General features: G+C 53.3%; 4 protein-coding genes and 1 long non-coding RNA gene across 8 annotated transcripts; 3 read left to right on the forward strand and 2 right to left on the reverse strand.

Annotated features, from left to right (window-relative positions):
* The first annotated feature begins 21,314 nt into the window (after positions 1–21,314).
* On the forward strand, positions 21,315–23,949 carry LOC117652725 (alpha-1,3/1,6-mannosyltransferase ALG2). The gene is made up of 5 exons (XM_034397817.1): positions 21,315–22,815; positions 22,907–22,946; positions 23,057–23,377; positions 23,492–23,613; positions 23,692–23,949. The coding sequence occupies exons 1-5, from the start codon at positions 21,590–21,592 to the stop codon at positions 23,861–23,863; spliced, it is 1,881 nt and encodes a 626-aa protein (XP_034253708.1). The 5' UTR covers positions 21,315–21,589; the 3' UTR covers positions 23,864–23,949.
* On the reverse strand, positions 23,940–35,951 carry LOC117652865 (serine/threonine-protein kinase 3-like). Its single transcript, XM_034398035.1, has 12 exons — positions 35,697–35,951; positions 29,970–30,050; positions 29,665–29,845; positions 28,406–28,633; positions 28,204–28,309; positions 27,904–28,116; positions 27,697–27,809; positions 27,409–27,616; positions 27,222–27,316; positions 26,973–27,098; positions 26,667–26,876; positions 23,940–26,578 (listed from the first exon to the last, which is right to left on the reverse strand). Exons 1-12 carry the CDS (start codon positions 35,708–35,710, stop codon positions 26,420–26,422), a joined length of 1,734 nt encoding a protein of 577 aa, XP_034253926.1. The 5' UTR covers positions 35,711–35,951; the 3' UTR covers positions 23,940–26,419.
* Positions 35,952–37,175: 1,224 nt separating this feature from the next.
* Positions 37,176–39,719, reverse strand: LOC117652866 (small glutamine-rich tetratricopeptide repeat-containing protein alpha-like). Of its 4 annotated transcripts, none has more exons than XM_034398037.1 (7): positions 39,612–39,719; positions 38,785–39,027; positions 38,575–38,699; positions 38,349–38,498; positions 37,990–38,232; positions 37,846–37,911; positions 37,176–37,746 (listed from the first exon to the last, which is right to left on the reverse strand). In XM_034398037.1, exons 1-7 carry the CDS (start codon positions 39,702–39,704, stop codon positions 37,629–37,631), a joined length of 1,038 nt encoding a protein of 345 aa, XP_034253928.1. In that variant the 5' UTR covers positions 39,705–39,719; the 3' UTR covers positions 37,176–37,628. The 4 variants fall into 4 exon arrangements, with proteins under 4 accessions (XP_034253928.1, XP_034253927.1, XP_034253929.1 ...); XM_034398036.1 differs by having other exon boundaries at positions 39,516–39,719; XM_034398038.1 differs by lacking the exon at positions 39,612–39,719 and adding an exon at positions 39,451–39,534.
* Positions 39,720–39,740: 21 nt separating this feature from the next.
* LOC117652864 (death-associated inhibitor of apoptosis 2-like) lies at positions 39,741–44,659 on the forward strand. The gene is made up of 11 exons (XM_034398034.1): positions 39,741–39,889; positions 40,119–40,332; positions 40,427–40,741; positions 40,821–41,010; positions 41,101–41,265; positions 41,376–41,560; positions 41,638–41,745; positions 41,821–41,972; positions 42,047–42,310; positions 42,394–42,548; positions 42,632–44,659. The coding sequence occupies exons 2-11, from the start codon at positions 40,165–40,167 to the stop codon at positions 42,820–42,822; spliced, it is 1,893 nt and encodes a 630-aa protein (XP_034253925.1). The 5' UTR covers positions 39,741–39,889; positions 40,119–40,164; the 3' UTR covers positions 42,823–44,659.
* Positions 44,660–45,275: 616 nt separating this feature from the next.
* LOC117652695 lies at positions 45,276–46,699 on the forward strand. Its single transcript, XR_004588177.1, has 2 exons — positions 45,276–46,129; positions 46,311–46,699. It is a non-coding gene; the product is annotated as an uncharacterized LOC117652695 (long non-coding RNA).
* Positions 46,700–60,948: the final 14,249 nt, after the last annotated feature.

Here is a 60,948-nt window from a genome sequence, read left to right on the forward strand (position 1 = left end):
GAACATCATCTCACTGCTTTGGTGAGAAGCTTGAGCGAGACGCCTGAGAGTGAGGTGCATTCAGTACTAAGGGAGCAGGCTCGCGCAAGAATACCCATGCAAATAGAGCGTGAGAGAGGGAGAGGAGAGAGAGAGAGGAGAGAGAGAGAGAGAGAGAGAGAGAGCGCGCGCTTGCGGTGCAGCGCACGTGATAGGCATACTCTACACTGCAAACACGCGTGCACGCTAGACGTGGCCCAAGTCTGCAGGGTGCAACCAGACAATTGTGTTTGCATTGCTGGCTGCAATCCGAGTCGGGGGAGTCGCCGCGGACGTGTGGCCGCCTGCGTGAGGGAAATCAGTTCTGTCAAAAGTGTGGGTTCAAATACCGAAATTTAGACGTCATTTCTGAGCGCATTTCTTTTTACCCCGGCACAGACAGAGACAGATTTGCGTGACACTCAGGAAGACAACACAGTGACATGTACAGGTAAGCTTACAAAGTCAGCTGTAAAACCGCGACCCTAATGCAGAAAATTCCACAATGTTGTGAAAAATTTTCACCATAAAGATTTGAGACTTCACTGGTAAAACTGAAGCGTAGTATTACCCTCCGTTTTCAAGCGTAATCAGTGTATGCTTGAAATCAAGCGTAACAGGCTCATCGGCCAAGATTCTCCCTATCTCAATGCATGGGGGGAATTTCCCAAGTATGCTTCATTTCAAGCGTAACGTCTTCAAGCGTAACTTTATGCTTGACTCAAGCATAGAGTTACGCTTTAGTTTTTCCAGTGTTTACACTGGAAAAAATCTGGAAACTTTTTCTCTTCCCACGTCGTGTCCGGTCCGTGTCCGGCGCTCCTTTCCCGGGCCGACGTGTTTTGTGCACCCTGGCGTCTGATTGGCTGGCCGCTTCAAGGCACGGGTCCGCGGGCACGGACAGAGGCCCGCCCCTCGGCCTGTGAACGCACTATACTCGAACAATGGGTGGGCATCGCCCGGCCGGACGGGCCGGTAAAGTCTGTCGAGTTGGTCGAGTTACAATGTGTCTGCTCTTCCGGTCTGCTTGCCGCGGGAGGCAGGCCGGGCCGAGATTATAATCACGCCGATCTGCAGACTGATTCCGAGAGTCGTTTCCGTCGCTCCGTCTCTCTCGCGCCCACACGGGACGGCCCATGAGTGCGAGAGAGACAGAGCGAGGAAGGCGACTCTCGGAAGCCAGTGTAGGGCGTCCGTCGGGGCGACCGTCCCTCGGCCTCGGCCCAACCCTTGCCCCATTCAAAGACGTCCAACGACAGTGATTGAAGGCTCTGGTTGGCGGCTGCGCTGACTCCGGGCGGGACTGCGTCGCTCTGTCTCTCTCGCGCCCCCACAGCACGCCCCGTGAGAGCGAGAGAGACAGGGCGACGAAGGCACACTGTTCTGGATCAGCCTGCCGACCGGCGGGAGGAAAAATTCGACGGGAATCGAGGACGAAAAAAATGAGGAGTGAGACAGCGACTTGAGAGTAAGCGGAGCATGCACTGACTATGAGATACGCATTCTGGGTTTTGCGGAAACGCCTCCGCGTCAACGGGCTTAGCGGCGCCATTTGTAAAGCTCAAGCGTGAGCCCCCACACTTGCAGATATTTCTATTTTCATCCGTCACGTCGTTGCCCCATCAACATTTTCTCACTTTTCAAGTGATCCCCATTCTCTCGCGATGACGATGCTGCTTCACCAGGATGTGTTGTGTGTGTGTGTGTGTGTGTGGCCCCCGTCATCATAAATTTGCCAATTTTTTGCAAACCGTGCTCTTCAAGTTCCTCACACTTCTCGACCCCAACACAGTCCCTCGGTAGCTGTTCACTATGCGATCCGATCAACCGACCGAATGATTTTGCCGCCCTCCCCACTCCCCTCAGAAAACACCCGTGGGGGGGTAAGAGAGCCACCCCCCCCCCCCACACACACACACACACACACACACACACAGGCACTCCACTGTGAGAGGAGAGAGGTGTACGCCGCGCTGATGAACCCATCTGAACCGATTGGCGGAAAAGGAAACCGATAGACTGGAACGGAGAGGCGGGGCGAAACAAGGCGTGCATTATGAGTCGAGGGAGACTGGTGCTGCAGGCTGGTTCCGAACACTGCTTTCCGCCGCTCCGTCTCTCTCGCACCCGTGCGGAACGCCCCAAGAGTGCGAGAGAGACGGAGCGCCGTTCGGCATCAGCCTGCGCTGCACAGTGGGCCAGAAGACCGGTGGAGGCGGCCAAAACTCTAGACGCGTTTTGAGCTCCAGAGTCGCTAAATGGGACTCGAACCGAACGTGTGACCCCACCAATGGATTCCTCGTTCGGTTGGCGATCCTGACTGACTGACGAGTGTCTTGATCTGCGGGCGGGCAAGCCAAGCCGAGAAGCCGCGGCCAGTGCCGTCGGCCTTCTTCCCGAAAAGAGAAGAAAACTTTGGCCGCCTCTCTTTGGGCTTCGCCCTGCTCGGCCTGCTGGCCCGTTCCGAAGCAGCGTCCCGCCGCTCTGTCTCTCTCGCGCCGCTACGACACGCCCCGTGAGTGCGAGAGAGACAGCGCGACGGACTCTTCGGAATGAGTGCTGCTGGCTTCGCCTGGAGCGCCGCAGACCGCCGCAGACGCTGTCCCGAAAACTGGCGGATTAGACGTCCGCGATGTGGCCGCGTTCGGCCGCGTTGCTGTAGGCTGGCTGCCTGCCTGCCTGCCTGCCCGTCTGCCTGTGGCTGGAAACGAAAATACTCCGTGGCCGTGCCTGGCGGCTTCAGCCGAGAGCGCCGAGGGAACGTTTCAAAATACGGCGTTTCGGGGCGCCGCATTTTCCACCCCAAAGGGGTCCGGGAAAAATGATCGGGCCAAAGCGAAAAGCAACCAGCACACGCACGGAGCCAAGTTCAAAGGCTTCCGCGCGCGCGGTGGGCGGCGGGACGTGGCGGGACGTGGCGGGACGTGGGACCAGACGTTTAGGCTCGTAACGAGGCGATTGGGACAGCTGTGGCGCCGGGGGCGGCGCTGGGGGCGGCGGGGGCGGCGGGGACAGAGCTGCAGCAGTATCATGGCCTTGATGGACGTCAATAAGGAGGGGCGGAGGCGGCGAATTTCGCCACTTGCTCCCCTCCTGCGTCCTCGTCGTCCTCGTCCTCTCCCTCCTGACGACGGCAAGCCTGGCCTGGCCTGGCCGCCCGCAGACTGATTCCGAGAGTCGTGCTCGTCGCTCTGTCTCTCTCGCACTCATGGGGCTGCCTATGTAGGTGCGAGAGAGGCGCGGAGCGATGAAGCCGACTCTCGGGAATCAGTCCGCTAGCGGCCTGGCGGCCCCGGTGTACACATGTGGCCGGCGGGCGGCGGTATCTTTGTCGGGGACGTCAAGGCGCATTACTGTCGAAGGGGGAGAGGAGCAGCAAGGAGCGGCATGGGGGAGCCCAGCCTGCCTAGTCGGGGATCAGCCTCGACGTGTTCCAGCCTCTCATCAGCGCGATGCACTGCTCGCACTGCTCTGCCACCTCCGCGGGCACGAGACTCTCCGGCGGGAGGAGGACGCAGGCTGCTTGCCAACGGTCCGTCGCTCTGTCTCTCTCGCACTCGCGTGGCGGCCCGCGGGGGTGCGAGAGAGACAGAGGCAGCCTGCTGGCCGCGATGCAAATGCCGGCGCGGGGTGCGACCCGCCGCCGGGACTCTCGCCCCAGAAGCTAACGCGTTGATTTGCAGCTTCCCCTCCCTCCTCGCCCGGTCCGCGTCGTTGGGCTTCGGGCCCCACGCGCTGCCGCCGCGCTGCCGCCATGAGGCGGTGCGTCTTGTTACTTCCGGTGTCCGCGTCGCGACGCGTCGTCACCCCCGGACCGGAAACGGCGCCCGATCCCCCTCCCCTCCCCCCCCCCATCCACCCGCGTCTTGGCGCCCTTTTATAGGGGCCCCGGGTGGCAGTCACGTCTGCAGGGTGCATGCCGGCCTGCCAGCCTGCCTGCCTGCCTGCCTGCTGCCTGCCTGCCTGCCTGCCTGCCTGCCTGGCTGCCTGCCTGCCTGCCTGCCTGCGTCCCTGTAATTAAGGCCCTGGTCGTCAACGCAATTGTGGGTGACGGCTGCGCTGATAGGCGTACACAAATTACCCACCTTGAGGGCGGCAGGGCTGGCTGTCTGGCCGAGCGCCTAGAGGCGCCGCTCTCGGGAGCGAAAGTCTCGTGTTCGAACCCACCCAAAAACCTGCCAGCTCGTCGACGTATTTTTCTTACTTGTCTCAGCACTACTGGCGATTGGTCACTTTCTTCCGACAATGTCGCGTCGCGCATCGCGGGGCACGACAAGTCACACGACAAGTCACACGCTGTGCCAAGACGCCATGCGTGTCGCCCCGGTGACAGGACGCCCCCTTGTCAACAACAACAACAGCAACAACAACAACAACAACAAACAACAACAACAACAAAACCCCGCGCAACGAGGACAGCTCATGCTTGCCTCTCCACTCTCGTTCCTCTTCCCTCCCCTTGTTCTCCATGTTTCTTCCCTTTTGCGTTTGTCTCGGAGCGCTGACCGCACTGACTCGTGTAGTACTTCTAGGCGCTGCTGAGCTGAGAGGAGGGCGGCGGCGTTGCAGCGCGCAGCGTCCTGGCCTGTGACCAATGCGGAGGGGAGGGGAGGAGAAGGTTTGTCGAGAGTGTGACGGCGGCGCCCGCCCAGCGCGACGTCGCGACGCCCCCTCGACACGTCTGAAATAGAAGACGCCGCCAGCGTGGAGCCGGGGAGTGCGGCGGCGTCGTCCGCCGGAGGGGCCGGAGGGAAAGCAGCCCTGTCGATACCCCACGCGCGGCGGCTGTCCATAAAGTCAGCACTGGAGAGTCACTCGCACGCGGGGTAGCGACGTCTCAATCCTTTTTGCCCGCGGAGGCGGCGGCGATGGCGGAGGCCGTGGCCGTGGAGGCCGTGGCCGCGGAGGCCGTGGCCGCGGAGGCCGTGGCCGCGGAGGCCTGGCCGCGGAGGCCGTTGGCCGCGGAGGCCTGGCTCGCCCCCCTGCGGAGGCCGTGGCCGCGGAGGCCGTGGCCGCGGAGGCCGTGGCCGCGGAGGCCGTGGCCGCAGGCACGGCCTTTCGTGGCCTGCGGACGGACCTCTGCCCCGACGTCTGCTGGTCGCCCGCCTGCTCGCGGCTGTCCTCTATCCGTGCCGTCGGCATGCTGCCCGGCGTTCGCCGCAGCTGGTCGGCCTGGTGTCCGCCCCCGACGATCTGTTGTGAACAGCTCCTTCGACCGCCGTCTTGCTGAATTCGGACGTCTTCCGTCGCTCGCCAAAAGACGGGAGCGGCGAGGGCGCGGCTGCAGGACAGGCACGGCCTTTCTTTTGCCTTGCCACACCCCCTGTCTGTCCATCTATCTGTCTATCTGTCTGTCTGTCTGTCTGTCTGCCTGTCTGCCTGCCTGCCTGTCTGTCTGTCTGTCTGTCGATCCGTGCCCGTCTGGCGACGCATTCCCGGCCTTCAGAATGCAGCTGGCTCGGTGTCACTGGTGTCACCGCCGCCACGACAGATTTATTCTGAAAAGCGATTCCTCTCGCCGGCGCCGGCCGGCAGACTGATTCCGAGTCATTTCCGTCGCTCTCTCACACCCGCACGGGGCGCCCATGAGTGCGAGGGACACAGAGCGACGAAGCCGACTCTCGGAATGAGTCTGCTGGGCCGCCGCCTGGTTTCCTACACGCCGCTTTGACTCGTGCAGTCACGGCTGACACCGCCTCGTTTGTTCTTCCGCGGGACCTCCCCTCGCTAAACTCGCCTCGAGGAAACCTTCGGATAAATCATTCGATGCCGAGGGGACGCGGAGGAGGAGAGAAAAAACTTAATAATTTGACAACTTGTTCGGCGCGCCTCTTAATTTGGCCAATTAATGGCCGCGGCCGGCAGTGGCGCGGTGAATGCCAAATTCGCGGCCAAGCAGTCTCATTCCGAGGGTCGTTTTCGTCGCTCTGTCTCTCTCGCACCTACACAGGACGCTCCTCGAGTGCGAGAGAGACAGAGCGATGAAGACGACTCTCGGAATCAGTGTACAAAGGGCCGACCAGGCATCACGTCCGCCGGCCTCGTAAAGCTCCGTTTTCAACAAAACTTGGCAGTTTGGGGGAGCAGCAAATTTTCGTCGCTATTATCCAGGATCATCCCATCCCCCTCGGGCGGGGGAAGGTCACTTGCCTATTCTATGGGGAGGGTTTGTAGTTTTACGTTGACAGCCGGGGGGGGGGGGGGGAAGGGGCTGGCGTGTATTACAGCGAGAATCAATGGGAAGCCGGCAGGATCGGCCCTCTCTCTCTCTCTCTCTCTCTCTCTCTCTCTCTCTCTCTCTCTCTCTCTCTCTCCCTCTCTCCTCTCTCTTCTCTCTCTCTCTCTCTCCTCTCTCTCTCACTCACTTCGCAGGCAGTCCCTCTCCCCGTCGACGCTCGCCTGCAGAACACCAGGGCAGCCAAAGTAAAGAAAAGTTGTAATCCGGATTAAACCAGCGTGGGCCCCACTCGGGGTCGCGGGGCGGGACAGATTTGGAGGGGCTGGAACTCCATGACAAGGCGGCTGCGACGTCGGGCAGCGCGTCGCAATAATGGGACAGACCTGCGGGGGCTGCTTCTGTCTCACTCGCACCGAAACGGAGCGCCCCGTGGGTGCGAGAGAGACAGACAGAGCGACGAAAGCGACGTGTGGAATCAGTCTGCCGCTAGGACCGTCGTCTTCCAGTGGCGTGGCACCGAGTCGCCCTGTTCCGGCAGAGGGCCGCCTCTGTCTCTGTCGCACTCGCGGGGCTCCTCGTAAGGGTGCGAGAGAGACAGAGCGACAAAGCGCTCTTCGCCCGGCAGAGATACGACACGAACATGCACGAGTGATGTCCGATGCAAAATTTATGGCCTATTACAACGAAGGGTCGCGCATACATCCCTTGCTCCTTGGCCCGCCGGCCTGGCCGCTCCGAGTGCGTGTTTGGCCAAGAGCCCTCTCCCTTCGCGACGCCAAATTTATATGATCCACAGAGCAGACGAAAGGGCGATCACCCGCCGCTTGCCCGCTGAGTGGATTCCAAGACGGCGGCGGGGGCGGGAATCGGGCACGGCGGAAAAAAAGATATTGTTGCCAGCCGCATCAGCTAAGATACGTAGCCGTAGCACTGTAAACACAGGAAAAGAGCAACTCTTTGCGCCTGAAAGTGCTACTTTGACCCCCCCACACACACACAAGAGAGAGAGAGAGAGAGAGAGAGAGAGACGCACTTCCTTAGACCCCCTTAGGATCCGCCGCTAATAACGTGTCGGTTGGTTGTCACGACCAATAGTATTTTTCGTGGGGAACCAGGAAAACGCAGCGGTCTATCTTCCCCGGCCATCTCCGCGGCGCCCCATCCCGTCACGCTCGTCTCCGCGGACTGCGGACCCCCGCGTCTAATTTCCTGTCACCGCCGCGACCGCCTAATCCCCAGCACTAAGTTTAGAATTTAATCTAAATTCTCTGTATCTTTCTAATTATTTTTCTTCCCGAGAGAGGAAGCATGGCCGACCCAGATTGTGTGTGCAGCAGCTTGCAGCAGCCTGCCAGGTCCGTTCCGGCCCGAGTTAGCGGTGCCGTGGCCGCCCAGGTGCGGTACAGTGTAAGTTTACAGTGCAGGTCGATTAGGCGCGATGGAGGAACGGGCATCGCGTCGCCGGGTCTTTCCGCGGCCTGCCCGGGCCGGAAATGGAGGCGGACGCGCGGTTAAAAACAAAAACAAAACGCGACGCATTTCCTGCAATACATCTGCACTGTTTTTGTTGTTGTTGGTGGTGGTGGTGGGGTGGAGAGCGAAGTGGTGGCCTCACACTTTCGGCTCGAGTCCCATCTACAGGCTCGGGCTCAAAACGCGTCCGGGATTTTGACCGCCTCCACCGGTCTTCTGGTCCACTGTGCGCCGGGACAAGGATTCGAACCCGGGGAAGCGACGTTCCGGCCCATGTGTCACCGGCGGCGCTGGAGTGCGTTGTCACACCCCAGAATGGCTCTTCGCAACTGCCGTTCCAGCTCTCTTAAAGGTCGCCGCGTTTACAGCGACTGTTTACGCCCATCACTCAATAGCCCTGCAGACCGGGAGTCGTCGCTCTGTCTCTCTCGCGCCCAAGGGACGCCCCATGAGTGCGAGAGAGACAGCGGCGCGACTTCCGCAGTCAGTCTGCGTCCAGCAAGGGCCGGCGGAGGGCGGCCTGGCCAAAGTTGCCCACTTTGAGACGGCCGCACAGTGGGCCGAGGCTGTATTGGCGGCCTCATCGCGCGGCTTGCTAATGCCCGAGACAAACGGTGTCGAAGCCGAAGCCGAGGCACCACTGCACTGCCAGCCCATATTTGCCACATGGCCGTAACGGTGAAGCATAGCCAGCCCGCGCCCCTTGTCGTCGCTCTGTCTCTCTCGCACCTAAACTGGACGCCCCACGAGTGCGAGAGAGACAGAGCGACGAAAACGACTCACGGCCAGGCCGGGCCGCGGCGTAATGGAATACACTGCACCGCATGCATAATGCATGCCGCCGTGTGTGTGCATTTAAGACTCGCCGACCACCTCCTCTGCGTTATCGCGAGGGAGGCGGCCAGAGGCGGCGGCCGCAGCCAAAGCCGCCCACACCTCTGTCTCTGTTTGAGAATGTCAAACAGTGCGATGACGGGGGGCTGGAGCCCGCGTCGCTCTGTCTCTCTCGCACTCATGGAGTGTGCCCCACAGGTGCGAGAGAGGCAGAGCGACGAAAACGACTCTGAGCCTGCAGGAGGTGCCGAAAACTCTGCACTTGCCCACGATGACACTGACACACTCGAGAGGAGAGTCCTCGTTCACTGGAAACCGCAAACAAACGTGACGTCACAAACCTTCCGCGCAGAAACGGCTGAACGTGTGTGAAACCCGCGCGTCTGCTATATTTGATTATTGGGGGCGTATTGTTGGACGCAAAACCACGCTGAGTCTTCCGTAATCTGCTAGAATGGACACGGCATTGAGGGGGGGTCCTTTTTTCGAACGGATTCCGCGTAACCCCGTGATGGCAAAGCAACGCAAAGCAACGCAAAGCAGCCAGGACGAGAGGATTCTGCGAATAATGAGGCGCGGCTTCGTCCAGTGGCGCGAGGTTTTTGGGCCGAGACCGGGCCAATGATCGCTGGAATTAACGGGGCATTATTCACAGGGGATTATCGTGTGATTTGCTGTTAGCCATCCGCGCTCATCGCACGCGCCGCGCGTTGCCGTGGTTACGCCGTGGTTGCGCAACGGCCAGCAGGCTCTGTCTCTCTCGCACTCGTGGGGCGTCCCGTAAGGGTGCGAGAGAGACGGAGCGACGAAAACGACTCTCGGAATCAGTCCACGGGGCACGGCCGGACGGTCCGGCGAGGCTGGCCTCTTGCTGTCACTGTTCGCAGATATACGGATTTGGCGGCGCACACACACGCCTCCGAATAAACAAACATCGATCTCGTTCGAGCGGAGCCCCGCCCCGCCCCGCCCCGCCCCGCCCCGCCCCGCCACGCGATAACTCACAAACAGACGGACTGCCGCTCACGCGCGCTCACGCCGTTTCCGCTGTGTGTTTTCCGCATTGCTTGCCGCGAGCCCCGCCCGGCCCCGCCGAATCCAGTTCGGAATATGACAGGTCGGGGTTAAAGACTCCCGGAGCGCTTATCCGACTGCCAGGCGCGAAAATGTCGAGCTGAGTCTCCGCCAGTGTTGCCACACAAGCGGGTGAAAATTCCCAGGATGCACCGGCGTGGAAACGGTTGCCAACTACTGCCTGCGAGGCAATGTCAGGAGTTTCCTCTCGTGAAGCTGCCTGAAGGCAAGGCAGCAGGCTGAGGTAGGCAACCCTAGAAAGGCATTGCCTGGTAGGCAGGCAGGTGAGATTGGCAACCCTTTCAACACTGGTGCATCTCGAGAATTTTTGCCCGCTTATGTGGCAACACTGGTCTCCGCCGGCGTCACGCGTATATTGAGATGCGAGGCTCGGGGCCTCGGCCTGCCTCGGCCGCATAATGGGAAGCAAGCGGGGCGATGCCGTAGCGATGCACTCAGGTGGAAGGAGGGAAAGGGGGGTGGACTGGATTGCAGGGAAGAAATCCCGCTGCAGCGCCGACAGCAAGCGAGGGGCACGGAGCGAGAGCCCTCGAAACCGTGTCGTACACTCCGGGAAGCATTTCCGAAAGAAATTCGAAACAGTCGGCGGTCAAGTTGGCCGACGGCTTGGCCAGCTTGGCGAGGCGTTGGCCGCGGCGTTGGCCGAGGCCTTGGCCGAGGCGTTTGCCGCGGCGTTGGCCGAGGCGTTGGCCGAGGCGTTGGCCGCGGCGTTGGCCGAGGCGTTGGCGCCTGCAGCGACGCGCTCGATGCTCGATCCGGGCGCCGTAAAGCAGGGCGCCGCCGTGCCGCGCCGACACGAGCTGAGCGAGCACAAACTTTGAATGGGGGATTTTACTGTCGGATGCCCGTATTTTTATCATGCAATAATTTGAAGTTAATGCAGCATGGTTTCTGATTCGCTGGCTGCTGCGCGCTGCGCACGACGGCGCCGTCCCGTCACAGTCCCGGACCCCGGTCCGGCTCCACATGCATGGCTGGATCTCGGAATCTCTTGCGTCGTTCAAGCCCCGTTCCGTTCCACTGCCCCAGCCTGGACAGCGAGCATCGAGGTTCAGGGCGAAATGAAGCCGCAGCAGCAAGCAGAAGAAGAGCACAAAAGCGCACATTCCACCCAGTCTTGTAGGAGAAATAGACGATGTGAAGATGATCCAAGGGGCGAGACAACGATTGGACCTGCCAGCTGCGAGTCGGCGTCAGTGCAGTCCACCCCTTGGCCTCCTCACACCGCCTGCTCAGAGAGCGGCCCGGTAGGCCTGGTGCGTGGCAGGGCGTGGCAGGGCGTGGCAGGGCGTGGCAGGGCGTGGCAGGGCAAGGGGATGGAGGGCCAGTTGGGACGGCGCGCGAGGCGGGTAGCGGTCAGCGTCAGCCTGGGCGGGTAGGCAGCGCGGCGGGCAGGCGTGCCGGGCGGGCTGGCCTACCCGACACTTCGCAGGCGCTCGGCCGCGGCGAAAGCACGCAGCGCGCGCCACTGTAGGACGTGGAATGGAGGGGCCGCGCACAACAAACGGACGATCACATTGCCGTTGTGAAAACAACTGCCTAAAGACTATGTAAGTACATCGTGGACGTGCACCTCGACGTGCACTCTGGCGCACGCTAAATGTTGTAAAGTGAAGATTCTCCATATTATGGTGAAAATGCTCCATATTATAGTGGTGCAGCTGACTTCATATCATCCCATTGAGAATGCACTGTACCTTTTAGATATTTTGACGAATTTCGTAGGTATTGCGGAGAAAATCTCCACCATAATATGTTGGTGCAGCCTTTCAGCGTAAGACGTGTGTGTGACGTTGCTGCTACTGGGGATCGAACCCCCGGGTGACGTGCCGAGCGTAGGCCTCAACTGACTGCACCCCTCTAGTGTGGCTAAGCACGGCGACCCTAATACATCATGGTGTATCTGGAGGGCAGTGCCCAGCACGCCACGCCACCCTCGCTCCAACGGCCTCGCTGCCCTTCGCGCCCAGAACCTCTGCTTTTCTCATCCTCGCGTTTTTATGCCCGTGCGGCTTTACAGCCTCACTTTAAAAATGTGGCCGGGCCGAAAATTCGTGTCAGAGAATAATCAGCGGCTGCCAGGCTGCCAGACTGCCAGGCTGCCCCGCCCGGCTGGTTCGCCGGGGAGGCCCTCCACCACATCATCTCGTTGCCTCCATCACATTTTTTCCCTTTCTGACCCCTTTTCCCGTTTTATGAGCGCGAGGCCAGTCAAACTTGGACCAGGTCAGTGACGGCATAAAAAGGAATTTTTACCCTTTTTTTCATTTTTTTTTCATTTTTTTTTCAGTGCTACCGTGCACCCCATTGGTGACGAGTGTCTTGGCCCCTCCCCAGCGGGGCCCCGCGCCGTCTGCCCATACAATCATGGCCGGGCCAGTATTTCGTCGGATCGACGCCAAGTGTAAATCAAACTAGATCGCCCCTTGGCATCCAAGGGGCGTTCACTCCGCACTCAGAGCCGCCCCTCGCCCCGGAGGGAAAGGGGATGACTTCGCTGGGACTTCCCTCAGCTTCCAGGCGAATTTGTTGCTCTTTGCGCTACATTTGCTGCATTTGATCCGAGAAGACGCGTCGAGTTTGAGTCGTTTTCTCTCCCCCGGGTCTCACCTGACCGCAATCGCAAGCGCATCCCTTGCTTCCCCTGCAGGGCTGCACTTCAGCCTGGCTGGCTGGCTATCTATCTATCTCTCCCTGTCTGTCTAGCTATCTGTCTGTCTGTCTGTCTGTCTGTCTGTCTGTCTCAGTCTGTCCGCTCGTCCTTCCTGATCCCTCCAACCCCATTCCGGCCCAAATTGCACGCCTGGACAGGGGATGCGCCTGCGCGCGACCTTGCCCTCCACTCCAGTGTAGCGGTGGCCAGGCGGCCAGGAGTCGGAGCGAGTCGGAGCCTGGAGGAGAGTTTGCCCATCATTCCCCAGTTTACGGCCGACCGGGACGACCGCAGAATAAGGCTGTTTAAAATGACGGCGTTGTCTCGATTTAGTCCCTTCTCCACCACGCGGTCGACTTCGGGAGGCAGCGTGTCCTTAGTCTCTAGGCCAATTTACGTTTCACGCATGTATTTTTATTCATTTATTCTTTTAAACCTTTTTTGTATTTGGTCTGCTTTTGTTTTACCTTGTACCTGGGATCACCGATACCATCATGCCTGATCGGCCACCATCACAAACACGCTTTCTCTCTCCCTCCACATGCACAGAGAGAGAGAGAAGAGAGAGAGAGAGAGGCATCGCTCGTAGTATGTTGGTGTTTTTGCTGGTGTGTCCATTATTTGGATTGACCTTGCCGCACAATAAGCTTCAAAGGTATGGACAACAAGGCCCCGCGGGCGCGCGCGCGCGCGCGCGGTGTGTGTGTGTGTGTGTTGTGTGTGTGTGTTGTGTGTGTGTGTGTGTGTGTGTGTGTGTGTGTGTGACAGTGCAGTGACTTTCCACTCGGTCCCCGATGCCGCGCTCGTCGCGTTGCGTCGCGTTGCCGAGGCCTTCCCGCCTGATTCAACCCCGTTCCGCTGGTGTCACCACTTTGCATACATAAAGTGCACGAGTCCGCGCTCCGCGCCGCGAGCGGGTATAACAACCAACAAAGGACTTTATCAAGGCGTTTTAAAGGCTTTGCAAAGCCACCCTGTAGTTGTGAGGGTGAGTGTCTGTGTGCTTGTGTTTCGTGGGTGTGTGTAGGTGTGTGGGTGTGGGTGTTTGAAAGGGGGGTGGGTGCACGCGTGTGTGTGTGTGTGTGTGTGTGTGTGTGTGTGTGCGCGCGCGCGCGCGCGCCTATGTGTGTGCGTGGGCCCAGGGCGGGAGGCCTACACAACATAGTTTGTCTCTATTATCCAGGGCGCGGGCCCCGAAACGCCAAAGCCAAAGTAGTTGGTATGCAAGTCACTACTTGGCGGCGAGTAAATTAATCTGAGTAAACTTAAAAATGGAGCCTCCTGTTTATTTCCTCATGCTCTCGCTTCACGCGCGCAGCACGGCGTTGCCTAGCGCGTTATCGCTGCCGCGCCACTGGTATTTAATCAAAGCAACAGTCAAAAGGCTTAACCCGCTCACTGATGGAACGCCAACATTGGGCCTGTTTTGTTTTGCTTCGTGCGGGTAGGGTCCGCCGGGGCACAGTGGGCCAGAAGACCCGTGGAGGCGGCCAAAACTCTAGACGCGTTTTGAGCGTCTGGAGTTTTGGCCGCCTCCACCGGTCTTCTGGCCCACTGTGGGGAGTGCCTTAATATCGGCGCTCCGCTTGACTGTTTTGTCTCAGCCGCTATGGCGGCGGCCAGAACCAAGCCAAGCCAAGCCACTGCAAGCCAAGCCGGCGCTGCCACCACGTGCAAAAGTTTGACGCCAGCGAGTCCGGGAGCTGTTTAGAGGATTACGTCACGGGCTGGGCCAGTTTCCTCAAAAAAAGAAAAAAGCAGAAGAAGAGGAGGGAAACGCCCGGAAACACCTTTTCTCTTTTTGGTGAAACCGGAAGTGCCACAATCCTCTTGCGGCTGTTACAGAGGGGGTGGGTCTTCCCCGGTCACCACAATTCGCTAAAAAAATAGGAAGAAACTTCCAACAGGCACAAGCGGCGACCCATTTCCAATTGTTAGACCAACACTGATCTAAGCGCGTTCAGCGTAGCCGGACGGGATACGCGGCGTGTCAATGGAGCGAAATTTTTCATCCATCCCTTTTCTTTTCGGACGGCGACGCCCTTTTTCGACTCGTCGTTTGGGGGCCAGCTTTTGTTGCCGACACTTTGGGAACAAAACCTAATCAATCTTCGCCGAGGTCCTTTTTCCCGCCGCGAACCACCCCGTCATCTCCACGTGTCCTTAATTGTCTCTACTTTGGCGGACATGTGTATCGGGGTGAGGCTGCTGGGCCACGTCCACAAACCTACAACATCACAATGACACCACACTACAAACCGAACTGTCTATAGTTCGCACTAATATGCTTACACACCTACAAATGCATGCTTGTAAGTACACACCTACAAATGCATGCTTGCAAGTGCGCACTTACAAACGTACATTCGCGGAGCTATCATACGGCGCCAATAATGCAAGTGAGTACTTAGTAGGCAGTTAGGTGTGCAGTGCATGGCTTTCAGCGACACAATTCGAGCAAAGTTGCAAAGAGTTGAGCTTTTCAGCCGAGCTTTTCAACTCCAAAATTCCAACAAAGTTTGGAAAAAATCAAGGTTGAAAGAGTTACAAATAGCAGTGGAGGTGAGGGCTTTTTAGCTCGCCTGAAGATTGAAATAAATCGAATTCGAAAAAACCGCGCCGGGCAACGCGTGGGCGGTGCGGGGTAACTCGGTCCGGGGTGAGACTGCGGGCGCGGCGGGCGCGGCGGCGAGGCGTTGGAGGGCGTGAATTGAGACTATAATCAATCACTTTTATGCTGAAACTTTGGCCCAGTGGAATTAAAGTATCTCACGGGAGCGCCGGAGCGGGGGGGTTAGGGCAGGGGGGGGGGTCAGCGGATGAAGACGAAGTCGCGGTGGATTTAAGGGGCCCAAGTTGGGCGTGACGGTGCCACTCCGAGGCCAGGCTGCCCAGGCTGCCCAGGCCGGCCGAAGCACAGATAAATAACAACTAGTTTTCCGGAGAGCACACCGAGGGTCTATCCTTGTTCCAACCCTGTTGCGACATTCATGCTCGAATTCCCTGCCTGCCGAAAGAGTGCGAACTTAGCTACTTGCATCAGAGCCCGGTGTCCACCCACCCACACGGGGCTGCTGGTTGCACACCATGGTGCTGGTGACCCTGAACGGACACCACCGCAGGCGAGCCACTGGCTTTAAATCTCAATTTGTGTCATCTGGCGACAATGTTAAGGCCCCCGGGCCGTGCCTACGCCGCGCCGCACTGCCCCTCCGCGCCTTGGTGTATGGGGGCCACCCCGCCCCGCCCCGCCCCGCCCGCGCGCCGCGCCTCCTTGGGCGCCCCCGAGCCGACCAGAACGACGCTCGCGACGCGAATATATCTTGTCCCCTGTTCCGCTGTTCCGCTCTCGGTCTATTTTATTTCTTTTATGTTCTCCCGTTGGCGCCGCGGGGAGATAGTGGTGGCGGTGAGCAGCCTCCCCCCCCCCTCTTTTCCGTTGGCTCTGATTTGCGACGTGTTAGTGTTTTCCTGTCGCGGTGCGGCCAACAGATGCGTAAGCGACGCCCTCAACTCCAAGTAATCCTCCTCCTCCTTCTTCTTTTTCCAGGCAACTCCCAGTGGCGTGGCCGCCCTTGCACTACACGGCATGCAAATTGTGGCAATCGTCGCTGGAGATTGATTCCGCTTGCGATTTCCATAAAAGGGGCCGCGCCGCACCGCACCGCGCCTGGAAATGAGCCCCAAAATGAACAGCAATATGAATAGCAATGCACGCCGCGGGCACCTCGGGCCAGGCAGCCAGCCAGGCAGCCAGCCAGCCAGGCCGGGGCGGGCCTAGCCGAGCCGCACTAGTTGCCAATCGAGTGCGCTCAGCTGCGGCGGCCGCACCTCGGCACAACGCCTCGGCAACGCACCACGCTGATAAAATTTTACGCGCTCAACAACAGCCTTCCCCCAGCAGCCTCCAGCAGTGGTCTGCCTGCAACCTGCGACTCCGAAAACGGCCCTAAGTACGCGCCGCGCCGACACTTTACCCCGTTAGCGTGCGTGAATTTTTCAGCGGGCACTTTTTGAACGGGCGGCCGCGGCCGGCCCGCCGCGAGGGATGACTCCACTCGAGTCGCGCGAAACGTCGTGGACAACGCTTCCGCCTAAAAGCGGTGCGAAGCAGTGGGGGTGCGGTGAAGGGCCCCGCACAGTGGGCCAGAGGACTGATGGAGGCGATCGAATTCCCGGACACGTTTCGAGCTCCAGAGTCACTAAATAGGACGTACGTGAACCGAGCGCAGGACCCCACCAATGGATTGCTGCAAGGGGTAACCAACTCAAGATTTTCATGTACACTGATTATATTTAGAGTATGATTACATGTGATTTATTTTGATTATTTTATTATTTATCACTGATTATAGGAGGTTATTATGTTGATTATTGGGAAATATTGGGGATTATTTGAGCGCCGACCTCGGAAAGCTGTTAAAGTGTCAGAAATTCAATATTGGTGACTTTGGGCAGCCACTGCGTCAAAATTAGTTGCGGTCATGGGCCTTCCTCGACGCCTTACTATTATGAAGGTCCTACTCTTTCATGCCCCGCCTCGGGAAGGCTTTGACCGCTGATAGTTTGGGAGCAGTGGTCTCGCAAAAATGGTCAAAAAGTGAATGAATTTCAGAAAATTACCGTTTTTGCTGACTTTGAGCGGTCACTGCATCCAATTTAGTTGCGGTCAAAGGCCTCCCTCGACGCCTTACTATAATGAAGACCCTACTCTTTCATGCCCCGCCTCGGGAAGGCTTTGACCGCTGATAGTTTGGGAGCAGTGGTCTCGCAAAAATGGTCAAAAAGTGAATGAATTTCAGAAAATTACCGTTTTTGCTGACTTTGAGCGGTCACTGCATCCAATTTAGTTGCGGTCAAAGGCCTCCCTCGACGCCTTACTATAATGAAGACCCTACTCTTTCATGCCCCGCCTCGGGAAGGCTTTGACCGCTGATAGTTTGGGAGCAGTGGTCTCGCAAAAATGGTCAAAAAGTGAATGAATTTCAGAAAATTACCGTTTTTGCTGACTTTGAGCGGTCACTGCATCCAATTTAGTTGCGGTCAAAGGTCTCCCTCGACGCCTTACTATTTTGAAGACCCTACTCTTTTATGCCCCACCTCGGGAAGGCTTTGACCGCTGATACTTTGGGAGCAGTGGTCTCGCAAAAACGGTCAAAAGTGATTGAATCCCCGAAAGTATGATTGTCATTTCATTGGATGATGTTGATTATTTCACTGATTACCAACTAGACGTTAGCCGCCTGGAAGGAAGGCAAAAAGTCACACTTTCCTCCTGTAAGTAGGCAACTTCTGCTGCACCCCCGTCCCCCTGAACGCGTCTCTGGATCCGCACGAGATCCACCCTTGGGGGTGAGAGGCAGGGGAAGGGCGATGGGAGTTTCGGCAAGGGGGAGGGGGAAGGGCCGGCCCTTGATCGACGGATAATTGGTATGCACCCTTCCGAAGGGCACGCCTTGGCCATGCCAGGCCAGGCCATGCTTCGCCGTGTTACATCGTTGCGCCCTTCCCGGAGCAGCGGCCGGAGCACGCACTTCGGAACAGGGCGCTCGACAGGGGCGGGCAAGGGGCGGGGGAAAGGGGGCGGGGGTGGGCACGGCGCCGTCGTGGACCATTTCCGCAAAAACAAATGACACGGCCATCGGGGAAAACCTGTCGGCGGCACCACTCCGGCCTCGGCCCGGCCTCGGCCTCGGCCATCACGCGCTGAAAGGAACTAATTTGTCGGGCCTGATTACGGGGCCAGCAGCACCTCCAACGCTCTGTCTCTCTCGCACCCATGCATGTGGTGCGCAGTGAGTGCGAGAGAGACAGATGGAGCTGCAGGGGAGCAGGGCAGGGCAGCCCGGTCCGGATTGGATGCACGCGGGCTGCCGCGAGTGCCACGCGAGTGAGTGGCACAGCCCGGTGAAAGGGGGCACAGTGGGCACAGTGGGCCAGAAGACCGGTGGAGGCGGCCAAAACTCTAGACGCGTTTTGAGTTCCAGAGTCGCTAAACAGGCCTCGAACTGAACATGTGACCCCACCAATGGATTCCTCGTTCGGAGAGCAATCCATTGGTGGGGTCACACGTTCGGTTCGAGTCCCATTTAGCGACTCTGAAGTTCAAAACGCGTCCGGGATTTTGGCCGCCTCCACAGGTCTTCTGGCTGGCAAATACACTCACTGTGCTACGAGGCTAATGCGCTCTGGTTCCAGACCGTCTTCGCGGGGCAAGAGGGTTGGGCGTCGCCAAGGCGTTCTAATAAGCAGCATCATGCGCCTCGCGGTACTTTTATGGGACCGCCGGGGAGGCACCATGGCGCAATGTGAAATATAGACAGGCGGCTCCGTGGTGGAGGGCTGCCAAGACCCGCCCTCCTCCGAAGCCCCCTCGCCCCGCCCCGCCCCTCACGCCCCATGGCCCCACGCAGCCCGGGTTTGCGGGCCCGCGATATAGGAGTCGTCGTTTTAATGAAAATTCGTCAACGCGATTCAGTCCCTGGAGGGTCGGGGCGGGGCGGGGCGGGGCACGGCGGGGCGAAGCTTGGCTAGGCCGCCACGCTGCTGTCAGCCTCGTGTTTAATTCGTGTAAAGAAAGCGCCGGGCGGAGGGCGGCGGCGGGGCGGAGCAGGCAGCTGGCTGCTTCCGAGCAGCCTCCTCTCTCTCTCTCACTCTCTCTCTCTCTCTCTCTCTCTCTCTCTCTCTCTCTCTCTCTCTCTCTCTCTCTCTCTCTCGAGGGCGAAGATGCGAGAGAGACAGAGTGACTGTGTTCGCAATGAGACTGCAGGGCGTGGACCAGGCCGGGGCGGCAGATATGGGGTGACGCACCCCGCGCCCCCGCGCCCCCGCGCCCCACGCTCAAGGGGCCCAGGAAGCGGCAAGCGGCGCCAACTTCCGAACGAACGCCAGTGTGCCGGCATGGTGCCCCGGCGTGCCGCCGTGCCTCCGCGCAGCGCAGGCCGACACACGTGTCAATGCACACTGCGAATTAAAGTGGCCGTTTGTTTGGCTTTCGCCGCTTTCGCGATGCAGTGCAGCGCGGGGCTCACAGTGCAGCTTCTTGCACGACTGGTTCCACTTTGATTTTAATTTTTCGCAGTGCAGCGCCGCACCGGGAAACGCCCCCGTGACTTTCCCTTTCTCGCAGACAATACCGGAAGCGCGATAGTAATTTTCATAAAACTCTTTCGGGAAACTTTGGCCGCGGCGTTGTGTAGGCCGCCCTCCCTCCTCCCGCCTTTCAACACGGGGAGCATTCATAAACCACGTGACAGATTCCGCGCCGTCTCCACTCTCCGCGGCCGATGGCGCCGAGCGAGGTGGTTTTTGCTCTTGTCTTGGGTGACTTTACGGGCCGTTTGAGGCCACGCGCGCTCTGCACGCCGATTCCGGACCGGACGGTGCTTCCTCTCTCGCACTCACGGGGCGTTGGGCGTTGCGTGAGGGTGCGAGAGAGACAGAGAGACTCCAGGCGCGCTGCACCCCGGCGCGTTATCTCGTGCAATTGAAACTTCTGCCTCAGCGATGACCGCTCCGCATCCTCGCCATCCACACGCAGCGCCACGCAGGGCCGGTGCCGCCAACGTTTTGCTTTATCTTTCTGCCACATTGGAAGAAGCGAAAAAACAGCCGAAAACAGTGCATTAGCATTTTCCAGAAAATAATAATCGCCGCAAATGTTAAACGCGGTGACTCTTTGCTGGTGTAGTGTCTGGTCTGTAGTGTACGGCGCCGGCGCCTCCGCCTGCAGCAAAAGCAGCAAAAGCCGCCCGGCGCGGCGAATTTTATGAGGCGGACAAAGGATTGTTGTAATTATCGCAATAGCGAAGGCGGTGGTGCTGCCTGCCTGCCGGTCTGGGCGGCGCAGACTTTATTAAAATGAGAAATGACGTTGCACGAGCCTTGGCGGCCTGCCTGCCTGCCTGCCCGCCTGGCGCCACGTCATCGCCGCCACCTTTGGAGCGGCTCCGTCAGACAGCGACCCATTCAGCCACGCGTGAGTGATGATAAACTAATCCTGGGAAGTGCGAGGCGAGGCGCGGCCACGCCGAGGCGCCGGGGCCGCGTGGTTCACAGTGGGTCCGCGTTCCACCGTTGGGGGTAGGGTAGGGTAGGGCCGGAAGTCTCTCGCGCGCCCCCGGCCCCGGCAGGTAGGCCGTCCGAGAGACTCGAATCCAACCTGCCTCCCGTGGCTCCACTGCTAGGGAAGTGCCTGCAGACTCAATCCAAAGGATCGTTTCGTCGCTCTGTGTCTCTCGCACGCGCACCTACGAAAAGCACCACTCTGTTGCACTCATGGGGGCTTCGAAGAATTTGCAAAAGAGACAGAGCGACGAAACGATTTTTCGGAGTCGCTCAGCTGCTAGTTTTTTGCATTGCCTTTTTAGTTGATTTGAATAGAAGTTGTTGGTCGTAGCCCAAGCTGACCCTTGCAGAAACGTTGAACTGAGGCGGACTCTACCCTCCACACCGGACTTCCCTGCGCAGTCTAGCTCCGGCGTGCCGTTGCCGTACCATTCAGCTGTTTAGACTAAACAAACACTGATTATTCTCCGTTGCTGAGCGCTACGCCGCTACGCGCTGTTGTGTTTGTTTCCCTTTTTCTCCCTTTTGCCCTTCTTCCCTCCGACTCTTGGAGAAGAAAGGCCCCACTGCATAATAAGTTACTTCGCAGCACGCAGCAGCCCTCTCCGATAAGTGGGAGGGGAAGGACCAGGGCACCGCTGCCGAGATTCTTTTTCATCTCTCTCTCTCTCTCGCTCTCACTGACTTATTTTTTTTTTTTTAAGAAAAATGCAGGAACCATACACACTATTTTAAAAACCCATAACTGCAACACTTAAACTCAAGACTCGCCCGCATCCGCATTGCCAGCTAATGCTCATTGCTCTTAGCCTGCTAAAGCTCATGCGAAAGTGCCTGAATAAGTTTCTTAAATTTTCACCATGAAAAGTTTTTTTTGTCAGTAACTCAATGACAATGGCAGCAACTCAATAAGCACAGCTGGACGCACGCCCTGCATGCGTTGCTTTTAAATTCCTCCGACTTTCTCATACTTTCCCGCTCCTCGCCGTAATCGAACGTCGCTTCGACTCAACCACCGGTTTGTTGTTATCAGCTCAGCTGTGTTGTCTTTCACGTCTCCGTTCCGTTCTGCTTGAACGAAAGGAAAGGCGTCTTCGACGTCACCCTTGCCTGCGTGTGAAGTGGTCCCCAGCCGGCCGGACTGTGTGAATCCTGCAAATTGTCACGGCCCCACGCCGTGATTCGGGGAGCAACAAGGCCTGAGAACTCTAACCTAGCCGTCCTGCTGTCAAGCACTGTCAAGCACTGTCAAGGCGATCGAGGCTGTCAAGATGGTTCGCGTCGCCTTCCTGCACCCTGACCTGGGCATTGGAGGCGCAGAGAGGCTCGTGGTTGACGCTGCCCTCGCACTGCAAAGCAGAGGCCACTCAGTCCGCTTCGTGACAAACCACCATGACAAGAGCCACTGCTTCGAGGAGACGAGGAATGGCACCTTTCCAGTCACTGTGGTCGGGGACTGGATTCCACGAAGCATCTTTGGCTTCGCCTTCGCGCTCTGCGCTTACATACGAATGATATATGCTGCATTGTACATTGTGCTGAACAGTAACGTTGAAGCAGATGTTATATTTTGTGACCAAATTTCCTACGCTGTTCCCATTTTACATCTACGGTTTTCCAGGGTATTGTTTTATTGTCATTTTCCCGACCAACTGCTGAGTAAACCTGGAGGTACTCTTAAAAGAATGTACCGTGCCCCTCTTAATTGGATTGAAGAAAAGACAACAGGTCAAGCTGATAAAATAGTTGTCAACAGTAAATTTACCAGGAGTATTTTTAAGTCTACGTTTAAGAACTTAACAAAGCTCCCAGATGTCCTGTATCCTTCCATCAACACTGATCTAATTGATGGGACAACTCCAGAGTCTCTGGCAAGTGTGTTGCCAGTAGAGCTCCCTGTCAATGCATTTGTATTTTTATCAATTAACCGCTATGAAAGGAAGAAAGACTTGGGATTGGCTCTGTCAGCATTAGGGCATCTCAAGACCATCTTGACTCCTGAACAATTTGATAATGTTCGTGTTGTAATGGCAGGTGGTTATGATCGCCGTGTCATAGAGAACATTGATTATTATGCTGAATTGGTTGTTCAAGCTGATGAACTAAAGGTTTCCTCTCAAGTTATATTTTTAAAGTCTCCTTCTGATGCCCAGAAACTCGCATTACTTGTGGGTTGTCACTGTGTTCTTTACACTCCAACTAATGAGCATTTTGGTATAGTCCCACTCGAAGCTATGTACACATCTAAACCTGTCATTGCCACAAACAGTGGTGGGCCCACAGAGACTGTAGTTGATAGTAAGACAGGATATTTAAGGAAGCCTGATGCAAAATCTTTTGCCGATGCTATGGCAGTGTGTGTGAGAGATCGTGAAAAATGTAAAAACTTGGGAATAGAAGGTCGAAAGCGCTTCAGAGATCACTTCTCTTTCAAGGCGTTTACTAATCAGTTGGATACTTATATCAAAGATCTTATGAATGATGAAAAGAGTGACTGAGATTTCAAGTCTTTTCTTTGTTTTACTCATGCAACTTATTAGACAATAAATTTATTTAAATTCCTAATCAATTCTCATTTTTTTACCCAGTTTACCATACCACATTTTTCAAAAAAAAATTCTTAGAGTCGTAGGTCTCCTTTTGACTAGGACTCTATTACCTAGAGCAGCTAAGAATTTCTCATAAAAAGAATCAGCGATGAGGAGAGGCAGTGTAAACATGGCCGCCCACATGCATAGAGTGATGCAGGTTCCGCGAGTAGTTTTGGAAAATTCAAGGATTCCCTGAAAGAATGTGCCTTTTCTCGTAACTTTATTTTGAGGCGTTTTTCTGTGGCTAAAGATGGCTCTGAGTCTCCTTCCCAAATTTCTTCTGAAACTAGTACTGAACCGGAGGTTGAACCTAACCCAACAAACACTTCTGCTATTTCTGCCATATCTGAAACTAAATTTGAGGATTCTCGTAAGTCCAGAAAGATTGATGCCTTGATTAAACCAGCAGTGCAAGGAGACGCTTCAGAGAGTTTTGCCAAATTATTTAGAGAATCCAACTTTACTAATGTAAGTGCTGCCTTTTTCGATGCGAATTGTTTTCTTTTCTATTTAAAAATTAGTTAACCTGTGCTCTTTTTGTAAAAACTTTTTTATGACCTGATTATGTGGTATATGTTGCAGTTGGGTAATCCTAGAGGAAAACTTGTCTATGGAACTATTTATCGGATTGTGGGCGACGACATGTACATAGATTTTGGTTGGAAATTCCCTTGTGTTGTGAAGAAACCATCAGAAGATGCTCAGTAAGTTAGCCTTCTTGAAATTTTGATATTTTGAAATTTCTTTATGTATTCCTAATCTATTGATTTATTTTTTTCTAGCCTATATGTTAACAAAGCAGAAGTTAAATTGAGGATCATTGATCTTGAGATGTCAACCATATTTTTAGGGGCTGAGAAAGAAACCTCACTCAATGAAGCCAATTGCCTTCTAGTTGGCCTTGTCAAATCTCCCCTTGGTGTTCCTTCAAATCAAGGATCTGCATCCTATTAATGTTGTGTTAGTCAGAGTAGCTATTAAACTGTTTCTTGTAAGTATTGGTCATTAAGGATAAGAAATACACCAAATGTACACTTAAATTGTGTATTTGTCATGTCCCTAAAATATGTTACTGTAACATATCAGCACTGAGCTTGCAATATTGGCATCTAAGTATCACACACACTGTGTAATTTATCTGATTCTCTATTGCAAACCAACAAAGGATAAAGGAAGACAATACCAGTGCATCTAGATTTTCATTGCTAGGCCAGTCTTCATCATCAACACGGCACTATTTACAATTTTGTTGTTAACAATTTATAATGTACGATGTACATTCAACATATAACACTATTTTTTCTTCAGTCCCTTGTTACCTTGTAAGTTTAAAACTCAACCATCTCAAAATAGCAGCAAAATTTTACTAGCATTTATTTCTTTGCCTAGAAAAATACTGTACTGTAGTGAAGTAAATATTTGGGTCAATACCTGTTAAGATGTCTCAATAGTTTAACAAATCAATTGACAAATCGCTCTGAGATTGAGAAGGCAATGACATTACTGCCCTTAATACAATGTAAAATTACAATCACTTAAGATGAGAAACTGACCTATTTCAAATAGCTTAGAGATTAACATCCATGGATTCAATGCAGATTAGTAAGATGACGACTATTAAACCCCAAAGTACAATTCATAAGTGGTCAAAAATAGTGATGGACTACTATCCAAGGCTTGCATGTGGGTTCACATGTAACACCACCATCTTTAGTGTTGACTAGATAGAAATTTAAAGATAAAGCACACAAAAATAATGGCTTTACTTTTGCTTTTTACTGCTAAGTGTGCTTTTTGCCTTGCACACAATGAAATATTCATTGCATGAAAACAATGCAACGCTAAGAAAATACTTTTTCTTTTAGTCAACAGAGGTACAAAATGGCACATTTCATTGATTTAGTTGCAGCTAAGAAGGCAACCCACTAGAGTGCAGCATTAACTTAATTGAAAGATTTTCCTACATGAAAAGCACGAACACAACAACCAATGACAGGAAAACCAGTAACCGGTCCTAATTTGAAGAATCTGAGTGGGTTGCCATTTATGTCTAACAGCCTAGCTGTAAACACATTTCCAATTTCAATTAGCTCAAGTGACATCAAAATACAAGATCTGATATTATCATATATACTTTTTGGCAAAAACCTCTGACAAAGTAAAAAGCTAGCTCAGGAATGTATGGACAAAACACATCATTGTTCTACAAGTTGATAACAACTGTTTCATACACACAGAACACAATTTAACATTGAAGAGTTGGGATGTCAAAGCACATGACAAAAGAAAAATTGCTCAATATGGAATAATTTTTTTTTAAATGGGCATGCTTGACAGAAAATATTGCCTCAGGCACATTGAATAAAAGTTAAAGTCACAAAAGAAAAGAAAGGAGAAGTCAGGAATATGTTCAACTTAAATGAAAGTAAAACTAATAAAAAAAAATTATGGGAATAATTGTACTGCACTAAGACAGGCAGACACTGTCCACAAAAGCAACTACAGTACATACAGGTATAGTAGGTATAGCAATTGATATGGGACATCACTAACCAAAACAAAATCAAAATCATGTTTTCTGAGTTAGTGCAAGGATAAAATGACAAGTTCATAATTTGTTGACAGAGTAAGATAGTAAAATTCATTCAAAACTGTAGGACTGTTATAGATTGAAGTCAAAATGACTAACAGTTAGGTATGAGCTACATGAACTACATTGAACCCAGTAAGAAATTAATGATGAAATCAAATGTGATGCAGATATTCTTAAAATAAAATAGCGAGAAGTAAAGGAGAGTGCAAAAGGACAATAAGAGATCAGAAGAAAGCATGGGCCGATAAACAAAGATATGAAATTACACTGATTTCCCTTTGATTTGTTCCTAGCTCACATTTACAACACAACACTTCAATTCATTGGACTCATAGTTTTTTTTACATTGAACCTCAAGCTGTAAAGATACAAAACCTTCCAAACACTTGAATAAACAGAACAAGAACAAAATAGAACAATAAATAATTCATCAAATGTTTGATCAAATGAGAAAGCAAGACAAATAGGGTTTTGGTGAAGGAAATGACTGACATAAATCTGGAGAACTACATTTAAAAGTGCCATTCTTCTTAAAGCAAGACTAAAAATTGTTTGAAATTATAACCTCACACTGACAATCATGTCAAAAGAAACATCAAAACACATTAACACAAATTATGAAAACATACACGTAGAAAAAATTATTGCAAATTACTATGTTGGTATCAGACCCAATGCTAACTACACAGTGGATTGTCATATAGTGCTCAACAAGAAGACTTACACTCACAATTATGGCAAACTGAAAATTCCATTAACACAATTGAATTTCAAACTCCTCCATACACTTACTAGATAGATATATATATATGTAAATATATGAACACAGTCTGTTCACATGTCACATCACAGCTCTCATGCACACACAAAGTGGTACAATAAAGGTTAGATCAGAGGTTTAAATATAGATAAGAAAATCAGAAATTTTGTTGTCTTTTCCTCTTCTGATCCATCGCATCAAGAATAGGCTGCCGTTTAGTTTGATATCTTCGCCGAAGCTCATCTATTTCCCTTTCCATTTCTGAATCAAGACTTGCCATTCTTGTTTGTAGTTCTTCATAACTCAGGAACTTAAGCTGGAAGATGTAAATTTGTTTTAAAAATAAATTAAATTCAGAAACGTCAAGCAACTAAAGAGAGTAGATCAAAATGTTAAAATCTTACAAATTCAAAATCTCCATCAACATATGCTTGTTGAAACTTTGCTTGGTTTTCATGATGGTTCTGACAAGCACCATGATTGTGGTTGTCAGATGGTACTCGATGCAACTGTCCACCAACTGCAGATATTTGATTCAGTTGCAACTGTAGATGGCTCTGAAATCTTTGTCTTTCTTCACCTGATAGCTGTGTTGGAGCATTGATCTCATTATTCTGCAGATCAAACAAAACAACAGCTTATTAATGTCACCATACACCTGAGAGAGCACACCTAGCATTCTTACTTTGAAGCTTAAACTATGCACTGACCTGATGAGTGTGTTGGTCTAGAGATTGAAGCCTTTGTGGAGGCACAGGTACATCAGACACTGGTGATGCAATGTGATCATTGATTGCCATATTGTGAGATGGTGATTGTGGTAGTTGGCCATTACCCTGAAAGACGGCGATACATTAATGTTGAAACAATGTGAAGCATGTAGACTAACCGCTGACCAACCTTCCAGCCTGATAGCCTTGTTAGCTACGGTAATGAAGAAAAATACTAAGTCAACATACCTGATTTTTCACATTTTCTGCTTCTTTCTTGTCAAAATGTTCTAAGAAAAGTGGCCTATATTTTTTGCTTGACTCCCCTGGACCAGTGTCATGCCCTATATCAGAGGAAAAAAAAGGAAGAAACATTAGCTATGCGGCAGAGGCGAAAATGACACGGAGTTCATTGAGCAAATGCAAACAAACTTACTCTTCATTGTAGATTCATCCTCTGTATCACTATTAATAACCATAGTACCTAAATCAGATTGTAGCTCCACCAAAGTGCCACATTCACCAGGAACAAGTGTACCTGAGTCCATTTCAATCATGGTTCCAGAGTCAATTGCGTCTCTATAAGGCACTAGTGTTCCTGCATCCCCAGCTACCATGGTTTTGCTATTAATTCCTTCATCATCCTAAGGGACAAAATACAAGTTAAACACGTCAATAGAAAAACCGAGCCAAAAATCAAATTATATGATATGTTGGAACTGACCGATTTATTGTCTATGTGATTTTGTTTAGCATTATTTCGACTACGTTGATTTTCCCTGATTTCCCTTGCCTCTGCTATCATTTGGCTCAAAATTGTTGGTGGTTTGGCATTACCTATGACAAGAATGAAAAATATACAGATGTAAATAACAGCAAGCAAAACTAAAATATTTCATATTTTTCTAAAAATTAATGATATTGAAATTACCTATGAACTGATGTTGAAGCAGTTCGCTAGCCGTGGCTCTTTCTTCTGGATTTTTGACTAAGCAACGGCTGACAAAGTCTATGAATTCAGGAGACCACTGGTCTGGTTTCCTGAAGGAGGGTGGAGGCTTGGTAGGTATCATAAAAATAGCTCGCATGGGATGAATATCTCCATAAGGTGGCTTTCCTTCTGCCATTTCAAGACCAGTAATACCTGCAAAGTTGATGACAAGAAAAATTAAAATAAGTCTCCCAGTGGAGCATTGCACTTGCCTTTGAAAAAATATCTGCCGGTGCATACCTAAACTCCAAATATCAGCCATACAATCGTAACCAATTTCTTGAATAACTTCTGGGGCCATCCAAAACGGAGTTCCTATGACTGTATTTCTCTTGGCCATTGTATCCTATAAATGAAAAAAAATAAATATTAACAAAATTTATTTCCCTTCCAATAGTTAAAAAATTGAGTTAAAAGATAAACTTCGACACTAAAAACTTACCGTCAGTTGCCCTGCTACCCCAAAATCTGCCAGTTTTGCATGCCCTTCTGTGTTGAGCAAAATATTGCCAGCTTTAATATCTCTGTGAATTTTACGTCGCAGATGCAAGTATTCCAAACCCTTCAGTGTGTCGCACAAAATAGTGGCAATTTCATCCTCAGATAGGGTTTTCTTTCGGAGCCGCATGATATCCGATACTGAGCCTGCGCCACAGTATTCCATCACAATCTAAAAGAGGACAAAAACGGGTCGCATTAGTTGTTGCAAAAAAAAAAAAAAGAAAGCACCAATCTTTTTTTTTAAATAGTAACTGTTGGAAGCTTGTAGTTTTTAAGGTGAAAAATGTGCTTAGTCGTTCTGTGTTAGGACAATGCAGCTTTCTTTCTGTTTCAGTCATTACCCTGAAAAAGCCATACAACATTCTATCTCTTTCTATTCTGCCAGTCTTTTGGCCAAGTGCACCACAGCGACGCATCGTTGCGGCTGCTGGGGCAGGGACATCGCCGCGCCGCGCCGTGCGTCCCGCTCCGCCCCTGCACGCCGTGCCGCGCCAGCCACGCGCACTGCCCCAGATAAATATAACCGTCGCGGGCAGCACCGCCGAGCTAGCAGAGCCATGGCGGCGCGCGGCTACGCGCGGCTAGCGAGCGCAGATGAGCAGGGCGGAATATTGTCGAGACACTTTAGGCACTGCCGCACCGCACGGCGTCAGGTGCGGCAGCCCACAGGTGCTCATGTTGTTGTTGTTTGGGGGCAGCTGCGCATGGCAGGCTTCATCGGGCCGCGCTCCATGGCACTTCCCCCAACAACAACAACAACAAGATAACCGGCAGCACCTGAGCCCGTTGACACCTCGTCGACGCGCACCACACCGCGGCAGGCGAGGCAGACGGTGGTGCGACAACGCCACAGGGTTTCCCTGTGACGCTCTTCCTCCCCTCCCATGCATCCTCTGCTTTGGCGACCGTCGCGCGTCGCGGCGAGGTGGGACCGTGTGGGTGGGTGCGACAGAGACGGCCGTCCCTCTCACTCAGCCGCCACCGGCAATGCCCACCGCCATTCACGCGGCGGCGCCGCGGTCAACAACACCCACGCCCGCCAAAACTCGACCGCCATCACAATCGAGCGGTTTAAGACGCCTGCCACTCAGTGTATCCGCCTGCACCATTATTGAGACTGGTCTTCACTTCAAACCCTACGGGTCAGTCCAAACAAAGGGAGGGGAATGGATGAATTGCTGGTCCCCGACTGCTACACACCCAGAGGTCCGTGTTCTTGAAGTAGGAGCCGTAGTACTTGACGACGTAGGGGCTGTCGCACTGCTGCATGATGGAGATCTCCTTGATGATCTCCTGCAGGTCCGTGTCGACGGGCACCTGCTTGATGGCCAGCACCTGCCCCGACTCCTTGTGCAGCGCCTTGTACACGCTGCCATAGGAACTGAAAAAGAAAAACAAAATTCAAACAATGCCGATTTTCTGAAAAAGATGCGCGGCTGCCCCTCGTTGACACCACGTGACAGCCGAAGTTTTCTCGGTGCACACAAGCGGCAAACTTGACTTACCCTTCTCCTAATTTGCATATTATGTCGAAAACCTCCTCCGGCTGCCGCGTCAAGCTCTCCTCGGAGAGCTTCTTGAGCTCGCTGCAACAGACAAAAGCGCGCGGTTAGCCAGCGTTCCAAATGGCGGCCAATTTCCATTCCCCGGCCGAAATTTAAATCGGGCGTGGCCGGGCGGGGCGGCGTATCGCGGCCGGAAGTGGGGAAGGCCGGGGCCGCCACGACCGTCGCTCTGTCTCTCTCGCACTCATGGGGCGTGCCGTCGAGTGCGAGAGAGACAGAAGCTACTCGCCAGGCGTGGAATGTGGACGCGATAAGGGTCCCCGGAGCGCGCCGAGCGCCTGCGAAGCCGAGGTAGGCTTCTCTGCAGCGCACCGGCGCGCTCCGGCCGGCCGGCGGCCTACCCGCCACTACCATTACCATTACGGGCTAGACCACACATGATCGTATGCCGTTTCGGGCCCGACACAAGCTCGCCTGCACTGCAAAACGGGCGCTCGGCCCAGCAGACTCACGCCGTCTCTCTCGCACCTGTACGGAACGCCCCGTGAGAGCGAGAGAGACGACAACGTCGCGGACAAAGAGACCGATTGGCACGACACGTTGGCAAGGCCAAAAGCCGAATGCGGGTCGGCCCGGGGAAATAGTTGCAGTCGGACTCGGCGGACTGACACCGAAAGTAGCTTTTCGTCGCTCTGCCTCTCTCGCACTCGTGGCGCGTCCTGTACGGCGACGACAGAGACAGCGCCACGAAGACGACTCTCGGAATCAGTCTGCCGGGCGTCACGAGTAAACACCAACACGGCCGTGGACGGCAGGGCGCGGCAGGGCGGCCCAGGCCCACGGGCTGTAAATATTTCAGGAGGCGTGCAGGGGGCGACATCCAGGGGCGGGGGAAAGGGGGAGGGGGAGGGATGGCGCAGAGCAGCAGACCTCTGGGCGCCTTGCCATGCAAAAAGGAGGATGCGGCCAGGGCCCCGGCCGGGGGCAGGCCGCGCAGGGCACAGTGGGCCAGAAGACCGGTGGAGGCGGACAAAAGTCGAGACGCGTTTTGAGCTCCAGAGTCGGCAAACAGTACTCGAACCGGATTCCTCGTTCGGAGAGCAATCCGTTGGTGGGGTCACACGTTCGGTTCGAGACCTGCTTAGCGACTCTGGAGCTCAAAAGGCGTCTAGAATTTTGTCCGCCTCCACTGGTCTCCTGGCCCACTGTGCAGGGGGTGCACTGCACGGCCAGCATGGCCACCTCGCCGAGGATCCACGGCGAGACGCGCCTTCGTCTTCACAGCCAAGGACACCAAGAGCTGGGAAAGGCTCGGGGAACCGCCAAACCCAGTGCCGCTGACGTCCAACCAGACTCATTCCGAGCGTCGGCGTCGTCGCTGTGTCTCTGTCGCACTCATGGGGCGTCCCGTACAGGTGCGACAGAGACAGAGCGACGAAAACGACTCTCAGTCTGCGCTTGCCGCGTGCTTACGCCGTCAAACCGATCGCATCGTCATCCTGTTCTTCCTTTTCGCGCCGAGCAACAACACGCGGCGCTACACAAGGTGCGCGAGCGTGTGAGGATGTCGCAGTGTGTGTGCGCGCGCGCACCTCAGCCTCGCGGGGCACGGCGAAGGTCACTGGCAGCGGAGCATTAAAACGAGACGGAATCAAAATGATAAAAGACAGCCGATGAGTCACTCGGCTCGTCTCGGCACGCTCCGTGACCGCGGGACCGGGCCGGAGGCGGACCGGAACAGCCGCGGACTCAGAGAGGCGATAAGGGGACGGAGGAGGCGGCGGGGCACGGGCCACGGGCCGGGCGGTCAGCGCGGAGAGGAAGGAGGACGAAGCGAAACGAGAAGAAAACAGAAGATAGTGTCGTAACGCCCCAGCTATGCCAAGGCCTTTCCAGAATTTTGCCCCCCCCCTCCCCGCTCCCCAAGTCTTCATTCACGAGTTAAGCCTAAGCTTTGAATCCGCTTGGCCTAAAAATGTCACGTGTCCCCCAAAAAACCGCCCCGAAACAGTGACCGCCGTGCGACCTTCCTTTCACAGTGTACCGAGTGTGGGCGGGCGGGCCTGCAGGCTAGGCAGACTCTGTTTGGGTGCATTGCCCCTCATTGCCACAACTGCTGCTGCTCCAGGGAAAACAAATGGAGTGTCCACCGGGGGGCAGCGACGCAGGCTGCGGACTGATTCAGAGAGTCGTTTTCGTCGCTCTGCCTCTCTCACACCCATACGCGACGCTCCATGAGTGCGAGAGAGACAGCCACAAAGGCGACTCTGGGAATCAGCCCGCTGCTGGACCAGCGGCGTAGGGGCCATGGCGGGGCGGCACACAATGCAACCCGTCAGCTTTACTACGCCCCTGGGTTGGAAAAGACAAACAAAAACAAAGTTGTACGAGCGAATTTATCAGGGCGCCATGACAGCTCTGGCAAATTGACTGGCGTCTGGTTGGTTCAGCTGTCGCGTTCCGGGTTTAGCGGTGGAGGCAACCCCGCGGGACCACGGTATGATCTGCCAATAAAAACACTTCTCTGTTGCACAACGGGGGAAGCGCGCCTCCCGCCCCGTGCCGTGCCGTCCGCAAGCTTGGCAGCTTGGCCCCGGCCAGCTGGCGCTTGCTGGCGCTACCTGCGATAGAGTTGCCTTACAAAGTGCCGACCACGGAACTCGCGCCCGCATGTGGACGCACACTGCCAAGCGTCAAGCACACGCTAATAATCTCACGAAGAATGTCTAGCATTAGTTCGCAAATTGGGATTCGTTTTCTTTGTAGGCCTTTGTGCAAGCTCAGAACTATTTGTTTTCTTGGAAAGTAGTTTGTGAGGTTTTGAGGGTGAAGGCGGCGTGTGTGGCTGGCTGGTTGGTTCATCCCATATCCGACAATGACCTCGGACAAGTTAGTTCCACATTTAGAACCTGATGACAGATGGCAGCACTGCAGCACCGCGCGGCAAACTCGCAGTTCGTCGCAGAATTCCCAGGCATGTTCGCATTGGTCTTCAGTGTGCCTCAGACATGTTTCTGGATCAGTTTGGGGGGGGTGAGGCTTGGCGTTGGGCTGGCTGGTGGTCTTTTCCGACAATGCCTGGACAGTACCGCGGCAGATGGCACACTGCAGCCCCTCCCGCAAACTCCATTCTGCATGACTTTCCCAGGTCGGATTGTGCCCGGCAGATGTGCAACAGGCGAGACACACCCTGATCCGGAGTGGCGCTTGTTGGCCTCGGGGAGGAGGGGGGTCTGTGGCGCTCCAGACCTGGGCGTAGCCCCTCGGCTGGCCCGCTCCGCTTGCACTGCTTCGCCTCTTTCGCGATGCGCGCCTTGGCAGTGTGCAACAGGGGCTGATCCGGGGGCGCGTCGTTGGCCTGGGAGACGACGGCCGCCGTTGGCGACTCCAGGGTGCTGCCCTCGGCTGGCCCGCCTCGTCACAGCAGCACAGCCCGTCCGCGGCGCGCCTTCACGGTGCAGGTGAGGCGGGCCGTCGTTCTGGACACGGCCCGTGGCAACACCCGTGCATCCGGCGCCGTCACAGCTGCTCACACGGCCCGTCACCCACAGCCCGTCACACGGCCCGTCACACGGCCCGTCACACGGCCCGTCACACGGCCCGTCACACGGCCCGTCACACGGCCCGTCACACGGCCCGTCACACGGCCCGTCACACGGCCCGTCACACAGCCCGTCACACGGCGCGTGTCACTCGGGTTCACACACGCGACGCGGCGGGCGCTCGCGGCGGCGCGCGTTCAACTCCAACTCGCTGTGCGCCGACCACGCCACTGTCCTCGGCTCCTCGGCCGCCCGGCCGGTCGCAGCAGCGCACTGAGAGGGGAGGGAGCCCCCGTTCCGACCCCCGCCGCCCCTCCGCGCCGTGCCGGTCCTCGCCGTGCCGGCCGTGCCCCGCGGAGCGCGGAATGCACGTGTCGTCACACAGCAGACTCTCACTCCGACGCTCTGCCTCTCTCGCACCCAGACGCGACGCCGCATGAGTGCGAGAGAGGCAGAGCGACGAAGACGACTCTCAGAGTGCAGAGGGGCGCGGGGTCGCGCAGCAGCCGCACGCATCGGTTCAGTGGCTCTCCGGGGAAGGGGAGGGGTGGGGGAGGGAGGCGCGCGGGGAGCGGGGTGGAATTTGCGATTCGGGGTACGAGCGCCGGCGCCAGAGTCGCATTGAGGTATCGGAGGCCGTCGGGGTGGCCTGGGCTGGCCCGGTGCGTGCGGAGGCATTTCCCCTCGAGTGGGAGGCTGAGTCACCTGCGGGCTGGTCCTGTCTCTCTCGCACTCGTGTGGCGACGCAGCGCCGTGCATAACGGGCTGGACAGCCATACACGACTCGACACTTCTCGGCACGGCGGGGCGTGCTGCGCTGCTGCTGCGCGCGGTGAAGGGGCGGCGGCCGCCAAGCGAGCCAAGCGGTGCAAGGTTGAGTCACCTGTTCAGGCGATACCCGTCCAAAAAATTGTTTATTAAATAATTAGACGGTGCGGTGGGAGCTCCCTGAGCACCACCGGCCGGAACCGGTCACTTAGCGCACTACACTGTGGCACGGCCGGCACGGCGTGGCATGCTGTGACACCGCCCGAAATAATGTGTATCCGCGCTTCGCTCGCAGGGCTTCGCCGCCTTGCCTTGGCTTTGCAGTGCTTTGCAGTGCTTTGCAGTGCTTTGCAGTGCTTTGCAGTGCTTTGCAGTGCTTTGCAGTGCTTTGCAGTGCTTTGCAGTGCTTTGCAGTGCTTTGCAGTGCTTTGCAGTGCTTTGCAGTGCTTTGCAGTTGCAGTGCTTTGCAGTGCTTTGCAGTGCTTTGCAGTGCTTTGCAGTGCTTTGCAGTGCTTTGCAGTGCTTTGCAGGCGGGCCAGGCCACGCCGCCCCAGTGGACCGGCCCGCGCCCCGCCATGGCCCCACCCAAAACAACACGCACGGAACTAGACGAGGCACGGTGCCAGAGACGCATGCACTGCTACAAATTGGGTCCCATTTCAAAGCAGCTGTGCTCTGGCTCCTGTATGGGTCGTTGCACCAGACTTCACGTTGCCAAGCACGCCAATACTTTGGCCAAGCTGGACATCTTCCAGCAACGGCAGCAGAGCTTCACATTAAAAATGGACTGGTTGGATTTTAGAGGGATGTGGTCAGTGATGGTGTCGTAAAGCAAGTCTGTCAACGTTTGAGAACTATGATGTCGAAGAACTCGTGGAGTTTGGCGTTTGCATAGAAGGATTCTGAGGACTGGTAAGAGTGGCTCACTGGAAAAAACACAAAGTATATTGGCCCAATTCATATCCGCTGAAGAATCTTCAGAAATAGTTATCAACAAAGAAAGGGCTGAACTTGTCAGTCAAGGAAAATCAATTCAAGGTCTCGCAAATTCAAAACAACCACAGCCTTTCAAGGCGGTTTAAGCTAAAATCTTTTTCATAGAAAATATAAAAACAGTATAGTACTTTAACCAAACTTATGCCTCAGCTGGCTGGGGGTAATGTACACACACAATGAAAAACGACAGTCAGGGCAAGGTTAGTGCTTGCAAGCTTGACAGTGCAGACGACAGTTCCTTTCCCTACGAGCTAATGCTGCTGGTAACATCTAACTAGACCAATTCTGGGCATACCCCACTCGCTCATTGGGTTTATATTCCAGTAAACACATAGATCAAAAGCGATCGAATGTGAAGACTTCTGAAGTAGGGGGACTGGAGAAGGCGGGTGGGTGTTTACAAAAGTTTGTCAAAACTTACCTCTTGGATGACATTGTGGACACGCCTATTAAATTCTAGAAATCCGAATCGGCAGCCGTGTTAGGAATCCATCGTTTTTGTTGAATGTCTTCAAGTACATTAAAAATGTCACAAGATTCAGAAACTCGTACTTCACAACCAGGCATCCATGTTGCAGGGCGCAGGATGTCAGCCGCATAGCGAAAAACGACACACTGCAAAGGCGCACGAAAAATGTATGTTCTTCTGGGCGAACTTAAGATCTCGCCTTATCTAAGATCTACACTTATAAAGACCATAGGAAATGTTGGTGGAGAACTTTGCACTTTTTGTGTATCTTATGAGCCCCGGTCTTCGTTCATTTAAGGCTGTGATGTTGGCTGCACAAGTAACCGCGGCCGGTTCACCACCTGAAAGAAATAAGAGCCGGGTGGTGGGTGCAGGGGTGGGGGCCGTGGGCCCGGGGACCGGGGCAGCGCCGCGGGCTGCGGCTCACGGCTCCTGTTTGCTCCCGGGTGCCGAGCCCCATCTGCCACCTGTCACTTGTTTACGCGCGAAGCAAAACCCAAACCGAATTCTGCGACGGAAAAGAACACGGAAGGGGGCTGGTTACTTCTCGTTCCGTTCAAACCACTCGACAGTTTAGTTTGAGTGTCTGACACAGTCTAGTTTGTCGGAAAGAAAACTATCCACGATGTCATCGTTTGACAGGGATCAATCTATCGGAGATGAAGAGCAGATCAAAGAAGTAATGGAATATCTTGAACCCTTTAGTGAGTATCAGATACAGACGTGACGTGACATGCTGGCAGAATACTACCCAATTCCAATAACCCACCACCTTCCCCCACAATGGCCGAAATCCGACCGTCAGTCACACCTTTACACTTGTTTTATCCAGTTGTCTCCATCCAAACTTTTCAATCCTGGACTTGTTATGAAAAAGGTACCATTTCAGTTGATCACCATATCAAATATCGGAAGTAGGAAGCTAAAACAAGTACCGAACTGACTGACTGACGGTCGGATTCTGGCCTGTGGAGCCACCTCTACATATCAGGTGTCATCCTATATTCAATTAAATAATGTTTTCTTTTCTTTAGGAAGAAATTTCGAGGATGGAATTATGTCATTGTCAGATATGTACACTAATTCCATAGCCAATTATGTCAATGAATGCTGTAACAACAGGTAGGCACTTGCACATGTGTAGCAAGTTTTATCGCTGAACTGAATCAACTGTTCGTAAGGAGCCATTTATTGTAACTTGACCTCCATTGGCAGGACTCCCAGGGATGAATCAAATGATAAAAGGAATGAAACTGACAAAGCACTGAAACAGCTCCTGCTGAGTTCCTTGAAACTATCACAGGCCTTGATAGACAAGTACATTCGACAGATGCAACAGAAGTGACTTCACATTTCTTTTAGGAACCATGGAAAATCATGAGGTTTACTGTAGTCAAAGGTTGATTAATGAAAAATAATCTATATCATAAGTCAGACTAGATAAATGCAATTTTATTAAGTTTTCTACAGATATCATTTCTGTTGGGGTTGCAGAAATTGCTTTAACCATGTACTTCATAGAAATTTTGATGTCCAGATTCAAAGGATGTAACAGTTTTGATGAATTATACTAAAATCCACACATTCAGAAAATTTTAATTTGGCAAAAAGCCCACAGTTGAATAATACAACTGGATGTAAGTAAATTGTTCCAACAACAATTGTCAATATTGTAACATTTAACATCAACAGAGAACTAGTAAAATATAGCATATTGGAGTAACTAAACACCATTAATAAAAAATACGAATAATATCATTATTTCATTCATACCAAGGTACTGTCAGATTTTGTACACACAGTAGGACAGCACATGACCCCAAAGTATACAAGTTGATACAGCAGCTTATGCTGCAGGTATGTGTAGTCTTGAGGCAAGAAAATTTAAGGTGCAGGAGGTGCTCCATCCGGAGCTCCGTTGTTTTGAGAGTCTAGCTGTCTCCGGAGTTGCTCTACAAGTTCTGGGTTTGAGCTCTGCATGTGCTCAGCAAGCTGCTGGCCACTGTAAAAATATAGACAACATTTGTTGCAATTAGAATAAACCACCAATAAATTCTAATAATATAGAAAAATAAAAGAGTTATGAAGGTATAATACATACGCTCGTAGTAAAGCATCCATCGCATTACCATTCCCTGGTGCATTGCCAGAGACAATATTGCCCAGACTGGAAAAAAAAGAAAATTTTGAAAAAACTATGTCTGAACTCAATTACTTTATCTGACTTTTTGTATGTTCTACTTACACATTTTGCATATTGGGATCAGAGAGGACCTGTGAAGCCATGGCCATAAGATCTGTGTTAGCAAGCATACTGCCAACAGGGCCTAAATTGGGAACGCCTCCCATTAAGAAAGGTGATGCAGATATTTTTTCTTGCGCCTGTTGTAAGTTATTCCTGTAGCTCTCATTTTCTGGGTCCAATTCTACAGCCTTGGCATATGCATCTCGAGCTTCTTCATGCTGCCCTAGGCTGGCATATGCTAACCTGAGAACCAGACAAGTGTAAAATAAACAAGAAAAGAAAATATAAATAACTTAAGGATAAACCTGCAAAGAATTCCATATGATTGATGAAAAGACGGAACAAATAAAATCACTCACCCTAATCTTGCATAGGCTTTACAGTATGTTGAGTCAATCTTTAAAGCCTGTTTTGCGTCTGCAATGGCTTGCTGGTAGTTGTTGAGTCTACTATGGGCAGCAGCCCTATTACAGTAGAAAATCGCATTTCGACCATCATGTGCGATTGCTCTGCAACCAACAGATAAATTGATTAAAACTACAAGGCACAGTATGAGTAGGATCATATAATAAGATATGCTCGCACCTTGTGTAACACTCTACAGCTTCTGCTAATTTCTCATCGCGCATAAAAGCATTCCCCTCCACCTTGAACTTTTCAGCTTCAGCTTTACTCTCAGGGCTTGCTTCTGGAGGTAGTTCCTCATCTCCCTTAATGGAAAATAACAAGAAGCAAAATGGTCATCCATCTGAAGTTGAGGTTCTAAATAAAATTTACTTCGAGACAAACACTCACATCATCAGTTGCCCCAGTGTAGTCACGATACATATCAAGAAGAGAGGTGTTTGATCTCAAGGATTCATCAGCACCAGATACACTGTACGCACTTTCAAGGCACTGGATTGCCACCTCTAAACTTTCCACAGCATCAGATGAAAGACCCCCATTCTGCATTTGGTCATTGAGGAAGTGGATCATTGAGGCAACTAAGTTCTTAACAGAACTCATCTTAAAAAAGGGTTGTTTGCCCAGTCGTCCCTGCACACAGAAAGATACACAATTTCATATTATTGAACTAAAGATGCAATAAGAAACGTGAATAAAGTAAAAGGCATAATATAAAATGACATCAGTGTCGTACTAAAAGCTAGATAAAACTGTACATTTTATGAAAACACCAAACAAAACACAAAGGAACTTAAGAGAAAAATATGGTAGTACAGGCAATAACCGGCAGAAATCAAAAGTTGCATTATAAAGAAAGTGTTTGTTTATTTAAATTAAAGCATGATGACTGGGCCAATGATATGCTAATAGTTCAGCATGAAATAATTTTGCTTCAGTAAACTTAGGCCCAAGTATCGGAGAGCTAAGCTTATAACGTATAAAAGATGCTCACATTCAATTCAAGCCGTTAATTAATTAATGACCATTCACTTTCAATGACCGGAGTTTACTTACAGGAGACACGTAACCTCAATCACAGGCAATGAAACCCAAAAACAAGAACAACAACAAGCAACAACCTGTGAACCGTGAGATGCCGTTGGGCAGAGATAGAAGCTCAAACAATCAATTGGGCATCGTTTCACGTCAAAGAGAACTTCAATAAAAATATCTACGTTTTGAAATTTTTTGTCTGCTGTAAAAGTGCTGTAAGTGGTTCTGAAGGCTGCGCAGCAGTGGAGGAAAGAGGTTACTGAGACTCTGGCCATTGCTATGACGCGACCTTCCGAAGCCATCAGCTATGTTACATTCCACACTTCAATGAATGGAGTCGCGTTCTTTTTATTGTTATTATTTATGTAGGTTGGGTCAAGGGAGAGGAATTTGACATTCAATGGGGCGTACCTCCACGATGAGCATCAATATCAAGTGAGCTTCATGAGCCCACATAGCTGTAAGTTGTTCTTAAGCTTAACTTAAATTATTTGTAATTGCTGAGGATTTCAACTGTTGGGCCTCAGCAGCTTCATTTCTGTAAGCTTCCCACCTTCCCACGGCCCCCTTTTGCTCTCCCTTATCACTCACCTCATTATCTGTGTCTGTTCTCTGTTATCCTGTTAAGGAAATGTTTGTGGCTAACAAAACCATGTTAATGTTCACCACCTCTTTTTTCTTATTTGCAGGTTTGATTTTGTTTTATCATACCCAGGTAACTCAAACAAATTTAATATGAATGTGGAAGAAAACAGATTACGCACATTCCAAAACTGGCCTGCCAATGCTGCTGTGGATCCTCAGCGAATCGCCAAGGCAGGATTTTACTGCACTGGCAATGGGTTAGAAGTTCAGTGTTTTTGTTGCGGTGGGCAGATAGAGGATTGGAACTATGGCGATCAGGTAAAGAATAGTTTAAGCTTTGCTGTAGTTGCATTCCAATCTATAAATTTTTGTGTTATGTGAGAATCAAAGTGTTTACTTCTCCTCACTACAGGTGATGGCCAGGCATCGAAGACTTAGTCCAGCATGTCCTTTTGTCAGCAATCCCTCTTCTTCTGGGAATGTACCACTATGTGGAGCTCCCAGAGAAATTCCAACCAACTCCTTTCCCTCTCCAACATCACAGTCTAGGTCCAGTGGATCCTCTACACGCCACAATGCTGCCCATTTGGGCATGTGGGATCAAACGACAATGTTCCGGAGTGAAGCAACTAGGCTTGAGACTTTTTCAAGCTGGCCTGTACCTGATATTGTTACTCCAGAACAGTTAGCCAAAGCAGGATTTTACTATCAAGGGACTGGAGACAAAGTGAGTACCTCTGATATATGGCTATGTGGTGTTGCTGGTGCTTGAGGTTTGGTGCTTTAATTATTTCCTTTGTTTGAAGGTCAAATGTGCTTTTTGCTCTGGCGTTGTTGGATTTTGGGAAGCAGGAGATGATCCCGAAAAAGAGCATAGACGTCATTTTCCATCTTGTCCATTCTTGTACAATATTCCTGTGGGCAATATACCAATCAATGCAGAAGCAGGTGATCCCTGTTCTCAACTTGGAGTGCGAGATCTCAATACTGACGCCAGTAAGTACAAATTATTCCTGTCAAAATTATTTCTCCTTCATTTAAAATACAAAGAAAATAAAATACTGTCTTCATATTTGCCCTCTGTAGCTGATCCAAAACTGGCCATGAAAGAACTTGGAATTCAGAGCCACCATGGCCCCCGGAACCCATCGTATGCCACTGTAGAATCTCGCTTAAGGACTTTTGAAAATTGGCCCTCAGATGTGACTCAAAAACCTGATGAATTGGCTGCAGCTGGATTTTACTACACTGGTATTTGTAATTTTTTTAAATTGCTAATAGGGTGGAAGATATTTTTGATAAATGTTTCAGCAGTGGTTCAGTGTGTATACTGTACTTACATTTATTTTTGAAACTGACAGGAAATGGAGATCAAGTTAGATGCTTCCATTGTGATGGTGGTCTAAGACTGTGGGATCCATCTGATGACCCCTGGATGGAGCATGCTCGATGGTTCAACACATGTGGCTATGTAACACTTGTGAAAGGAGAGCAGTTTGTAAAGCAAGCAATTGTCCAGCACAGTCCGTCAGCTTTCACTCAAACGGTACTTTTCTTACTGATAGATAATGTTACTTTGCAGCATAAAACAAGTGCCTCACTAAAAGTTTTTCCTAATTTCAGATGTTGGATTCAAGCCTTCCTTCAACACCCCAAAGGAGACCTCAACCTAATAAACATCCAGTTACAGATCGTGACCTCCAAAGATTGATGACCTCTGAGTCTGTGATGGTAAGTGTTAATCATAATTAACTTTCAGAATATTTTCAAAATTATTTCTTGAAAACAACCATTTTTCATTTGCAGGCTGCTTTAGGGACAGGTCTTGATATAACTCGTATTAAAACTGCTCTCCGCCAGAAGCTAGAACAGACAGGCTTACCATTTTCAACAGCAGATGCCTTAATTGAGGCTGCCCTTGATGTCCAAACTGAGGAATTTGCAGATCAAGACTTGAGGTATATTTGCCTACTTCTCTGATTCCATTCTGTGGTAACTTCAGATTCAATCAAGTAACTCTCTTCTGCTTCAGAATGGACTTACCGTCCTCAACTAGGACTTTCCAACGATCAACCCAGTGGCGCCAGAATGTTCAAAATGACGCAGATGGTGAGGATGACCACCAATGGGAAACTGAAACAGAAGAGGAAGGAGATGAGGAAGTGGATTCTGAACCAGAAAGAAACAATGGACTTCAAAGGACTAATCAACAAGTCAACAACCACAATGAGGGAGGTGCAGAAGGAGAAGAAGATTCCACTATTACTCACGATCTCCAAAATTGTTCGTTGCAAGGGTATGGCTATCTTATATTTATTTTTGCTTGAGTTAAAATCAAAAGCATAGACCTTTAATTAAATGAAAATCTTGATTAAACAGGTCTGTGGGTGTTGCTTGTAACGCCATGTCGCAGTCAATGCCCAGCTTAGCTGCATCGATGAATTCCAAGACAGGGGAGAAGAATGGTTCGTGCAGACAGAGTCTTCCACTTCTTCCTTCAATGGAGGAAGATCTTTTATGCCTTGACAAAAAAGGTAAGTGCAAGTGCATTAGCTTGCAAAATTGACTTAAATTTTATATCAATTTCAATTGTTTATCTAATTTTATAAAATTTCAGTGTCTTTGGAAGAAGAAAACAGGCGTTTAAAAGAAGCAAGACAGTGCAAAATTTGCATGGACTCAGAAGCTTGTGTGGTATTTCTTCCATGTGGCCACTTGGTTACTTGTGTTAACTGTGCCCCCTCATTAAGTGATTGTCCTATTTGTCGCCAACCAATCAAAGCAACTGTTCGGACTTTCCTGTCATAATTTTATGGCGGTGATTTAAACTGCTCCAATAATGGTTATCTTCTTAAAAGAAAAAGAGAATGTACAGGGTGTTGATATTTATTTTCTTGACTGTGTCCTTTGTATATTGTAGTTGACCTTGCTTTCTAGTCCCACCTCATGTTCACTTTGTAAAATTTCATTTTAATTGTTTAACGCTTATTATGAGGTAGATGTAATGTAAAGGTAATGCTTTGCTACTTTAGACATCACATTTTTGTAAGTCTGTTAGAGTGAATCTATGGATTAATCACTTCGTTATGTATAGTCTTCCAATTTAAGGGGCTGCTTCATTTTATGAATCCGTACTTCCATGTTCTAGTGGTATATATTTGTTTTATTGTTTATACCTATCAAGGCAGGTTGATTGCTGTTTGTCTTTTCTTCACAGCAGTGGCACTGACAATTGTGATGTAAAGAGAAAAGTTTAGCATATAACTCAAGAGGTTAAATACCAGAAAGTCATTCAAAAGCCTTAACACGTAGGTTTTCTTATGTGATAAAATTTACTCCTGCGTGCATCTGTAGTGATGTACTAGCATTGAAGTAAAGCATGATTATGCTTTTTGACTGTTTTTTATATTTCTGCTTTTAAATATTCTCTTTCTTGCTTCCTCAAGTGCAACTTAAACTTTAACATATCAAAATTATCATTTGACAATACACTTTAGGGTAGGTAGCAGTAGGTAGTGCATCAGATTAGCCAAATCTAACTTCATGTGTGCAATCCATCTCCAAAAAGTCTTTTGAAATTTATACTATAAGTACAATTGGGTTTGAGATAACTGTATAGAAATGAGAATTGCAAATCTGAATCTATTTTATGTAATCTCTGTACAGTAAACTAAGAGAAAACTGGACTGACTTGGATTGTTTGTTTGTTTTTTAGAGTATACAATTGTAGTTAGTGCACCGATGAATAGATAAAGCATAATATATTCATTTAAATTAACTTATTACTAAGTGTAGTTAAATTTTCCCTTTGTTGTTTTATAATTTGAAATGATGTCTTCTTAGTATGATGCTGTGCATGGGCTTTTTTTTTCATTTAGGTTTTAAGAACCTATACTCCTTTTTAATTTATTGTATGAGCGAGTGTGTATGTGTTGTGATGTAAAGATAAGGATAGGAGATGCCTTGTGTGGTGTATTTTATGTGGGCCCTTAGCTTTGTCTTCCTGTGGTTGGGTACAAAATAATTTATTTATGGATGTAGTCAAGTGCTTAGGTTTAAAATCAGCAAGGCACTATTTTCTTTCTTCTTCTTTTTTTAAAATTGTACTACTCATGGAACATTGTGTCATGAGCAGTTGTTACCTATGTGCACCAAGTGTACAGAACTATGTATTCCGCAAGCCGTATTTTACTGCATCATTGAACTTGATTATTTAAGCAATGAAAAAGAGAATAATTGGAAAGTTGACTTAAAAATTGGTAATGTACTTGTTGTTTCAGAGAACTAATCTTTGGAATGAAACTGAGTAAGGAATGCATTTAGAAAGACCCATAGATGCTGTATTTATTTGGCGAAATGACCAAAGAAATATCTTATGCCATTGGAACTGTCCATGTCAGCTTCTTTTTATGTGTGTGTGTGCGTGTGTGTTTGTTTATTTTGTTTTGTGATTTTTTTTTTTCTCAAGGCTGGGAGAAGTGAGTGACATGGCGTTGCATCCTTGGGAACCACTCTAAATGTTATTCGTTATGATTTGTGTAATATGCTGGGACTTTGGTTCAGTGGTTGAGATCTGTAACGTACATTTAATTTATTTTTCAGATACCAAAGTTTTACTTGTAATACATTTTTATGCAGAACTTTACGGTTGCCTCTTTTTTTTCACCATCTGATTTCTATCAAGGGACGTCCAGAACTTGCCAACACCGCGGAGCCGTTTCTAGAAATTCCTGAGCGGGAGCCCTTTGTCCCGGAGGCCGGGGGCCGGTAGGGGCCGGAGCTGGGCGAAGGGCCGAGCGGCGAGGCGAGGGGGTCCCGAAGCAAAGGGCCAGGCGGCCAGGCGCAGGGCACGGCAAAGGCACAGGGCGGCCAAAGGCGGCGACTCCAGGGACTCCAGCATTCCGCCGCCACTGCAACGCGCCGCAGTGCAGCGCAGCAGTGCAGCAGCGGTTCTCAGGGCGGCGTCCGAAAGGCCGAGAGCGGCGCCCGGCTCGGCTCGCCGCTCCGGGTTCGCCGCTCGCGCCAGAGAAGGACAAGCTGTCGACGCCGTCCTCTGGGGCCGCTCTGGACGCAGCCCCGCGTCGAGGTTCCCAGGCTCGGCTCGCCTGGAGCCTCCAGGACCGGCTTGTGCCCGTACCCGGCACCACCGCAACCCACAGGCACGTCGGAGTAGTCCTTCACCCTCTCCCCTCCTCCCCGCTGCCCCGGCTGCCTCTTTCTTCTCCAGGCATTCTCCAGGCATGCTCCAGGTGCCCCTTCCCTTCGTTTCGACGCCTCGCCGCGTCTCTCCACCGTCTCTCCTCTCCGCGGCGCCCCCTGGCCGTGCCCCGACGCCCCCCTCCACAGGCCCCGCATTCCTTTCTTCTCATTCAACCTTTATTCGCTGAATAAAAAGTGTGTAGCTGGCTGGAGTAGAGTGTAGAGGCGGAGCGTAGCCGAGCGGCGTCTCCCGGACCTGGAGGCTGGAGTCCCATCATCAAGGGATCCCATCCCGACAGGTCTAGCCCACGGCCCGGCTGCCCTGGCTGCCCGGCCCACGCTCCAGCTAGCCTCCCATACGCCAAAAGGGCCACCGCATTCCTTTCCAGTGATGCGGCCCTTCAGCCCTTCACTTGTCGAAGGAGGAAAAGCTTCCACGTCTGTGAGGACATGTGAGGCAAGGGATTTGAGGTTGCACCAGTTCCTTTGTGGTTGCTTGTCAGGGAGCTTTTTACCGGGCCGTTTGATTCTAGCAGTGGTTTCGCTGGCCGTGCCGTGGGGCTCGCGGCTCCGGTCTGCCTCGCGAAGCTGGCCGCTACTGCCGCCGCCCGCCACCGCCGGAGAGGCCATCTTGCCCACCTAACGGTCCGCCGCGCCACATCGCATTTCTGCCAAGCTTTGCGAGATAGCCAACCTACCTGGCCGGCCGGGCGCAGCCGGGCGTACCGGCAGCGCAGCGCAGCGCTCAGCCTCACGGGCTGCACCACCACGGTGCACCGGAGGAATGCTGCAGCTGATCTAATTCCTTATGTGGCCGGGCTGTGCCGGGCTCGGGTACCCGGGGCCCTGGGAACGCCGTCCGGCCGGAGGAACGCCGCTACACGGCGTGGACGTCCAAACCCGTGCCACCCGCCAGGTAACGCAAGGAACACGAAACACTCACGAAGCAGTCAACGGATGTCAACACGACGTCAAAATGACGCTTTTTTCGTCGAAATTTTGACTTTAACTAGTCAAATTGACATCAAATGATGTCTCGGTGAGCATTTCGTGTTGTTGGGGAAGGCTGGCCTAAGATGATCCTTTCGCTGTTTCAGGCCCGCCCTCTCATGTTTACGCTGCAAAACGTGATACAGTGCCAAAGGCAGAGGCAGGCTTTACTTGAGCCGCCTCTTATCTGCATGGACACGTCGATAGGACACGTCCGAGGACGCCTTTGTCGTCGCTCGGAGCAGCAATGCCCCTGGGAGGTAGGCAGCTCGCAGTGCCTCGCACCGACCGACCAAGGCCCAGGCCCCGCAACTTCGGACGATCCATCCTGAGTTTCGGTGACTGGAATCAATTTATGAATAGACATTCCTAGCAGAAACCAGAGTGCAATGGAAGAGAAATATCATGAACCGAAAATTGACGCCAAATATCGCAAGTTGTCTTTAACTCTGTGTTCATTTACCGTTCAAAAATGAAAGGAAACCTAATTTTACGATTTTAGACTGTCAAAGCCCCTTAAAAGGTCTACTTCTAGGACTCTGTCCGGTCTTTGTTCTTTTTCATGTTGTTCACTTCAGTCAGGCTCTGGTAGAAGTGTATTCGTAAAAGTTTTCCTCCGTGTTTTATCCAAGACTCGCTAAGGGGGTAACGTATCTCTGCTGAGCGCCCCGGTTCCGTACACGCCCGGGCCCCAGTCCCCATCCCGCCCTGACTCTTTCTCTTGTTCTTTTTCTTTTTCGTGGAACCCGACCCGACTCGGGAAGGGAAGTTATCTTGACTGTGCTGGTTGCTGGCGTTGCTGGTCGTTGTGGCGTGCACCACCGCGGCAACGCGGCGTGCTCCGTCGCGTACCGGTGCAGATAGCGTTCCCACGACCGAAGGCTGAGGCCTCGTGCTCTGGAGAGACAAAGACAGAAGACAAAACCAGCCTCGAGTCGAAAAAGTCGCCTTTTCGAGGCGAGCTTCTGCTTGGCCCTCGCCCTCCGGGCAGCGCCCGTGGAGCGCCGCGTAGGCAAACAGCAGTGCGCCGTGAAGGGACGGCCGCGCACAGTGGGCCAGAAGACCGGCGGAGGCGGCCAAACTCTGGACGCGTTTAGAGCTCCATAGTCCCTAAAGAAGACCGTGTGAAATCACCAATGGATTCCTCTCCGAACGAGGAATCCATTGGTGGGGTCACTCGATCGGTTCGAGTCCGGTTTAGCGACTCTGGAGCTCAAAACGCGCCAAGAGTTTTAGCCGCCGGCGCCGGTCGTCTGGCCCACTGTGCCACCACGTCCCACCTTCGTTCGAACACTGCCGGCCGACGACGCTGACAGAGCAGCTGCGTTCATTACTTCCGGTATTTTTCTTTCAATCCGCGACTTAGCGGTAAAGCGAATAGTTTTTCCGCCGTTTTCCCTCCGGCACGGTCGCGTGTTTCGTGTTTTTACAGCGGTCACGCGCGTCGCTGTCGTGTCGCTGTCGTGTCGCTGGTCAGCTGCAGCTCGGCGCGCGGCCGTGCCTTAGCAGTGCCCCGGCAGGCGTCGCTGCTTCGCTGCTATGCGTCGCGGACTCTAGTCGTGGGGCCGTGTCGTGTTGCCGAGCTGACTGGACTGCGGAGGCTTGTGTCATCGTTCCGCATAGCAAAGCTAGCAGAGCACGCAGCCTTCCCGCAACGGACTGGAAAGGAAAAGAAAAAGATGGACTTTTTATTTGAAACTGGCAAAAAGGGCGGATCAGAGAGAACAAAGAATTCAATGGAGGCTTCAAGCCGATTCTATTTTGAAATTCTCGACGAAGTTTGAACAAAGGTACGTTTTGTTTCATGAACAATGATGAACACCCTTTTATGCTGAGATGGGATCTCGGTTGGGAGAAGTTCGGAGAAGTTGCTCGAAAACTTGACACCTTCTCTCCTAATTGATGATCCTCTCGAATCTAATTTTAGAAAAGCTTCATCCTGCGCCCCTCACACCCCGTCGACACGAGCCCTTGATATCCGTTTGCAACATGTGCTGAAAGTGAACTCACTTCCGGCGATTGCTTTCGCACTTCCTCGTTCGCGCGAAAAGCCTTTAGTCACTTCGAGTTCCTCGAGCCGTTGCAGTCGCTCTGTCTCTCTCGCACTCATGGAGCGTCCCGTAGAGGTGCGAGAGAGACCAGAGACTCTCGGAATCAGTGTACACTTAGGAGAATGCGCTATGACGTCATTGCCTTTATCGATTTACTGGATGAATGAGCCACACATGCGTCAGAGATACTGCGATGTAAACAGGACATGCGTGACTGACCGAAATCGCCGATCGGTCTGCATCTGCGTTCGAGAAGGCCTCACCGCGAAACAGCTGCTGTTTGCACAGGTTGACCGCGTTGACCATGAGGTGGTGCGAAAGGCCTTGGCTAGCTTGGCGAGCCGAGCAGCGGTATATCGAGAAACTAGTCGACTTCTCGCTTCCCCTTTTCGTTCCCACGACCATCAGACGCAGCGCGGCGCCATGATATCTGTACAGTATCAGGGTTCGCCGGACTGCATTCAAATTACCAACTTCGGAAAACTGCATTGGATCTGCCGCAAGTAGTGATTCTGATACGACTACCCTCTCTTGAGTACAGTAAGCTGCAGACTTCCTGTACTCGACGAGCTGCACGCCAGTGTGTCATTGGCCGAAAGCGGCGTGCTTCTTTGTCTGCGGGTCGCTGCGTCCACCTGGGGCTGGACGCTGGACTCCAGTGGACCGGGCTCCAGGCACTCCAGGACGGCTTTCTCTGCCTCTTCGTCAGGTGGCTCCGGTCCGGTCGGGGCCACGGTGGGGCCATGGGGCTCCGGCGGGGACATCGGCCGCACGCGCCAAAGTAAACAAAGTCAACAAACACCTGCCGGCAGCGACTGCACTGACTGCAGCTAGTGGGGGGCGCAGCGCGCAGCTGCCGATCTCGCCGTCCTGCTCTGCTAGTGCAGATGCACTTTGAATCAGTGGCGAGTGCTAATGAGTGCTCCAGATGCTCTCGGATGCACTCGGCTGCACACAGGCGTTCCCCGCGGCGCAGCGCCGCACCGGTCAGGACGACCTGCCAACCTGTCTCGCCGAGCGTCGCACAGGTGGCCCGCTTCGCCTAGCTTCGCCCTCCCCCAGGCCAGGCTCTCTACCCCCAGGCATGCGCGGATACGGGGGGGGGTCCTCCCCTGAAGCCCCTAGATAGCCGCCTGAAAGGTAGGCAAAAAGTGCTCCTTACTTTGCCCCGCCCCCCCTAGACCGTCTCTGGATCCGCCACTGCCCCCAGGGGCAGCCGCGCTGCTCTGCTACGCCACCGGAACGCGGCGAGGCTCGCGCGGCGCCCCAGGGTCGGCCGGTTCTCTTGGACGGCGTCGGCAGCTAGGTCGTCCAGTGTCCTTTCCTGTTCCGCCGCCTGGTTCACGAAGGGCCGAAGGACCGAAGGGTCGGCCGGGTCGTTTGGGGACAGGACGCGACGCGCGCGGTGCCGTGCTGTGCGCCACCTGTCCTGGACAGGGGGGACCGGACACGTGCGCGGCTATGGGGCCGGCAGCCTGGCAGCCCGTGCCGGCTGGCCCTCGTCGCGCACCTGGCCGGACGGACGAACGGACGGCCTGAAGCATCCTTATAATTTGGGCATCGTCCTCGTGGACAACAAAGCCCTGGAGGCCCTGCACGGGCAACGGGAGGCACTCGTAGGACGTGGCGGCAGCCTGCACCCCCAGGAGGGCCTCAGCGTCGAGGGGGAGGGCGCACAGTGGGCCAGAAGACCGGTGGCGGCGGCCAAAACTCTAGACGCGTTTTGAGCTCCAGAGTCGATAAATGGGACTCGAACCGACCGTGTGACCCGGCCAATGGATTGCTCTCAGAACGAGGAATCCATTGGTGGGGTCACACGTTCGGTTCGAGGCCTGTTTAGTGACTCTGGAGCTCAAAACGCGTCTAGAGTTTTGGCCGCCTCCACCGGTCTTCTGGCCCACTGTGGGGCGGCGCAGCTACGCGCAGCTGGCCGCGTTGCCTTTGTCCATCCGCTTTGCCTGTCTTTGCCTGCTTTAGCAGGATTACGATTAGAAATATCGATGAGTCGGCCGTGGTGCGGCGCGTGGCGTGGCCCTGGCTTGGCGATGCCCCTGCCCACATGGACGCTCCGTTGCAGGCCATGTAGGGCGACTCGGTGGACAGCACCGCCATGGCACCGCCACCACGCCCGCCTGGCCGCGCCTTACAGGGTAGGCTGCGCGCGCGATGCTCGCTGCGCGTCGCTGCGCCATGTGGCCGGCGTGGGCTTTGGCCGTCCTGCTGTGCAGGAGACTCCCTGAGCCTCCCCGACCTGTCCGTATTTGTTTTCCATACCGACATGTCGAACATCGACGGCGACCCCATCTTCACGCCGCGGCCGGCACGTCTCGCGCTTCGGCGTGCTTCGCGCTTCGCGACGCGGCGACATCGACGCCGCGACTGCATCGCCAGCAGGCCGATTCCGAGGGTCGTTTTCATCGCGCTGTCTCTCTCGAACGCACGGGGCGTCCCGCACAGGCGCGAGGGAGACAGAGCGACGAAAACGACTCTCGGAGTCAGTCTAGGATGGCGATGCCGTGACGGTGCAGCGGGCGGGCAGTGCTCTCTCGGAACGCGGGGGCTTCGAATTGGCGGTGTCTCGTAGCGGTTCTAGCCCCGCGAACGCTATGGCGGCTCGCGGGGCGGCGCAGCGGCCGCGGCGGCCACGGCGGGCACCACGACGCTGTGCTACTTTGCCGCGGCAACGAGTTGTGAAAGTCGAATCGCGAGTCGGCGCTCTCGCGGGGACCGCCTGCAAAGCCTGCAGCACCGCCACGGGGCTTACTGACGGCCCCTGAGCCGCACCCTCCTCGTTTACCCTGACTCGGAGAATTTCGGCAGAAGTGACTGACTGTACTGCAATGACCGGCCGTGGACAACTATTATCACTGAAGGAAATTGCTCGATTGATACAGTATCTGCGATGCACTCGTGGACTCGGACGCTAGGCTGAGTCTTCAGTCCTTCAGTACAGTCGGGACCAGCTGACTTGGACTGTACGGAGTGCATTTTCGGCATGCGTCGTCGTTGCAGGAGACAACGCATTGTTTACTTGCGGCGCAGTGATCTACATACTGCTGCATACGGCGCGAGGCCGCCGCCATGAGTCGCCGGGGGCACTGGCCTCGACGGGGTGCCGTGAACGTATACCGCGAATAGCAATCACAATGCAAATGCAATGTATGCGGCGCGGTGCATTGACATCGTGCCGATGTAGAAAGCGAGCCAGTTCTTTTGTCTGGGAATATTACTACTACGCAGGAAACGCCGCTCGGCTAATTTCTAAGTCCCATCTAATCTCTCGCACCTTTGCACTGTCTCCGCATTGCCCCGAGTATTATTGAAGTGAAGATAGTGAGGTGGAGGGGATTTCAGCGCATGCGCGATGCGCTGGTACTTCCCTGGCGCCTAGTGGGGGGACGCCGGCCTGGTGGGGGTATGGCCACTACTCCGGCGATACCCCGCGCTCAGGCGGGAGTGCTTTTTTCGGCCACAGCAGCTAAACCGTTGAAGTTAGATGGGTGTAGTAAGCGACCTGATTGTACTTCGAACCGAGATCTACAATCGGCTCGCTTACTCTACCCCTCTAGCTTCAACGGTTTAGCTGTTGTGGGACCTGCGCAGCAGGAGTGTGCCTCTCGGAGCCGACACTGCGCGCTGGCCACTAAGGGCCCTGTGCGTGGAACCCAGTAACGTGAAAGAGGGTCTTTGCAAAGCCCATGTGAATAGAAATTATAACCACCGTTTTACACTTTTACAAAGGTTTTTCGCCATTTCAGAACGGCACTGCCGACGTTCGGCACTTTTAGAATAATAAGGACCTTTAGTAGTTGTTTTCGCTGAACCAGCTCAAACTGTGATTTCATTTCCTAATATCAAATTTTGAACGAAAATGAGCCCCGGGGCAGGTAGTGACAGACATACTCTATTTACCGTATTTCACGATTTAAACGTTTCAAAACATCGATTTGGCAACCGCGAAGTAAATTGTCACCGATTGCCACCGAGACATAAATGAGACTGACGTGGGGGGATTTAACGCAATGCGTATGCAAGCATGTATTCCCTGATTGCGCCTTAGTAGAAAGGAGCCAGTTCTCTTGGGGAATACTACTCCGGCGCCGTCGCTCAGCCAATGTCCCTTTATTTCCGATGCCACAGAGTCATAAACGTGAAGTTAGATGAGGTGGAGGTTCGCCTATGCTGGTATGTCGACGGTACTACCCGGCTCCTTACTGGGGCACCCGGCTGGTGGTATGCAACGTACTCGTGCGAGGTACGCGCGCCAGCGGAGTGTGTTTCGAGCCACACATGCGATAAGGAAGCCCCTCTGAGGTGTAGTAGCCCATTCATTTCTCGACAGTATCAAGTGAGTGGCTCAAGCTGTACCTAGGCCCTCCTTAGCTTCAACGGTTTAGCTGCTGTGACCGAAAACCCTCTCGCGCCCAAGCGAGGAGTATCGCCTCTCGGTGGAGGGTAACTGCGCGGCTTGGCCACCAGGTTCGCCACTATCGACGTTCTGCCCAGTAAGCGCGCGAAGGTAGGAGTCTTTTAGCCAAAGCGTCGAAACGGTTGACGTTAGAGGAGTTTAGTAAGCGAGCCGATTGTAGGTCTAGGTTCGAACTACAATCGGCTCGCTTACTTTACCCATCTAACTTCAACGGTTCCGGCGCTTCGGCCAAAATACACTTTTTAAACGCTACTAGGGCCTTCGATCGTGGCGATCCTGGCGGCCAAGTTCAGAAGCTTCCTTCCCCAGTGATCATTGGTTGCTGTCTCGTGGTTGGTGGGGGAGCATTTCGAGGTGGTGGGGGTACGCTTCAGGCTGGGTGGGGGTGCAGTTGGGTTCAGTGGTCTTCCCTGCTGCCTCGTCGTCTGTGGGCCTTGTGGGCGGGGATTTTGGAGGTGGTGGGGATACACTTGGGGGTGCAGAGAAGGGGTTGAGCAAGGCGCCGCCGTCTTCGCGCGCACCAACTTCACCTCGCTTCGATCAGAACTCCCTCTCTCTCGGGCAAAGGTGGTAGTGTTTTTCGGTGGCCCAAGCCGAGGAGAGCTGGGCTTTTATCCGAGTCCTTCGGCCCCGCTGCTCTGGAATGCCACTGGAACTATCGCGCCGGCCGATCGAGGCGTACGAGGCGGGTACACTGGGTACACGTCCAACAAGCTCCCAGAGCGCATTTACGGGTACCCCTCGGTGCCCCCCGGTGCTCGGTGCCCCCACCCCGCTGCATTCGTTGCATCGCGGTCCACGCCGCAGACACCTCTCTCTTTTTCTGGCCGGCTCCTGCCCCTCCCCCTGTCTGCAATCCAGGCGTCGCGACGCGCCGCTGCAGGCCGAAGAGTGCCTCTCTGTCGCACCCCTTCGGAACGCCCCGCGAGTGCGAGAGAGACAGAGCGATTGCGCTCTTCGGAATGGGCCGTCTGGCTGCGTTTATAGCACACGGGGGTCGCCGCCAAACGGCGTGGGGGAGGCCTGCGCTGCTTTAGCTGCTCTACGGACGCGCCCCGCCGGCTTTTGCTGCGGTCGTGGGGCGCGGGGGCCGCTGGCGGGGCGCTGGCGGGGCGCTGGCGGGGCGGCGGTTGTGAAGTCGAGGTCAGTGACTACGCTCTCGAACGCCACACACGCAGCGAGACGCACAACACACCGTGCACGCCCGCACGTAGCAGACCCGCACCGTTCTAGTGCATCTGACAGCCCCTCGGGCCCTCTTGGGCAGACCGATGCGGCATGAGAAAGTTGTGCGGCGAACGACGGAAGAAATGTCGTCCTGGCTTTCCCTTCACCTGGCTAGCCGGGTCGAAGGGGTCTCTGGAAGGGTGGACAGCGACGTCGGCGGTGTCGGCCGTGAGCCTTGCTGCCTTGGTTGATCTGTATGAGCGGTGTTTGTCGAGGGTATCTCCGAGTGGTATCTGTGTGTGTGCGGTGCGGTGGATTCCTGCGTACCCGCAGAATGCGGGCACCACCAAGGGCAAGCCAACTGGCAGCACTAAGCCGCGCCGTCGGCGCAGGCCTGCCAACGTCAACGGATTCCAGTCTGCAGCACTAAGCACCCTAAACCGAAAGCAAGGGCTGCCAAAAAATGGATTCAGCGTGTGGAGGATTCACTGTCTGATTATATTTTCACGTTTTCCCCGCGCAATTGCAAGGAATGATTCCATCTGGAAAAACACGAGTGAAGTGTCTTTCTGCTTTATCTTTTGAGGACCGACCTTAATCGCCAGCAACTTGCAACGTTATTGAGACAGTACAACGGACACTCCCTACACAGCTGTGTCGGAATTGTGATGGGTTTCTAGTCGGGTTTATCTTGGTTTTGTCTGTTGTGGTGGCATGACTGGGGATACGCCCTCCAGGTACTGTACTACCCGCTGCGTTGCCCAAACAGTGGCGGCGCCGGGCCCTCGGCCGGGCTGACCCAACTCAAACGGTATTTCCGTTGGCTGCGCCAGTTGTCTCCCTTCACTGTGAAACCGGGTGCGGAGAACTCCACACTTGAGATGCAAAGGAGTGGAATTTTCTGTCTCTGCGTCGATTTTGGAGGTCCTGTGATTTGAGAATTATCTTCCCGAATGTGTAAATATTCCAAATCTCTTAAAGTAGCTGGTTTTGATGGCTTTCAGCAACCACACCGTCCAATCTAGCTGTGGTTAAAGGCCTTCCTTAACGTTCTGGTGTTCCAAGAAGTCAAAAATAAAACTACATAGCTCCAACATTATTTTTCCGGAGTGGGTCAGTTTGGCTCTTTATTGCCCCTCTTTTAAAGTGCATAAAAAGAGCCAAAAATGTGAGGAGCATCGGGATTGGTCCTTGTATACATTGGCGATTGATTCCCACGTGTTCCCATCCGGCACTGCAGTCCGTTCCCACGCAGATGCAGCTGCACAGCCACGAGCGCAGCAACGCCAGCAACGCAGCCTCTTGAGCATGACTCAGGGTCCGAGGTTCAATTGCATCCTGACTAGAGTTCATGGGGTTCAACGCCGCCCAGAGCGCTTCCCCGAGCCCAGGGAGTTCACTAAGACAGTGGTGCCGGGAAAAGGCATGGCAACTCTGTCCAACAACCGAGCATAAACAACACTGATTTGGGTATTTTACCGCTGTCTGTGCTGTCATCACTGCTAGACCTCAGCCAATCATTTTTCAAGGAATATGTAAATTTTGTCTTCTTATGACCCTTTAGGTGTAAAACAAAGCCCGCCCGTCACCGTTTCGGGGAATGTCCAGCATGCGGCCTGCGCGTGGCGGAGTGATGGCAAGCCTCTCAGTTTACTATCGGTGTCACCGTCAGGAAATTTTTTCCTGGTGACTGTGACGGTTGGCGCCAGACGTCCCCTTATCTACCATTGAAGCCTGCATGCAGCGACATGCCGGGGGAATATACTATACGTACGGCCTCTCTGGCGCGTGTAAATAAGACCAACGCGGTCACGGCTGCTCGTTCTGGATTTAGCACACTTGGTTTGCGACTTCGAGAGTATAGCGGCCGGTCCAAATTTAGAAGCCGAGGTTTTTGTGGGTTGGGGGAAGGGGGCTTTTTCTGTAGTAGTTTCACATCAAGCCGGGGAATGTCCCACCGACAGAAAAGGGCCTGTCCGTAAGCGCAAAGCGCCTCAAGCTTCCAAATGGAAATCGTGAATTGGCTGACTTTGGCGGCCCATAGCGGTCACTGCTCTAATTCGGGTCTAATTCAAGCTGTTTAACTAACCGTATTCGTTTACGGGACCTCCTTGGTCTTTGGACCTTCCTTTTAATTGTCTTTCGCTTGGGTGTACGTGTGTGATTCGCCGGCTTGAGCCGTGTCACCGCGTCAAGTTGGCCGAAATAGTGTCGGGACGTGTCAAATAGACGTGTTCTGGGCTGACTTTGAACGGCCGTTCCGGCCTATGTAGATACCACCTAGTTGTTACTCCCTCCTCGTTATGTTGATGTTTGGACCGAAAGGGCCACCACCACCGTAATCCTGTGTACAACGGTAATCTCCAGTAGTCCATGCCGTATTCACCTAATTCTTCCTGAAATTTTGTCTCTTTTTAGCGTTTTTCAACCAATGTTACACAATTTTACGCAGAATTTCCAGTAGAATTCCCGTTATCTTGTGGACGCCTGAAATGAAACTGGCGGCCCGTTGCTTTGGACCCCCAAGTTTTGACGTTTTGTGTTCAGTGTTTTGACGTTTTAACCGGTTGATTAAATCTTAAAGTCAATTTAATAAATGCAGCTTATTCAAGATAATTCTAGTTTTGCAAATGAAAATTAACTAAAAATACTACATAAACGGTACTTTCTCTAAGAATTTAGTAAAATTTAACTCAATTTCTAAAAATAAACAAAACTTACTAAAAACCTAACAAAAAATTTACAAGGTTTTTTGTTTTTACGAGGGTGGTTTTCCTTCCTTTACCGGTTTTCCTCCTGCCCACATGACCGCGCGGTCGATGGCGAGGGCTCGGTGACGCACGCCGTCTGGAAGTTTCTTATCGACCTCCGAGTCTCCGAGGGCCGCGGCCATCCCTTTTGTTGCTGACGAATATTTTACGCGGGTCGTTTACATGTTTCCCAGAAGGCGGCGCGGCCTGCCCGCCCTGCGACAGCCGCGCTGCAAGTTGGCGCACGTTCGTGCGAGCGTGATCTGGATGGGGACATCGGGCTTCGGGGGTTGCAGCGTGCTGCAGCCGCCTGGGCCACCCCTGTGTCAAATCCCCCCCTCCCTTCTCACGCGGGGAGCGGGCAGCGCGTAAATATGGGACGAAACCCATTCATTCAAAGCCAATGTCGCAATACGTGCACACTGAAATGTCTTGCATCCATTCATTCACAGTGTGTGAATTCGGCGCTGCGCACGTGCTCATTGAACTCGTCGAGTCATTTCCCACAGATCTTGTTTGGATAAGCATTTTCTGAAGTAAAATTTAGCCATTTTCATCATCACTTCTTACCCACGGCCGCACTTCTGCAGATTCAACGTCACCCTCGACAACGGAGGGTGGTCGATCGAAGCGGCTATTTTCACGCCGTTGTATCGATTTCCTCACCGACTGCCACAAAAAGTGTCTCACTCGTCCGTTCACCCCGTGGCGTTTTTTTTCCTTTCTCGAACAACGCTGTTGTTTTTTGTTGGTTTTTTTCACTGCCCTTGTTTCTTTTCCTTGGTGGGGGTAAGGACGCGGACTCACACGCGGGGTCGGGTCAGCGGGACAGTTCACTGCTCGGCCTGCACGGTGCAGTAAACGTTGGAGGGGGAGGCAGGAAGCGCGATCCTGACGCTGACGGCCGGAAGTGGGGCTGTGCGCAGGCCGTGTGTGTAGGCAGCAGCGTCCTGCCGCCCCGCCCCGCCCCTTCCCACATGGCGCGCCGGTCGTCTGGCTCGGCCGCTCGGCCGCTCGGCCTACACACACAACAGCCCCGCCGAAGGCAGCCAAAGGCCTCGGCCGGGCTCGGCCGGCCACTCACACTTACGCAGCTCGGCTCGTCTCGAGGGTCGTATGGCTTTCAACACGTCGTTACGGCGACAGTCGGCTCCTTTGCCTCCGCCTCCTGGAAAAGTGGACGGCTTTCCCGTTACAGCCACGGCGCGGCCCCGCCACTGGTGTCGATTCAGCAGCGAGATAAAGATAGCCACTGCCTTGACACGGCCTTGCCGGATGGCCGGCCTTGCCCTGCCGTTCGGGAGCCCGACTGCTCTTTTCAGCGTACCACCAGTGACCCCTCAGACTCAGGTTCGCCAACCTGATGCCAACACCCCCTGGTGGAGCCCCTCCCGACTGAGTCAGAGAGACTCGCCGTCACGGAGTGGCGGTCCTGTGACTGGCTGCCCGTCTGCTCCTCGAGGGCCACGTCGTCCACGCCGTACTCGGGGCGGGGCTGCGCCGGCTGCGCGACCAGGGCGTGGGACCCGGACGCCAGACGACGCCGTGGTGCCCAGTGGTGCGCCACGCCGCCGCCGCCACTTCATCCACGCGAGACAAAGATAGGGGTGGGCGCACCAAGCGTCCCGGTGGGAGAGGCGGCGGCATCCCGGCCTCGGTACTCGATACGAGACAAGGGCCTTCATTTTGACTCCACCCTGCCTTGGAGTGCCTCCTTCCGAGGGGCTCCGCGAAGGTGGACTGCTGGACGATGCGTTTAGGTCTTAGGAAGGTTGGACAGCTCCAGGTTTCTACGGCCCGTATCTCATACATGACACAAGTACGGGCTGTAGAACGCCACACACTTAGTTTTGAGTCAAAACTGCTCTCTGTGTTGAGCTGCGTTTTAGGTCCGCAGGCGGCGTCTTTTCGGTTGGCTGCGCGCCGTGGACCCCGGGCCCGGCGTCAAGGACCTTCACTCCGCCGCTGCGTGCGCTGCGCAGCGAGCAGAACCGGACCGCGGCGAACCCGGCCAAACCGAACCGGGCCCCGAACTTCGCAACAACGCCCATGTCGCGCGTGGCTGGCGGGCGGGCGAGCGCGCCGTTGACGGGGCCGGCGGACTGACTCCGAACCCAGACGCGTCGCTCTTCCTCGCACTCGTGCGAGACGCTCCTCGAGCGCGAGAGAGACGCAGAGACGACGGCGCTGTTCGGAATCAGGCCGCAGCGTCCCGAACGCCCTTCAAGGCTTATTCATTCGCTTTACTTGACTGCCTCGGCGAGTCAGCGAGTCCCGACGCGCTGCCTCGCCTCGCCTCGCCTCGCGGGATTCAGCGCAGAGCATTGTTTGGGCACGAAGCGATTCGCGGCGCTCCCAGACCATCCCAGAGTTGCCAGGATTGCCTACCGTCCACTCCACAGGCGCACCGCCACGCACGAAGGCCGGTGGAGGCGGCCGAAATTCTAGACGCGTTTAGAGCTGCATAGACGCTGAACAGGACACGAACCGATCGTGTGACCCCACCAATGGATTCCTCGGTCGGAGGGCAATCTATTTCAGGAAAATTCTATGCACCTCCATGTTTTACCTGTGTAAGTACCGGGCCCACTCCTGTCGGAGGCTTGAGCCCTTCGAGCCTTCAATTTCTCCCCACGCGGGTTCTCCACTCGTTGGGCGCGTGGCCCGCAGGTGCCGGCCGTAAGTACACTGTAAGTACATGCACCGCGCGGCTAGGCCAACCTAGAGGCCAGCCTAGAGCCGCATTCCAGCGGTGCTGCCTGAATGGAGTCGACACAACGGCGCTGCCTGCAGGAGGCCTGCAGCGTGCGCGGCACTGCGCGGCGTGCACCGAGGCCCCTGTTCGTGATGGCATGCATGGGCGCGGGATTGGTCTGCCGGCCGGCCGCGCTGGCCCTTTTGGGACTCATTCCTGCGCCTTCGATACGATTTTTCAACAATCCCCAGCCGGCAGAAACAGGAAGGCGCAGCCCAGCGCGCGCAGCCCCTAACCCCCTGAGCGTAGAGGAAGAGGCAACCCCCCGCAGGATGTCCGACGCCTCGGTGCTCACGCCCACGCCGTCCAATCTTATCTAATGAGGTAAACATTGATACGAGGGCCAGCCTAACCTATCGCCCGTGTGCGCGAGCGCGCGCGTTTGTTGACGGCAACACTAATGGCGCCGCACCTGTCACTCTAGCGAGCATGCTGCACGCGCGGCGGAATACAGTACGGCGCCCAACTTCGACGTTCGCTGCACTGAAAGAAAAAAGCCGCCACTATTGGCAGGGCGGGGCATCGGTGACCTGTAAGTAAGCGAAAGATGGGCATGATAAGGCTGGACCACAAACGACGGCGCGGCTCGCACGCCGATGCTATCGGCCGCCAAAGTGCTGACTGCCGATTGCCGATTTGCCCCGGGGCCCAAACGTGTTGCCTCTCAATGCAGTCTCACGTAGCTGCAGCGAGGCAGCCGCAAGTTTGGGGCGTTTCTGCCGTTTCATGCGGAGGCTGTGCGATTTAGCTGCAGAAAACACGGTGACGCAGCGGAAAGCCGACGATTCCGGGAAAGTATTGTGAAGCGCGTCGAGATGTCGCCCCCGGTGAGTGTTCGACCGAAGCCATCGGCATCGCGAAATCTCGGCGGGAAATCAGGGAACCTAGGCATAGTCGAAACCACAGGCCAAGGCTGTTCTGCGGCGGCAACCTATTTTGAGACTGTACTTGAGTGTGCTGGAAGGGCACTCCTCGCATTCGCCACACCTGCGCCAACACGGCTCCACCTGTTAGGGCCCTGGTGATAAGAGGCGAGGTGAACCCAGGCCTTGTCTGCCGGCCGGCTTTACCGCCCGTTTTATCACAGGTTTCAGCCGCGCTCGACTCTTACTGCGCCACCCGCGGCGCCGTCGCTGAGATTGTCTCAACCCAAATTTTTGCACTGAGTCACTCTTTAATTTTTAATGTCCATCGAAACCGTGTGCGTCAACGATTTACCCTTACGATCCGGTTCATCCTTCCCTCCTGTGAGACAAGTAACCTGAACCAATTAAAGCGACAAATTCGGCTCCTCGTTCGTAAATCTCGTTCATCGTTGCGCAAAACTGCTTGGTTTCTGTCAGGCGAAGCGCTCGGCCGAGGCATGTGGTGGTGGCTGTTCACTCAGCTCTTGGTTGGCGTGAATGAAGGAGTGGGGACTGCCCCCACCACCGCTCCACACTAGCTCACACTCTCCAGACGAGGGCTCCAGGAGCCTGCGTGCGCCCGCAAACCAGAGGGTAGGCAACCTGACCGCCTGCTGTGTGTGGCGGGTACTGTGTGAACTTGAACTTGAGAGGCTGGACTAAATTAGCCATAGTGAAAAGAAGTTGG

The sequence above is a fragment of the Thrips palmi genome, unplaced genomic scaffold, assembly GCF_012932325.1.
Source record: "Thrips palmi isolate BJ-2018 unplaced genomic scaffold, TpBJ-2018v1 HiC_scaffold_7, whole genome shotgun sequence".
Classification (NCBI taxonomy): Eukaryota; Metazoa; Arthropoda; class Insecta; order Thysanoptera; family Thripidae; genus Thrips; species Thrips palmi.

Coding starts and splice junctions, on each gene's coding strand:
- LOC117652725 (XM_034397817.1), top strand. CDS start 21,590: ATGGTTCGCGTCGCCTTCCTGCACCCTGACCTGGGCATTGGAGGCGCA. Junction 22,816..22,906: donor AATGATGAAAAGAGTGACTG/AGATTTCAAGTC, acceptor TTTTTTACCCAG/TTTACCATACCACATTTTTC. Junction 22,947..23,056: donor AAAAAAAAATTCTTAGAGTC/GTAGGTCTCCTT, acceptor CCACATGCATAG/AGTGATGCAGGTTCCGCGAG.
- LOC117652865 (XM_034398035.1), bottom strand. Junction 27,099..27,221: donor CAGAAAATGTGAAAAATCAG/GTATGTTGACTT, acceptor GCCGTCTTTCAG/GGTAATGGCCAACTACCACA. Junction 26,877..26,972: donor TAGACCAACACACTCATCAG/GTCAGTGCATAG, acceptor TTTGATCTGCAG/AATAATGAGATCAATGCTCC.
- LOC117652866 (XM_034398036.1), bottom strand. CDS start 39,704: ATGGCCAGAGTCTCAGTAACCTCTTTCCTCCACTGCTGCGCAGCCTTC. Junction 37,912..37,989: donor GATCCCAATATGCAAAATGT/GTAAGTAGAACA, acceptor TTTTTTTTCCAG/TCTGGGCAATATTGTCTCTG. Junction 37,747..37,845: donor ATGGATGCTTTACTACGAGC/GTATGTATTATA, acceptor ATATTTTTACAG/TGGCCAGCAGCTTGCTGAGC.
- LOC117652864 (XM_034398034.1), top strand. CDS start 40,165: ATGAATGTGGAAGAAAACAGATTACGCACATTCCAAAACTGGCCTGCC. Junction 41,561..41,637: donor CGTCAGCTTTCACTCAAACG/GTACTTTTCTTA, acceptor TCCTAATTTCAG/ATGTTGGATTCAAGCCTTCC. Junction 42,549..42,631: donor TTTATGCCTTGACAAAAAAG/GTAAGTGCAAGT, acceptor ATAAAATTTCAG/TGTCTTTGGAAGAAGAAAAC.